Consider the following 72089-nt stretch of genomic DNA (forward strand, 5'->3'; position numbering starts at 1 on the left):
TGGTTGATCTCTTCTCATCTCTTTTCTAAATTGATTAAATTTTTTAAATTATTAGGTCCATAAAATGAGCTATTTATAGGGATAACTAGATCATAGCCTCCCATTAAGGTGAATGATAATGGATCTATTATTTTTGATTGACATTGCAGGCGTCATCCATCAGGTGTTCCCTTTGAATGATGAAATTATTATTCATTATATGATGACTCTGTTGTACTATCTGATGATGGTTGGGTTGATTGAGCCATCCTCGGATCTGATCATTCATTAGTTAGAAATACTGAGTAGGTTCATGTTAATGGTTTGACCTAATCGAAACTTTTAGTGGAGGCCCATTGCCTACTAAAATAAAATCTGAGATAAAATTAATTACTAAAAATTATTTGAAAAAATAATTGATTGAGAACCTACCTATAGATGCATATGGGTTGATCGAGCCATCCTCAGGCTTGTATGCAGTCTGTGTGGATTCTAGTACCCGCTAAGAAATTAAGATAATTCTTTGAATTGGAGGTAGAGGCTACCAATTCGACTAAAATAATGGGAGAACCTTTAGACTAAAGTCTAAATCTTTAAGCTTAATCAATTCATAAACATAGAGATCTTATATTTTTCTTTCAGTTATAGCTAGATGTACGTTGCTCCATTCACTATTTGATAGTGACTAATTTATGGGACCCAACTTTGATAATTGGTATTAAAAGTTGCAAATAGTTCTAGAGTACGAATGGATCCTACATATGATTATGGATCTAGCACCTAAAGTTTTCATATCCAACATATGTGATGTGATCAAAGACGCTTATCAGAAGTGGCCAAATGATCATATCATCGTGTGGTGTTATTGAGAGCAGCAAAGAATATGAATTTTGTTGTAAATTTAATGATGCTCAGTGGGAGAAAATTCTTCAAATATTGAAGGAGTTCTTTCGCACCTCTGAAGATGTATCTTCAGAGGCGAACAATTGTTGCCCAAAAATGGAGCCCAAGAGGGGACGGTTGAATTGGATCTTTTTAAAATTTTTGAGATTAGTACAATCAAGTAATGTGCTAAAGTATTGAGTGGAGTGAATTGATTAGATATAAAAATAAAATCAAATATAAATGATAGATAATCAAGAATAAAATATAAAAAATAAGAAAAGAGATGCAAGTACAACAAACAAGAGATTTATAGTAGTTCCGTGCTAACCTTAAACCTATATCCACTTTCCAAGTTTCTACTTGAAAATTCAATCCACCAAAAGATTTCAAGAATACAATATGTCGGACAACCACGACCCTTGCTATCCCAGCAAGAAAACTTATTTTTTGGGTACAAGCCAATCTTCAACACTTTGATTTCTGGTTTGGATCAACCTATCCGAGTTTTGGAACCTCTCAAAACTCAAAACCCAAAATACAATATGAGGAAAAATATGGTATAGAAATTTCAGCACAATATTCCCTTAAATAAACACAATAAATACAATAGAAATACAATACTTAAGGAGAAGAAGCTTTCGCTAAACACTTTTAATAGATTTGCACACTTGATTGCAGCTGAAGAGTGGTTGGTGAGCTGATTGAATGCTTCTTTCCTCTCTTTTAGGAATTTTTTTAAACTTTCACGGATGTGAGCTTTGAATGCTTGAAAATTTATAATTTTTTACTTCAAGAGAGCATTTATAATCATCATTTATACTTGAAAATATCTTAGTATCAGTTTAGAGCCATTGGAGAGTGTTTAATGTGTATTAAATGCATCAAAAATAGACTGAAAACTAGCTATTACGAAGCTCATCCAGAATGGGATGTCCCATGGGGTGCCCCACTAGCAATGAGACATCCTATGGGATGTCCCAATTGGCCAGACAGAAAGTTTAGCTTTTTATTTTAGTCTCAGAGTCTCAGGGGTCATCACAGGTGGGTCATCCCACTACATGGGTTATCCCAAGTTGGTCGTCCCACTGCATGCCATTAGCCAAAATGAAGCGTGCTGGCTACCCAATGAAGGGGGATGACTTAGATGGATTGTTCCATTTTGTGTCAATCTAATTTTTCATGTATTTAAGGTCTGAAACTTATCAGAATACTTTCAAACATTGTCAAATGGCTTCAAATCAATTGGACACTCTCAGAAGGTCTCGAAAACTTTTCCAACTTACAGAAACTTCAACTTTGGCATACTTGATGAAGCTTTTCAAACCCAATCTTTTGGACTACCTAAAACAATATAAAAATATTCTTCAAAGATAAAAAACTCATTAGTACTCTCCTCAAATGGTTTGTGATAATTAAAATCAATTCTTGGAGCAACAATCTCTTCCTTTTTGATGATGATAAAATATTTGAGTGTTCATAAAATAAGTCCTTGAAGCTCAAGGATTTTGGATTTGTGAAGCACTTGTAGGAATATGCCAAAGATTAAATATAAAAAATTATGAGATACATATTTTCAATAATTTTAATATTTTAATTCATTTTGCTGAAACTCATTTGTGAAGGTATGAGAGTTTTTCTGAAGATTATTTTTAATCAGCCAAAATCCTTCCCTTTCTTGTATGAAACAGAAAAAATTAATTATTTTGACCATTTTGAAAAGATTTCTCCCTTTCTTATGCAAAAATGATCAAGTTATAAAATTTTTCTTATTGAAGCAAAGACGGTTCATAAAAGAATTTTATTCTTCTCTTCCTTATTTTTAATATCAGAGCAATAAATATGAAAGGAATGTTTCTTTCCCTTTTTCTCATTTTGATATCAAAGCAAGGATGAAACTATTAGAACAAGAATTAAAAGAGAAGAAATTGATGCATTTGGTAAAATCAAAAGTTGATGTATCGAGTCATTTTGGTATCAATACAAAAAAAAAATTATCAAAGCACTTAAGAAAAATAGATGTATTAGAATAATTTTTTAAATAGTATCAAAATGAAGGTAAAAATAGATGTATCAGTATAAAAAATAGATGTACCAGAGGCGTATCGAAGGCATATCAGAGCAAAATACTGTATCAGAGCAAAAATTTAAAAGAGCAAAAGATTAAAAAATTCAGATAGATAATACACTACTTTCTCCCTCTTTTTGGCATCATAAAAAAAAAAGACTAAAGGGAATAAGATTTTTAATGATTGTACATCAGGTATCAGAGTAATAGTGTGTAGTCATCCAAATGTAACAGTCATTCATTCATTCAAAAATAGTGGGCTATACAAAGTGATAATAAAGGATAACCTCATTCATTAATTATAACAAAAAGAGAAGTTACAAGAGTCATGATATATGTCCATGAGCATAAAGCTCTCATACATCTAATCTACAAGATACAACTAAGTAACCTAATACAGAATGATGAAATTAGTGAGAATGGGCATTGAGCTCAAGATCAAGATTGGTGAAACATGATCAGCCTCATCCTTGATCGAAAGGTCTGGTCTGAGAGGAAGATGTCGGAGGATGAAATGCAGTGGGCTGGACAAAGGCTGGCTCACTAGATGCGGAGGGCCTAGATTGAAGCTGAGTCTTAATAGCATCAAGTTGGGATAAGATCCCTCTCACTGTAAGTCAGAGCCCATCTAAATCAGCAGATACGAAGTCTTTGGAGTTTCTGATATCTGTCCGAATCAGCTTAAGAGAAAAAAGAAGCTAGCTATGGAGTCTCTCTATCTCTCGAGCTAAAACATCCAACTGAGGTGAAGAGATGGTTGAAGTGCTTGTTCTTCTCGATAGAGAATCTAAAATTCATCTGATCTCCCTCTCAATATCAAAAATCCTGCCACTGAACCTGTGTAGGGAGCTCTCCACACTCTCCAATCTAGTACTCAGATCAGACAAGAGCTCCATCAATGAAGATATGTGTGGCATGATAGAAAAGTTCGAGAAAGGATCAGAGAAAGAACTTGGTGGAGCCTGGCGATACTACTACTGCTGCTGCACCTGCTGGAGAATCTACTCCTAATACTGCTGAAATTGGTGAAGCTGTTGAAGAACCCGATCCTAGAATTGCTGCTGCTAAACAGATAGAATCCCTGCCACTCTCTCAGTCATCAGTCCCAAATCATCATCCCCCAAGCTAAATGATGGCATGGTATGGCTCGATGGGGGTACTCTGACTGAGGGTCCTATCTCAGACTCCGAAATAGGGTGATCAACTGGACTCTACCTGGGCACAAGTGGTGAAGATGGACCCTCCCCCTCAGCATGCTCCTCCTCCTCCTCGTCCTTCTCCTTAACTGCAGCTGCACGGCCCTTGGCCCAACGGCCATCTACTCTAACAAACACCATGCGCTGAAGGGAGTGGTTGTTGTAGGTGTCAGTGTATGACAGTCTACAAATAACCTCCCCCTCAAAACTCACTCTAGACTCCCTAAAAATCACTATGAGAGCCATGCCATATGACAAGGGAACCTTGGATCTATTCAAGGCCTCCCTTATGGCATCGATCATCAAAAATGGTAGATTTAGGAGAGACTCGAAGACCACATGGTGCATCAAGCAGATATCTCGATCAGTCATCAAATCATATCTTTCTTTGTTCTTCAATCTTTAAAGACCTCACAGACTTCCTTCTCTGCAGCAATCTCATTTTGGGAGCCATTGTCCCAAGGAGAGGAGGAAAATCGGTCAAGAGGGTAGAGAGGAATGTGAGATGGAAGGAAATGAAGAGGAGAAGAGGGTTTAGGAGAGTTTCTCATGGATTTTGTGGGTTAGGGTTTGAAATTTGGTGGAGATCAAGAGAATAAGCTATGAGAGAGAGAGAGCTTAAGGGTTTGAGATGAAAATCCAAGATTTTGAGGTCAGTGGAGATCTAGAAGGGGATTCTTAGGTTTGGGATGAGAGAGAAGAAAGATTTGGGGTTTGAGTCACCCCAAGTGGGTTTTAAATGGAATAAGAAATGGATCGTTTCATGGGAAAAAGAACATACCCGTTCAATTGGGACATCCCATGGGACGCCCCATCCAGGGTTGCAACAGGCAATTTAAAAAAATATTTAAAAATAGAAAAAAATTTAAGATAAAAAATTTGAAAAGGGCATATCAACTTAAGATGATCACGAGGAGTCCAGATAAATTTTGGTATGCTTTTTGATGAAATATTTCAATGAAAAAAAATCTGAGATGGTATCTGAATAGCACTGATGATTTTTTAATTAACTTAAAAAAATCTCAAAAAAAGATAGATGGCTCCCAAAATTAAGATAATATAGTCAAAAAATTTTAGAAAGATTTTGGCAGTGAAATTATATTTGAAGTTCGAGCAGAAGGATCTAAGATGCCCAATTTTCTTCTAATTTCATAAAATTTATTTTTATTTAGTGCTTTGATGAAAATGTCAACTAGTTATTTTTCAGTATTTATGTATTCAAACATTATATCATTATTTTGAATATGTTTTCTTATGAAATAATATCTAATTTCAATATATTTTGACCTAGAGTGTTGAATTAAATTTTTGATAAAATTGATGGCACTAGTATTATCACATCTAATGAGGATGTTTTGAAGTTCATTACCAAAATTTATGAGTTGTTACTTAATCCACAAGATTTGAGCATAGTAACTTTTGGTTGCAATGTATTAAGCCTCAGTCATAGACAATGCTATAAAATTTTGCTACTTACTAAATCAAGAGATTAAGTTCACTCCTAAAAATTGACAAGTTCTACTAGTACTTTTTCTATCTAGTTTACATCTAGCAAAGTCTGTATCTGAGTAACCTATTAAGTCTATAGAAGATTGTTTTAAGAACCAAAGTCCTAAGTTTTGTGTTCCTTTTAAGTATTTAAAAATTTTCTTAACAGCATTTAAGTGAGATTCTTTAGGATTTGACTGATATGTAGCACACATGCATACACTGAACATTATATCAGATCTACTAGCAGTAAGATATAATAAAGAGTTTATCATGCCTCTATAGAGCTTTGAATCAATATTTTTATCAAGTTCATCTTTTTCTAATTTACAAAAAGAGATCATAGGTGTACTTACAATTTTTGAGCTTTCCATTCTAAATTTTTTTAATAGTTCTCTTGTATACTTACTTTGGGTGATGGAGATCTCTTCCTTCATTTGCTTAATCTGGAGTCCGAGAAAGAAGGTGAGTTCTCCCATCATGCTCATCTCGAACTCTCTCTGCATGAGCTTGATAAATTTTTGACACAAATCTTCATTAGTAGATCCAAATATAATATCATCAATATATATCTGTACAACTAGAATTTCATTATCTTTTCTTTTTATAAATAGAGTTGTATCAACTTTTCTTCTTAAAAAATTATTTTTTAATAAGAACTAACGTAACCTTTTATATCAGACCCTAGGAGCTTATTTTAATCCATACAATACTTTGTTTAATTTAAATACATGATCTAAAAATTTATGACTTTCAAAATCTGAAGGTTGTTCAACATATACTTCTTCAGTAATATAACCATTTAGAAAAATACTTTTAACATCCATTTAAAATAATTTAAAGTTTATAAAATAAGCAAAAGCAAGTAGCATTCTTATGGCTTCTAATCTAGCAACAGGAGCAAATATTTCATCAAAATCAATTCCTTCTTGTTGATTGTATCCTTTAGCAACTAATCTTGCTTTATTTCTTATTACATTTATATCTTCATCTAATTTGTTCCTATATACCCATTTAGTTCCTATTATAGAGTGATTTTTAGGTCTAGTAACTAGTGTCTATACATTATTTCTTTCAAATTAATTTAGCTCTTTTTGTATTGTAATTATCCAGTTATGATCTTTTTCAGCTTCATCTATTGTTTTAGGTTCTAGATATAAAACAAAAGCTACATAATTACAAACATCTCTAAGAGAGGATCTAGTTCTTACTCTTTATCTCGAATCATCAATTATTAATTTTTTGGGATGATTGTAGATATACCTCCATTCTCTTAGAAGATTACCTGTATCTTGAGGTTGTTCTTGAATGTTCTAATCATTGATGCTTTCATCCTCATATTTTTCATCCAATTGATCTTTGTTTCGCTCATCTGAGTCATTGATGGTGAGCTCTTTCATTCCATCTTCTATGATACCTGCATCATCAGTATCCTCTTTCTTCTGTGATGGAAGATCATTAATTTTATCAAAAACTACATGAATTGACTCTTCCACTACTAGTATTCTTTTATTAAATATTCTAAAGATTTTGCTAGAAGTGGAATAGCCAAGAAAGATAGCTTCATCAGATTTAGCATCAAATTTATCTAAGCTATCTTTGCTATTATTTAAAATAAAATACCAACAATCAAAAATATGAAAATAGCCTATATTAGGTTTTCTACCTTTCGATAGTTCATAAGGTGTTTCCTTTAAAATTGGTCTTATTAAAGCATGGTTTAAAATGTAACAAGCTGTGTTAATTGTCTCTATCCAAAAATATTTTGGGAGTTTGCTTTCACATAGTATGGTATGGGCCATTTCTTCTAGGGTTCTATTTTTTCTCTTTACAACTCTATTTTGTTGTGGCATTCTAGGTGCTGAAAAATTATGATCTATACCTTTTTTATCACAAATTTTTTTAAAATTTTTGTTTTCAAATTTAGTGCCATGGTCACTTCAAATAAAAAATAATTAGTAAACTTTTTTCATTCAAAATCTTTCAATAAAACTTAAAAAATACTGAAAATGCTTCATCCTTAGATGCTAAAAATAAAATCCAAGTGAAACGAAAAAAATCATCAATAATTATAAAATTATATCTTTTACCTCCTAGATTAGTTATCCTTGTAGGACCAAATAAATCCATATGTAGGAGTTCTAAAGGTTTAAAAGTTGAAATAATATTCTTAGATTTAAAGGAAACTCTAGTTTGTTTACCTAATTGACATGTATCACAAATTTTGTCTTTGTCAAAATTAATTTTTGATAAATCAAAAATCAAATTCTTTTTAATGATTTTAGAAAATATGTGCATACTAATATGTGCAAATCTATGATACCAAAGCCAACTAATTTCATTAATTTTAGCATTCATGGCCACAAGACATTGCATATTTTGTATAGAGAGATTATCCAAATCAATCATGTATACATTGCCATGCCTATGTCCAATAAATCTAGTGCTAACATCAGAGGGACTAGTTACAATGCACATAGTTGATTTAAAAACTACTTTGTAACCTTTATCACATAATTGATTAATACTCAAAAGATTATGCTTAAGACCATCTACAAGTAATATATTTTTAATGCAAGTGGAAGGAGTGATACCAATATTACCAATGCCGATGATCTTCCCTTTGCCATTATCTCCAAAGGTAACCATCCCTCTATTTTTGGCTTCTAATGTGATGAATTGAGATTCATCACCAGTCATGTGTCTTGAGCATCCACTATCAAGATACCACTTCTATTTTGTTGCCTGGGATGCAAGACACACTTGCACACATGAAATCAAGTTTTAATCTTAGGTACCCAAGCTAACTTGGGTCCTTTGGGGTTAGTCACAATGGTTCCTTTTGAAACCCATATTTTCTTAATATTCCTATCATTAAATTTATTTGATAAACATGAATAGGTTTTATGCCCTACTTTGTCATATTTAAAATAAGTAATATTTGATAATTTTCTTATGGATGCATTGACAAAAATATTTTTCAAAAATTTTTATTTTCTAAGAGTGTTATAGCCAAATCCAGCTTTATCATATACAGCTTTTTGACTATCAATAATTATCTGAAGTTTATTTGAACTTAATGTAAATCTATCAACTATAAGTTTCAACTTGATTACCTCTTCCTTTAGTTTTTGATTTTTTTTACAAGAGTTTCATTTTAGTTTGAAAATTCATCTTTTTCTTTTAATAGAGATTGATTCTTTAATTTTAATTTTTTATTTTTGCTATTAACTTCTTCTTTTCTTTAGCTAATACTTAGTTTCTTAATTTTAAATTTTTATTTTTTATTCTTAATTCTTTTAGATCATCCAAAAGTTCATGAAAAGCTTCAGCAGTTCATCAAAAGAAAATTTATTTTGAATTTTGGGGGTTACCTCATTTTCATATGCCATAAGGCACAGGTTGGCTTTTTTGTGAGATTCTTTATCTGTGATGGAGTCATCACTGTCACTCCATGTAGCCATCATAGCTTTTTTCTTCTTGAACTTCTTTTGACCTTTCTTGAGCTGAGGACATTCTGATCTGAAGTGGCCCGACTTCTTGCACTCATAATAGATGATGGGCTATTCTTTTTCTTTTTCTTTACTTGACTCCCCTTTAGCTAGTGGTCTTCTCTTGGTCTCTTGTCTCCTTCTCTTCATGAAGCATCTAAAATTTCTGGTGATTAAGGCCAAGTCCTCATCTTCTTCGCTATTCTCTGATTTTTCTGTATCTTCTTCTTCTTGAGCTATCGACTTGAGAGTGATAGTCTTCTTTCTTCTGATCTCCTCCTTAAAGTGTTGCTTTATGGTCAACTCATAAGTCATGAGAGATCCAAGTAGCTCCTCCAATGGCAGAGTATTTAAATCTTTGGCTTCTTGGATTGCAGTGACCTTTGCCTCCCATGATCTTGGTAAAGACCTGAGCACTTTTCTCACAAGATCACTGTTAGAATAATATTTGCCAAGACTTTTCAAACCATTTATGATGTTTGTGAAATGGATGAACATTTGAGTAATTGCCTCTTTAGGTTTTATTTTAAATAGTTCATAGTTGTGCACAAGCATATTGATTTTAGACTCTTTTACTTGATTTGTGCCTTCATGTGTAACTTCTAACATATTCCAAATTTTTTTAGCTAAATTGAAGTAGAAATATGATTAAATTTATTTACATCTAAAGCACAATATAAAATATTCATGATTTTAACATTGAGCTGAGCTATTTTCTTATCAAATTCATCCCATTCACCTTCCAACTTAGGGAGAGAAACACCATCAATCAATTTAGTGGGTGTGTGTGGTTCATTTACTATGATACTCCACATATTATAGTCAAGTGCTTGAATAAAAATTCTCATCCGAGCTTTTCAATAGATGTAGTTTGATAAATTGAAAAGTAGAGGTTGATTTATGGATTGCCCCTCGATAAGAGATGTGCCAAATTAAGCTACCATTGATCTTTGGCTCTTGATAGTTAAATCAAGCAAGGACTAGAGCATTGAGCTCTGATACCACTTGTTGCCCAGATATGGAGCCCAAGACGGGGGGGTGAATTGGGTCTTTTTAAAATTTTTGAGATTAGTGCAATCAAATAATGTGCTAAAGTGTTGAGTAGAGTGAATTGATTAGATATGAAAATAAAATCAAACACAAATGATAGGTAATCAAGTATAAAACATAAATAATAAGAAAAGAGATGCAAGTATAATAAATACAAAAAATTTATAGTGATTCGGTGCCAACCTTGCACCTACATCCACTCTCCAAGTCCCTATCTGGGAATTCAATCCACTAAAGGATTTCAAGAATACAACACGTCGGACAATCTCAACCCTTGCTATCCCAGTAAGAATATTTATATTTCAGATATAAGCCAACCCTCAACACTCTGATTTCAGGTTTGGATCAGTCTATCTGAGTTTTGGAACCTCCCAAAACTCAAAACCCAAAATACAATGAGAAAAAATAGGGTACAAAAATTTTAGCACAATATCCCCTTAAATGAACACAATAAATGTAATAAAAATATAATACTTAAGGAGAAGAAGCTTTTGCTAAACACCCTCAATGGATTTTTATACTTGATTGCAGCTGGAGAGTAGTTCATAAGCTGATTGAATGCTTCTTTCCTCTCTTTTAGGAATTTTTTTGAGCTTTCACGGATGTGAGCTTTGAATGCTTAAAAACTTATGATTTTTTACTTTAAGAGAGTATTTATAATCACCATTTATACTTAAAAATATCTTAGTATCGGTTTAGAGCCATTGAAGAATGTTTAATGTGCATTAAATGCATCAAAAATGGGTTGAAAACTAGCCGTTATGAAGTTCGCCCAGAATAGGATGTCCCATAGGGCGTCCCACTGGCAATGGGACGTCCCATGGGGCATCCCAATTGGCAAGATAGAAAGTTCAGCTTTCTATTTTAGTCTCAGAATTTTGGAGATCATCCCAGGTGGATCGTCCCACTATATGGATCATCCCAAATAGATCGTCCCACTATGCGCCATGAGCCAAAATGAAGCATGCCGACTACCTAATAAAAGGGATGACCATCTGGATCATCCATTTTGTGCCAACCTAATTTTTTATATATTTAAGGTTTGAAACTTATCAAAATACTTTCAAACATTCTCAAATGGCTTTAAATCAATTGGACACTCTCAGAAGGCTTCAAAAATTTCTCTAACTTGCAGAAATTTCATCTTTGGCACACTTGATGAAGCTTTTCAAATCTAATCTTTTGAACTATCTGAAATAATATAAAAATATTCTCCAAAGATAAGAACCTCATTAGTAGTCCTCTCAAATGGTTTGCGATCATCAAAATCAATTCTTGAAGCAACAACAATCTTTTGAGAAGAGAAAAGAAGGTGCAAGAAAGTCGTGCTTGGGATGAAGAGTCCGAACTGACAAAAGAGTCTAAGGTTAACCTGGTCTAGTAGAGTTTTTTGATCTGAATAGACTAAGAAAGAGAAATCAATAAAAGATTACTGGACAAGGTACTTATATGATAATATCTTGTGATTTCTCTATCCGTGACACTACTACCTGGGTATTGGATATCAGAAGTCTATGCAAATTGTTGCAATAACTTCAGGATAGTAGAAAGGTTGGAAATAGCAAGAGCTTCCTGAACATTGGGGTTAAAAGTTATGTTTAAATCCTAGTTTTAGGAATCATCGAGCTTATTTTCAATTCCAACAATGTCATTTCAATGATTGTTACTATTGTCTAGTGATTTTATAATTTCATTATGAATGATGTCAAAATCATGTGGATAACTAAGAAATGATATTTATGAATAGTCACAGCCTATTAGAGTAATGTACACAATAAATAAATCCTAAAATAGATAATATCACAAATGTCTACCTTTGGAAATTTAGGCTCGATCATATAAATAAAAATAGGATCAACAGGTGATAATTCTTGAGGTCAATAATTGTGAATCATTATCAACCTGTCAATCCTATCTCTTAATAAGATGACCAAGTCACTTTTTGTTGAAAAAAATGAATGAGCCAATGATGTTCTGAATCTGATACTAATGATGTATTGGATCTACGAACATATTTGTCATAAATTTAGATTATTTAAAATATTCAAATAAATTCATAATAAGATAGAAAAATAAATTTGGAAGAGCATTAAAATTCTTCAGTCATACTAAAGAGAAAAATGCATTTCAAGTAACTTTTGACATATCTAAAAGAGAATAGGATTCTCTCCTATTGGAATTGATTTTATTGGACATAGTTTGATCCATGATGAGATTTAAAAATCTGTCAGTCTCCTTTTAAGGTTATGCTCTTAAGACTGCTTGTTATATTTTAAACTAGATTCTGAATTTTTCATATGAGATATGGACTTAGCGTAAGCCGATATTCTTTTACCTTAAGATTTGAAAGTATTTGATTTATATCGAGCATTTGTAGATCGATTAGCTTGGATCTTGATCTTATATATATTATTTTATGGATAACTCCAAAAAATTTAGGGGATATAATTTTTACCTTGCTAAAGAACAAAAGTTGTTCGACATTCTTTTTAGAAGGGGAGTACCTTGGTGAAGGTATTGATGTTTTTAATGTAGAACATATGAAGTTCGACAAGTAGAAGAACTGACACAATCTAATGAACCTATAGAATTGAATTTGATTAGATCAAACCTGGAATCCATTATAGAGGCACCATTAAGGAGATCCGATAGAGTACCACATCTATCAGATAGATATTTTGATTTCTAGTTTCGGTATGTGATCCTGTTGAACTCGATGAGAATAATAAGGATTTGATCACCTACATAGATGCGATGCAAAGGTTCGACTCTGATTAATGGCTTGGAGCCATAGGTTCAAAATGGAGTCTATTAAAATCAATGATGTATGGACACTCATTGATTCACTCGAAGGGTAAAGTCTATAGAGTGTAAGTGGATCTTCAATAGGATCAGAGTAGCACAGACGAGAAGGTGGGGACCTAAAAAGCTCATCTAGTTGCCTAAGGATATTGTCAACATTTTGGTATTGATCATAACAAGATATTTTCTCTTATGGTAATGCTAAATATTCTAGAGTTGAAACATACATTTTGATAAGTGATCAAAATGCATGGCTTTGTTGAGAACGAAAAAGAATCCTACAAATACAAATGGTTTAATAGTTTTATGAGTGTATTTCTTATCTTGTATGTGAATGAAATTCTCTTAATTGGAAATAACATTCCTTACATTATAGGGAATAAAGATTTCACTGTTATTATTGTTCTCCAAAAAGGACTTTGAGAAAAGCATCTCTCGTCCTAGTGATGAAGATCTATAGAGATAGATCTAAGAGGCTGCTTGGTTTTCTCAGTCCAACATACATAGGGTGTTTATGAGTAGAATTTATTCTATCATGTACACCATGTATAAGAACGGATATGGTATACTTACTAGAGCAGTTAGTGGATACCTGTAAGATCCAGATGAGAATCACTGGAACATCATTCTTATATATTTAAGAAATACTAAGGACTGGTGACTCGATTATGGAGAATCTGACTTAAAACTTGTAGAGTATGACTCCAGTTTTCAGTTGGATATAATAATAGCAAAAATATATCGGAATACATCCTTATCCTAAATAATGAAGCAATCTGCTGGAAAGGTTTCAAGTAGAAAAATATAGCCAAATTCAAATTGCGAGGCAAGATGCACTGTAATATTTGATGCTTGCAAGAAAGCTATGTGATTGTACAGGTTCACTGGCAAGCTAGGAGTGGCACCCTCCGATGATGGTCCTACTGTATTGTACAGCACCGAAGCCATAGCTCACGTCAAGGAGTCGAAGTCCCATTAGCTTACCAGGTATTCTGCATCGCTACTACCTTATTCAGAAAAATCTGTTAAGGTGATGTCAATCTTTAGAAGATCGATAAAAAGGAGAATGTGACCAACCTATTTTACTAAAGCCTCCGTATCTAGGAGTTCTGAGATGATAAATCGAAGATGGGCATGTGATAATATACTGATTGGCTTTAGTCTAAGCGGGAGTTGTTAGGAGTTGTGTCCTAAAGCCAATCGTTTGACGATTGTGCTAATTATAAATGTATATGAATTGATAAATAATAAAAATTATTTGATATTTTTCATCATAAAGATACATCTTCTAACAAATTCCTATATTGTAATGAAGTTTTTAGGACTATTTTGATCGATAAAAGAGGATTTATCGCATAGTTTTTAAATTGATTCGTGACCAAACGATATGCTATTACTAGGACGATAGCGATATCAAGTGTAGGTCGTTGTGTGCCATATGCGTTGGTTATTCTCATAACCAAATGATATGGAGATACTTGTATAGCATGCAAGTGAGATGTAGGAGTACATTATCACTAAACGTGACCAACTGTGGAGCACTCTGCTGTCAAGGGTAGCTCATGAAGGGTATGGGTATAAGTGTTCCTTCGATCTGAGATCACCATGATGACTTGCAAGCAACTCACTGTACTTTGATGCTGGACTAATTGAGTTTTTAATTTAGTGATGAAAATTTTTGGGTATAGTCAAGTACTTGTCAAGTCGATGCGTGAGTCAAGATGGGATCGATCCCTCTAAATTAGTAGGATATATGCATCAGTGTATTTCAATTTAGCAGAACTTAGGCCTGGGTAATCCATGTGATGGATTTGAAAAAGATTGAAATATAATGTGGATGACTTATCTAGAATTAACAGTTAAATTTTAGGCCATCCTCAAGCATTAGGGTCAAAGGGATGAATTATATGGTATCCATACGTCAATAGATTCTTGAATATTGCTTCGCCATCATTCGACCTATCCAGACGTTGGGTCATCATTGCTAGATGGTTGCATTGATTGGTTCAGGAAGGTATTCCTATGCTACCAACTTAGGTTTGAACCTATGAGGTCACACCAAAAAAAATTTCTGACTGATCATGTGGCTGATCAATGATTGATAATCATTCAAGGGCTTAATCGTCAATTTGATTGATGGTTAATTTTATGCAAAATTATAATAAATTAATTTATCAAGTGTTAATAAATTAATAGAGAATTGATTAGTAATTAGATTATTGATTAACTTAATTTGATTAAGCAAAGAAAATTAAATAAAATCTAATTGAATTTGATTCAATTAGGTTTGATCCGATTAGGTTATAAGATAATCTAATCGCTAAGGGAGAATTATCTCTAATTTGATCAAATTTTGATTCAATCAATTCTTAATTTGATTAAAATTTGATTAAAAATTATGAATCTAATTAGATTAGATTTTATATATTTTATTTGGGCTAAACTAGATGTGATTTGGTTTGGATTCAAATAAGGAAACTTAGAGTTCTTATTGGAATAGGACTCTTCTCCCTGCGCCAACCCGATTTGCATGTCATATATCTCCATACACAAAATTATTTTGTGTGAGATTTTTTTACACCAAAGAGTTTTTCTCCTTATCTATCTCACATCAAATTTAATTTGGTTTTGATAAAAGAAAAGTTTTAAAATTAGATTTTAAAATATTTTTTATCAGGAGAATCTATTCTTATCCAGATCAACCTCTCAACGCCAATAAATTTTTTTCTCTATATATGTGCAATATTTTGAGGATATTTTTCATAAAAAATCAGGTAGAGAATGATTTACTATAGGAAAATATGAGAAGGGGTGTTCCATATTTTTTTGATATATTTTTGGATGTGAAATTATGAAGAAAGGCAAAATCCTGTAAAAGTCCAGGATCATTAGGACTCTTCACCCCACCTCCTTACACACCTATAAAAGGGGATTTTCTGATTTTTTTAGTGTGTGTAAGATACCAAAAGAGAGCTCTTCATGTGGTAGAAGTTTGGGCATAGTTCATGATGTGAAAAATAGAGAGGAGGATCCTCTCTCTTGGGATGTGTGCAAAAACCTGAATTTCAAGTTTTTGATTCTAAAGGCTTGGGAGGAGAAAATAAATTAGAAAAAAATTATTTTCTTCTCCATCTTTTCTCCACCTTTTTATCTCTTCTATAAGTCTATCTTCAACTTCTAGAAAGATTCCAAAGATTTGAAGAAAGGATCTAGATCAGTCAAGAAGAAGTTCTTTGTGCGAGCTAGCACTCTCGAGAAGACCGATCAACTCAAGGCTTTGAGTGGATTTCTCATAGAGATCGAATGCGTGTGTGGCTGCGAGCAACAAGCAAGGATCCTCTCCATCATGTCTCTCAGTAGTGGAGATTATCGACCCATGATCAAGTATAGAGTTCTAAACTCAGATTAGAAGTAGATGTGATCTACTGCTCATATGCATGCATGCTGATTTTGACTTCGGATTATTTCAGATTTTATATGCAATATAATATATTATAGATCCTAGAGTAGGTTGATTTGATGATTAGATCATATGCATGTTAGATTAATTTGATTAATCTAGTTATCTTTCACTGTAATTTTTTAAAAAATTTCAAAATACATGTATGAAATCGCCTACGCATCCCAACAGCTACCATTTATTAGGGAAGCCTCTACCTCGTAGCAAATCCAAAACAAATTTCTAACCCATCTGTCAAAATCCTTCTAGAAGTCCAATTTATAAAGAATTCTGCTGCATTTAATTTTTTTGCACAAAGATAAGATTTCATTAGTAACACAAGTTCTTCATAATAGATCTTCCTTGGATAAAAGAAAATTGAAAATCATCCAGCAGCAAAGTAAGGAAGTTGGCTAGATGAGAGCAAAGAATTTCAATAATAAGCTTGTAGAGACTATTCAAAAGGCTTATGGGCCAAAAATCCTATGCAAAAAGGTGGCCTTCTTTCTTAGGTATCAAAGTTATAAGGACATAATTGAGTTGGTGAAGATCAAGAGAACATCTATGAAAATCTTCAAGGATAAACAAAAGATAATCCTTTAGTAAATGTCAATATTTTTGGGGGAACAGGAGTGGAAAACGATCCGACCTAGGTGATTTTGTGTTGCCTAATGACAAAACTGCTTCATGGATTTCCTCCAATAAGAATGAGTCAATTAAAGGAGAAAGATCTCTTGATTCATCATTGTATAGGTTTTTATTTATTGATAGCAAATGCTCCAAAGAAAATCCTAAGAGGCTATGAAACAACTACAAAGGCACATAAAAATGGCATCATAAGATTTGAGATCCACTCTCTCTTTCATCATAGAGTGTATAAAATTCCTCCTTTTCATGCAAGAGGCAATTTTTTGAAAGATGGAGGTGTTTGTCACTTTGAAGCGAAATTCAGTGCAGGAGTAAAATGATAATTTTAAAACTTTTTTAAAATCACTATTTTGCAGTAGAAATTATTAATTAATCTAATTAATTAACATAAATTTACTCTACACTAGGATCTAAATATGATATATAGCATGTATTCATTTAAATTTGAAATTCAAATGCGAACAGTAAACACTTTACTGTAATGTGTTCAGAACACAATACCTTTGTGCAGGTAGAAGATCGCCGCAATCTGATCACCCTCGGGAGAGTCTGATCATCACGATGTAACCAATAGCATGTCTGGCCTCTGTAGATCATCCACATGAAGCTTCCGGTCTGATCGACTCCTCACAAGTGCTAGCTCATTGTAGAGCCCTTTTGATGGTGGATCCTGATCGAACTCTTCGATCGATGTCTGTCGATTCTTTAGATGTTCTGGATATCAACAGACGTGCTTGAGAGGATGGTGAAGATCTCTCTGAGATTTTGTGGGCTCATGACACTCGTAGCTCAATTTTCACTTCTCGAACCCCAGGCTAAAACTCTAGGAAACTCACCGAAAACCTTGCACCCACTTTTTTTCTTTTCTTTCTTTTTCTCTTGGAAGGATATGGACTTCCTTCTCATGCACAAGACTTCTCATGCCTCAAAATTTTTCTCCAAAAATCTTCTTTTTGCACACCCCACTCTCCTCCTTTTATAACAACGTCAAACGTCTTATCCAAAAGAAAGGACAAAGATGAGTAATTGCACATTTGAATTCAAATCAAATTTTGAATTCAAATGGATACCAACTCATCCCTTATCCACTAAAGGCGTGAGGCATGGCTTAAATTATGCATGGAGTGATTTTATGAGAAATCTTTTCTCATGTAATAAATGGGACATAAAAAAGGGATAAGGTGTAAAGATTGATTGCCCATTCAAATTCAAACTTTATTTCAAATTTCAATGGCCAACCAATCATCCTTATCCATTCAATTGGCACATTAAAATAGGGCATGGAGAGGGCTTGGCGTGAGGAAAAAATTCATGAGAAGTTCCTTCTCATGAATTCAAATGGGTGCAATGGAAGTGAGGTGGCGCATGGAGATTGGGTCAAGGTGGTTTAATTATTTAAACCAACCTAATTGAACCAAATAAGGTAGATCCAATTAGACTAATTTAAACCCAACTTAATTAGGCTCAATAAAAATCCTAATCAAATCAGGAATTGACTAAGCCCATTCCCTGATCAAATCAGGGACCAAACCATCTCGACGATTAGGTCAACTCTTAACCTAATCGGGTCAAACCAACTGAATCCAATTTAATTGGACTTGATCCAAAATTAATTACTCAATCAAATTGATTTAATTAGTGATCAAATCACTAATTAAACTCTCATAAATACTGAGTCCAAATCCGATGGGTAATCGGGCATCAGAATTCATCGATATGTAACCCTGATCGAAGAGTCCTAAACCAGTGGGACTCTTGACCCCGGTACCCAAAATGTGTGGAACTCATGATCAGAGAATCCTAATTCTCGATCATTAAGTCCCAAACATGTAGGATTCTACATCAGCCATCAGATCAAATAGGAACCTCTAATGTGTGTGACCCCGCAGGTTCGAACCTAAGCCGATAGCACAGGAACCAATTCCTGTACTAATCGAAGTAACCATCTAGCAATGGTACCCGACGTCTGGATAGGTCGAAGAGTCACAATCGCAACACTCAAACCTACATGAATATGGTTACTATATAATTCATCCTTTTGACCCCTGTGTTTAGGATGACTCAGGGTTAAACTGTCAATCCTGATCAGATCATCCGAATTGTGCTCAACTCAAACAGTCCTGTGACTCCTCACAAGGACTACCCTGGCCAAAGTTTTGCTAAATTGAAACACGACTGTACACAGCTCCTAAACTGGAGTGGTCAATCCCATCTTGACACACGCTCCGACAAGTCAAGTACTTGACTACACCCAGCAGCCTTCCGTCACTGAATTAAAAATTCAGGTAGTCCAGTGCCTAAGTACAGTGAGTTGCTTGCAAGTCACCGTGGCGGTCTCAGGTCGGAGGGATATTTATACCCATATTCCATTGGAGCAAATCTTAACAGCAGAAATAACTCGGAGTCGGTCACGTTCAATGCAGATGTACCCTTACATCTCACCTGTATGCCATACCAGTGTCTCCACACTCCTTGGTTAAGAGGACAACCAACCTATATGGCATACAACGACCTATGCTTGATAAACATTATTATCCTTGGTAACAACATATCATTTGGTCGCGAACTGGTTTAAGGACTCAACGACAAATCCTCCTTTGTCAAGTCTAAATAGTCCTAAGGACTTTACCACAACATAAGAGTTCATTAGAAGATGAAACATTTTGTGATAAAAAAATACCAAAATAATTTTTATTAATTCATAATTCATGTACAAATATAAAAAAAAAAATAACTGTCAACAGACTGACGATTGGCTTTGGGACACTATTCCCAACAATCTCCCACTTGGCCTAAAGCTAGTCGGTGCAGTATCTAATACCCATCTTCGACTTGTAGTTGTCGAACTCCTTCACCGCAATGGATTTAGTGAATGGATCAGTCAGGTTCTCCTTCCCGTCGATCTTCTGAAGATCGACGTCACCTCGATCCATAATTTCTCGGATGAGATGGTAGCAGCGCAGAATATGCTTCGTCCGTTGGTGTGCCTTTAGTTCCTTCTCCTGAGCAATGGCTCCAGAGCTGTCACAGTAGAGCAGAACTGGACCAACAAGGGAGGGTGCTACTCCGAGCTCGTGATGAATTTTCTCAGCCACACCGCTTCTTTGGTAGATCTGATGTGGTGACATACTCCACCTCGCAAACTGAATCAGCCACTGTGTGCTGTTTGAAACTTTTCCAGCAGATAGCCCCACCATTAAGGGTAAAAATAAATCCCGACACACTTTTGCTGTCATCGTGATCAGACTGGAAACTAGAGTCTGTAAACCCTATAAGTCTCAAGTCTGATTCACCATAAACAAGCCACTGGTCCTTAGTATCTCTTAAATACTTCAGGATGGTTTTAACAACCTTCCAGTAATTCTCTCCTGGATCAGATTGGTATCTACTCACTACCCCTAGTGAGTATGCCATATCTGATCGTGTACATGTCATGGCATACATGATAGATCCCACTAGCGAAGCATATGGAATCCTACCCATACGCTCTCTCTCTTGAGGTGTTGTCGGACAATCCCTCTTCGAGAGAGAAATTTCATGGCCTATCGGAAGATAGCCTTTCTTGAAATTCTCCATGCTAAACCTCTTCAGCATAGTATCAATGTATGTGGACTGTGATAAACCAAGCAACCTTTTAGATCTATCCCTATAGATCCTCATCCCTAGGATGTAGGAAGCTTCTCCCAAATCCTTCATGGAGAACTGTGACGACAGCCAAATCTTTATTCCCTGTAATGCAGGAACATCATTCCGATTAAGAGAATATTATCCACATACAATACAAGAAATACCACTACTGGACCATTAGCCCACTTATAAATGCAGAGCTCTTCTCCGTTCTTAACGGAGCCATACGTCTTGATCGTCCTATCAAAACGTATGTTCCAACTCTGGGATGCCTGCTTAAGTCCATAAATGGACCTCTGTAGTCTGCACACCATAGACTCATCAGTGGATGTGAATCCTTCAGTTGTATCATATACACCTCTTCATCCAGCTCTCCATTTAGGAAAGCTGTCTTCACATCCATCTGCCAGATTTCATAGTCCAGATGGGCAGCTATCGCAAGCATAATCCGAATGGATTTGAGCATTGCCACAGGAGAAAACGTCTCGTCATAGTCTATACCACAACATTGACGATATCCCTTGGCAACCAGATGGGCTTTATAGGTTTCCACCTTTCCGTCTGCACCCCTCTTCCTCTTGAAGACCCACTTACACCCTATGGTTTTACTCCTTCGGGTGAGTCAACCAATGTCCACATATCGTTGACCTTCATGGACTCCATTTCAAATTTCATGGCCTCTAGCCATTTCTCAGAGTCGGGTCTCTGCATTGCATCCATGTAGGTGATCGGATCCTCATCATTTTCATCAAGTTCGATAGGATCGTCGTCCCGGACCAAAAAACATAGTATCTATCCGGTTGACGTGGTACTCTACCAGATCGCCTTAAGGGTGCTTGAACAATGGGCTCCGGATCTGATCTAACCAAATCCGTTCAGGTTCAGCAACTTGTGTCAGTTTTTTCACCTGCCAACTTCGTCAAGTTCGATCTTAGAGGCAACAGTCCCTTCACCAAGGAACTCTTTTCCAAAAAGATTGCCTTAAGTTGGCAAACACTTTTTGCTCATCAGCTAGGTAGAAGTAATACCTTTTGATCTCTTTTGGGTACCCTATAAAATTACACTTGTCAGACCTAGGTCCAAGCTTGTCCATAATTAAATGTTTAACATAAGTCGGACACCCCCAAACTCTAAGGTGTGAGAGTACTGGCTTACGTCCTATCCATATCTCATATGGCATTTTAGTTACAGACTTACTCGAAACTCTATTTAGAAGTAACAAGCCGATTCAAGCACATATCCCCAGAGGGAGATCACAGACCAGCAAACCCCATCATGGATCGAACCATGTCCAATAAGGTCTGATTCCTCCTTTCAGATACACCATTATGTTGTGGTGTTCCAGGAGGAGTCCACTGAGAGAGAATCCCATTCTCCCAAGATATGTCAGAAAATCATTGGAAAGATATTCACCTCCTCGATCAGATCGAAGAGTTTTAATACACTTTTCAGTTTATTTTTCTACCTTATTTCGGAATAGTTTGAACATTTCAAACGACTCCGATTTATGCTTCATTAAATAGACATACCCATACCTCGATAGGTTGTCTGTGAAGGTTATGAAGTAGAAATATCCACCTCTTGCACTTGAGCTCATGGGTCCACATACATCAGAATGTACCAAACCCAAGAGTTCACTGGCTCGCTCACCTTTTACAGTAAAAGGTGATTTGGTCATTTTACCAAGAAGATAGAACTCACAGGTTAGAAGTGATTCACAATCACCTACTTCAAGAATTCCTTCTTGAGCCAACCTGTTTATCCTGTTCTTATTGATATGACCTAGCCTACAGTGCCAAAGGTAGACTTCTGACACTATCTATTCTAGGACATTTACCGGAGGTTTGAACCACATTAACAGGTTGTGATAGAAAGTAAACTCCATTATTAAGTTGTCCAACAAACATTGTAACACCATTCAAAATGATATTGCAAATATTTTTTTTATTAAAAATTGATAACCGTTCATGGCCAAAAGGCCTATAGAAATAATATTTAATAAAAAGCTTGGACAATAGTGACATTCACTCAGAATTATATTTCGAGAATTGATTACAAGGTTCATGATTCCTAATGCTAGAACTGAAACTTTGCTTCCATCTCCAATGTTCAGAAATCTCTCGCCTTCATCAAATCTCTTACTGACCTGTAGACCCTGCATCGAATTGCAAATATGATAAGGGCTTTCAGTATCCAATACCCAGGTAGTAGTATCACAAATAAAAAAGTTGCAAGGTGTTATCATATAAGTACCTTGCTTCTTCTTCGGCCTGTTCGGATCCAGTGAGGCAATGTATAGAGGACAATTCCTCTTCCAGTGCCCCTGCTTCTTACAAAAGAAGCACTCCGCCTGGCTCTGGTCGGGCTTGCACTTCTTGGTCTGACCTTGTGCAGACGTCCCAGCATGCGGCTGCACCTTCTTATTCTTCTTCTTCTTGTTCTTCTTCTTCCTTTTCTTAAAGGGTTGACGACCAGAAGAAGACCCTCCACAACATTCACTGACTCCTTATGGAGCTGGTGATCCTTCTCAAAGTTCTGCAGCAACCCCAACAAGCCGTGGTAGTTCACTGTAGGCTTTGTCATCCAAAAATGAGTAAGAAAGGGGAGGAAGGACTTGGGCAATGAATTAAGGATCGCATCCTTACCGAGCTGCTCGTGCAAGGAAAAGCCCAGTTTACTTAGGGCTCAATTATTTCGATCATGTACAGTACATGATCAGTGACTGAGGCTCCATCCCTCATCCGAGCATTAAAAATGGCACACTAGTTTTGTGCCTTTCAACATCGTCAGGCGTGCCAAAAGAGTCGTTCAACATTTGAAGCATCTCCTGTGGCTGGGCATTCTCGAACCTGCGGCTGAACTCATCATTCATTGCTGCCAGCATAATGCACCGAACGGTGGTGCGGTCGTTGAACCACTTCTGATAAGTATCTCGGACCGTCCCTCTAACATTCGGGGCTGGCTCCTCTGGTGCCGGATCCATTACTACATAAAGGATCCGCTCATGCTCAAGGATGAATTTTAATTTTTGATACCAGCTATCGAAATTAGATCCCATGAGCTTGTCATTATCTAATAATGATCGGAGAGACAGGGTAGTGGCCATAGCTTCATAAAGAAAAATCAGATCTCTATTAGTACATAAATTATAAATACTAAAGACTTAGACTTTAGTCTAAAGTTTCTCCCAGTATTTTACGAACTGGTAGCCTCAACCTCCAATTTGAGGAATTACTTTAATTTCTTAGTGGGTACTAGAATCCACACAGACTACACACGAGCCCAACTTTGGTTGGTCAACCCATGTGCATCTATGGGTAGGTTATAACCAGTTGTTTCTCTAAATAACTTCTAGTAATTGATTTTGCCCCAGAACCTAATCAGTAGGCTTTGGCCTCCACTGAAAAGATCTGGTTAGGTCCAACCATTAACATGATTTGATTTGATGAATCGGATCAATAAATGATCAGGCCCGACTTTGGCCGGCCAACCTGACCACCATCAAAAGACTCAAACCAAATTATCATATTATGAATGATAATTCCATTAGTCAATAAGCACCAGGCCTTTGGGCCTCCAATGATTATTAAACTAATGGACTTATTATCACTCACTTAATGGGAGGCTCTGACTTAGTTATCAATATAACTTAATCATTTTTAGGGACCTAATAATTTTTGAGAATTTTATTAAAGAATAGATGAGAAGAAAATATCCAGTCAATTTCAATCCTCCCACTGACTTCACCAAGTCAGATTAAAAAAAGATTTAATTAAAGTTGGCATTAGGAGCACCTAAATCAGTCAAACTGATTTACCTAATGATATGGGTGAGCCCTAATCACCAAGTGATCTAATCAAAACCTAATTCACCAGGTTGGCCAGGTAAGTGAGATCAGTGGTGGGGATAAACCATTAACTCGTCAGAGATCGAATCACTGCGAGTAGCTTTCGCTTAAAAACCACTGGTCAAAATGCCAAACTTACCTTAGACACCAACCGGTTCATTAGTTTTAATTTGATCAACTTATTAAATAGGGTTCCACTGCGTAGCCATGAATTAAGTCCATCTTGGTCTAGTTAAAGACATGGACCCATTCAACTACAACTATTGGAGTTGAGTCTAGAGTATCCTTGACCTAATCTAATTCAACTTTTGATTAGATTTGACCAATTACTCTAATTTAGTCCATTTCTTTAAGCTAACCTTAGGTCTAACCCAATTATGGATCTAATCCATCTAACCCATTGACCCACAAGTTTATGCAATTGTCTTAGGTCTTAATTCACAATTCTAGACCTACTAGACAACACTTAATTCTTTTAATTAAGTATTTGGACTGATGGGTCAGGGTTTGGCATTTCGAAAATAATTTTCAAATTTGAAAGGTTTTATTTTCTGTTCACCAAATATGTTGACTCATTTCACAAATAGATCAGCACATTTCATAAATAGCAATCCTATTGCTAATTACATAACAGAAAATAACTCCATCAAAATAAATCATGAATATTCTTTTAGATCTAATCTAACACATTCATGATAAATTTCACAATTGAACTTTACAATTAATTCTTTCGCTGCTTCATCTGCATGGGATATAATTGCAGCGGCACCCCTACCGCATAGGAGACCCCATCGAATGGGAGGAGAGGGCCTTTAAATCCTATTTTTCTCCTATGACCAGACGGCCATGGCAACCAACCCAATTCGATTACTTGCTACTTGATCAAGTATATCTAAATATACCAATTTCAAAATTTAAATTCAAATTTCAAATTTTAAAATTTGAATTTCAAATTTCAAAAAATTTAAATCAAATTTAAATTTTGAATTTCAAATTTTGAATTTTAAATTTTGAATTTTAAATTTTGAATTTCAAATTTGAAATTTCAACCAAATTTCAAAATTTTAAATTTTGAATTTTGAATTTTAAATTTCAAAATTTAAATTTCAAATTTTGAATTTTAAATTTTTGAATTTTGAATTTTGAATTACAAATTATAAATTTCAAATTTTTAAATTTCAAATTTTTTTGAATTTTGAATTTTGAACAACTTTCAAAATTCAAATTTCAAATTTTAAATTTAAATTTTTGAATTTTGAATTTCGAACAACTTTAAAATTCAAATTTTAAATTTTAAATTTCAAATTTTAAATTTGAACTTTTAGATTACAACTTAATCTATGCATGTAAATATATATATCATATCTAAGAACCCGCTCTGATACCATTTGAAGCGAAATTCAGTGTAGGAGTAAAATGATAATTTTAAATTTTTTTAAAATCATTATTTTACAGTAAAAATTATTAATTAATCTAATTAATTAATATAAATTTATCCTACATTAGGATCTAAATATGATATATAGCATACATTCATTTAAATTTGAAATTCAAATATGAACAGTAAATACTTTACTGTAATGTGTTCAGAACACAATACCTTTGTGCGGGTAGAAGATCGCCGCAATCTGATCACCCTCGGGAGAGTCTGATCATCGTGATGCAGTCATACAGTATGTCTGGCCTCTGTGATCATCCACATGAAGCTTCCGATCTGATCGACTCCTCACGAGTGCTAGCTCGTTGTAGAGCCCTTTTGACGGTGGATGCTGATCGAACTCCTTCAATCGATGTCTGTCTATTCTTCGGATGCTCCAGATCATCAACAGACATGATTGAGAGAATGTTGAAGATCTTTCAGAGATTTTGTGAGCTCACGACACTCGTAGCTCACTTTCTCACTTCCCGAACCCCAGGCTAAAACTCTAGGGAACTCATCGGAAACCTTGCACCCATTTTTTTTCTTTTCTTTCTTTTTCTCTTGGAAGGATATGGACTTCCTTCTCACGCACAAGACTTCTCACGCCACAGAATTTTTCTCCAAAAATCTTCTTTTTGCACGCCCCACTCTTCTCCTCCTTTTACAACAACGTTAAATGTCTTATCCAAAAGAAAGGATAAAGATGAGTAATTGCACATTTGAATTCAAATCAAATTTTGAATTCAAATGGATACCAACTCATCCCTTATCCACTAAAGGTGTGAGGCATGGCTTAAATTGTGCATGGAGTGATTTCATGAGAAATCTTTTCTCATGTAATAAATGGGGCGTAAAAAAAGATAAGGTGTAAAGATTGATTGCCCATTCAAATTCAAACTTTATTTTGAATTTGAATGGCCAACCAATCATCCTTATCCATTCAATTGGCACATTAAAGTGGAGCATGGAGAGGGCTTGGTGTGAGAAAAAAATTCATGAGAAGTTCCTTCTCATAAATTCAAATGGGTGCAATGGAAGTGAGGTGGTGCATAGAGATTGGGTCAAGGTGGTTTAATTATTTAAACCAACCTAATTGAACCAAATAAGTTAGGTCCAATTAGACTAATTTAAACCCAATTTAATTAGGCTTAATTAGGCTCAATAAAAATCCTAATCAAATCAAGAATTGACTAAGCCCAACCCCTGATCAAATCAGGGACCAAACCATCTCGACGATTAGGTCAACTCTTAACCTAATCGGGTCAAACCCAACTGAATCCAATTTAATTGGACTTGATCCAAAATTAATTATTCAATCAAATTGAGTTAATTAGTGATCAAATCACTAATTAAACCTCTCATAAATACTGAGTCCAAATTCGATGAGTAATCGGGTATCAAAATTCATCGATATGTAACCCTGATCGAAGAGTCCTAAACCAGTGGGACTCTTGACCCTGGTACCCAAAATGTGTGGAACTCATGATTAGAGAATCCTGATTCTCAATCACTGAGTCACAAACATGTAGGATTCTACATCAGCCATCAGATCAGATAGGAACCTCTAATGTGTGTGACCCCGCAGGTTCAAACCTAAGCCGGTAGCACAGGAGCCAATTTCTGTACTAATCAAAGTGACCATCTAGCAATGGTACCCGACATCCGGATAGGTTGAAGAGTCACAATTGCAACACTCAAAATCTACATGAATATGGTTACTATATAATTCATCCTTTTGACCCTTGTGTTTAGGATGACTCAGGGTTAAACTATCAATCCTGATCAGATCATCCGAATCGTGCTCAACTCAAACAGTCTTGTGACTCCTCACAAGGACTACCCTGGTCAAGTTTTGCTAAATTGAAACACGACTATACACAGCTCCTAAACTGGAGTGGTCAATCTCATCTTGACACATGCACCGACAAGTCAAGTACTTGACTACACCCAGCAGCCTTCCGTCACTGAATTAAAAATTCAGGTAGTCTAGTGCCTAAGTGCAGTGAGTTGCTTGCAAGTCACCGTGGCGGTCTCAGGTCGGAGGGATATTTATTCCCATATTCCATCAGAGCAAATCTTGACAGTAAAAATAGCTCCAGAGTCAGTCACGTTCAGTGCAGATGTACCCTTACATCTCACCTGTATGCCATACCAGTGTCTCCACACTCCTTGGTTAAGAGGACAACCAACCTATATGGCATACAACGACCTATGCTTGATAAACGTTGTTGTCCTTGGTAACAACGTATCATTTGGTCGTGAACTGGTTTAAGGACTCAACGACAAATCCTCCTTTGTCAAGTCTAAATAGTCTTAAGGACTTCACCACAACATAGGAGTTCATTAGAAGATGAAACATTTTGTGATGAAAAAATATCAAAATAATTTTTATTAATTCATAATTCATGTACAAATACAAAAAAGAGCACAACCATCAATAGACTGACGATTGGCTTTGGAACACTATTCCCAACTTGTCACACCCACAATCTTAGGTATAAGCCAAGAGGTTATGGCAACTACCGCATACTTGTGGAGAACTCTCTCGACAAGCATCAAGGCATTTCAAACATGATATCAATGCATCATAGTGAAATTAATTTAAATAACTAAAGTCAAAATTTAATTAATTAATCAATCAAAGGGATGACCAAATTTAAAGTCTTACATCAAATAAATCTCCATTAGAATTTAAATTTAGTAATAATAGGTCTAGGTCCAATGATGTTAACACTACCAAATCCTACTTCTAATCTCACTCCTATGTAGTACCCACATTTGCAAGTAAGTATCTGAATCTAAAAATTAATCAGAGGTAATGAGCTCGATAGTCCAATAAATAATAGATATTTCAACTAGACATATCAGATATTATCATAAGATATAATATTAAAAATAAATATCATACATGAACATAAGAACATATTTTATGCTAGTTTATATTAATCAAATACTTTCAAATATTCATTATATATATAACCATAAATCTAATTCAAAGCAAATCATATAAAACTTAACAGTCTTTAATTATGGCCACACTTATACCCTGTGGTAGGGTTAGAACAAAAATAATGAAATTAATAATAATTAGAGTGCTAACACAAAATTCTATTAGCAGAGTGGAGGAAAAATTATCCAATCACATCGGATGTCAGGAAGAAAATTAAATAGATAAGCAATTAAAATTTTATAATATTTATAAAATCTTATCTTGATTCATAGTGGAAGATTTAATCAAGATTGATTGATTTCTGAATCAAGTTGCTTTGTGAGATCCGAATGTCTAGATCCTCTACTTCACTGGCACACCAACCAATGTAAGAAAGAGGGATGAAGATCTCTTTAGAAAGGAAGGAGAGGAGGGTTTGAGATCAGATCTTGAAGCCTAGGAAGGAGCCCACATGCCACCCCACAAGGGGAGGGAAGATGCCTAGAGGAGAGAGATGCCTGGGAGAAGAGCTGATGCCCAAGGGAGGAAGTCTCCATGCCCAAGCCTTTGCTCATGCCTAAATTGGATTTCTCTATCTCCAAACCCCTCCTTAAATAGACAACAGATCCTAGATCAAATCAAATGCTTTCATGGGTTAGAAATAGGACCCTCCAAGTTTGAATCAGATCCAAACTTCCTAAATCATAAGGTTTCCTAATGGAAGTAGAAGAGGTGCCAACTTGGGCCTCCCTTCATCATGCCACATGCCCAAGGGGAGGGGGCTGTTTTCAGTGCCCTATCCTCCATCTTGGTCTACCATATGAGTGAAAGAATGCATGAAAAATATGGCAAAGTACATCAAATCTAATTTGGTTCAGATTTGGATTCAATTCGAATCCAATTTAAATCTGATTGGAATCAAATTCGAGAAAACTACTAATCTAATCTAATTGAGATTTAGATCCAAGTCTAACTTGGATAATTAATCTAATTTAGCCTTAATAAAATTAAGTCCAACTAAATTAAATATAATTTAAAGTAATTAGTACTTGAATCCAATCTCTCATAATTTTTTGAATCATAGATTTGATCAAATTCATCCCTAGAATCAAACTTATGCCTCAATATGCAGTGCTAGCCGTATATAGACAGTGTTTAATTTCATATAATCCATAACTTAATTCTTAATTAAGTAAATCTATATGTTCAATCAAGTTTCATACTTCTAAATCGAACACATAAATATCTAGTCAAGTCTTTCCTATATTATTTGACTTTATGCATGACTCCATAGGTTCGAACATTAAGTCGGTAGTATAGGAACCCCTTCCTATACTAATTGAAGTGACCATCTAGAAATGATACCTGATATCTGGATAGGTCAAATAATTACAAGATAATATTCAAAAATCTCAGTATATGGTTACCACATAATTCATCCCTTTGATCCTAATGCTCAAGGTGATCTAGAATTTCACTATCAACCCTAGATGAGTCATCCATATTGTATTTCAATCTTTTTCAAATCTTGTGATAGATCACAAGGATTATCCTGATCAAGATTTTACTAGATTGAGATATAGTGATGCATTAACTCCTGTAAACTGGAGGGATTAATCCCATCTTGACTCATACACTAACTTTACAAGTACTTGACTGTACCCAATAGCCTTCCATCACTATATTAAAAATACAGATAGTCCGACACTAAAGCATAGTGAGTTGCTTATAAGTCACCATGGTGATTTCAGATCAGAGAAGCACTTATGTCCATATCCTTCACGAGCTACTTTTGACAGTAGAGCACTCCGTAGATGAGTCACTGTTCGATGATGATGTACTCCTATATCTCACCTGTATGGTATACCAATATCTCTATATTTCTTAGTTAAGAGGACAACTAAACCATATGGCATATAACAACCTATACTCAATAAACATTATTGTCCTTATTAATAACGTATCATTTGGACACGAATCAAGTTTAAGAACTATTCAATAAATTCTTCTTTATCGATTATCTTATAGTTCTAAAGACTTCATCATATCACAAGAGTTCAAAGAAAAATATACTTTTATGATGAACCTGATAGAAATAATTTTTATTTATTAATAATTTATATATAAATTTTAAAGAGCTCAATCATCTACATATAGATAATAAACTTTATAACATATTTTTCAACAACTCCTACTTAGACTAAAGTCAATCAGGACTGTATCTAATACCCATCTTCCACTTATCATCATCGAACTCTTTGACCCGAGAGCTTTAGTGAAGGGGTTGGCCAAGTTTTTCTCTCCATCAATCTTCAGCAGCTCGATGTCACCTCGATCAATGATCTTATGGACAAGGTGATACTGATGTAGAATATGTTTGGTTCTCTGATGGGACATGGGTTCCTTGGCTTGAGTAATGGACTAGTGCTATCGCAATATAGAAGAACTAGACCTTCAACTGAGGGAACCACTCTAAGTTCGTAGATAAACTTTTTGAAAGAATAGTACCCTACAAGTCAATCGCATGGATGATACGATGGGATTTTTGTATATTATCTTTCTACTCATTTGCATGATATTGATTATTTTATTTATGAGATATTATGTTTCATCATTTGCTGCATCATATTTTATGATTATGATGAACTTCATAGATTAGGATAATGATTTTAGGACCATGATGAGATCATGCCAGCAAGATCTAAAATCTTGATAGTCTCAGTCTAAAATATTTTCAGTCGTTAGATCATCGAGTTGGAGATCGATGATGTCAGTAAGACTAATACATCCTATATGTGCTCGATGGAGAGAATGATTGATCACACAATCACTTGTATGGTGATACTAATATAAGAATGCAGGTGCTCATTAAAGAATGAGTCACTGAACTGATCCATTGGGAGAACATCTGATGGAGCCTTGCAGCATATCGACAGATGATTCTCTAGTGGAGTGATGCAAGTGATTCTTTGACCTGAGATCACCATGATACCTTGTATATATAAATCTTTTGTTGAAAATTATATCTCAAAATCAATCATCAGTTTGTTGATGGTTGTGCTAATCAATAAAATATATATAATTGATAAATTAATAAAATTATTATTTGGTTTTTTTCATCATAAAGTAGTGTACATCTTCTTAATGAACTCTAATTATTGTAATGAAGTCCTTAGGACTATCCTAATCGATATAAGAGGATATATTATTTAGTCCTTAAAATTAGTTCATGATTAAATGATACACCATTACTAAGATGATAGCATTTATTGAGTGTAGGTCATTGTGTGTCATATGCATTATTATCTTTATAACCAAGTGGTGTGGAGATACTAGTATGACATACAAGTGAGATGTAGGAGTATATCTCTTTGAATGTGATCAAGTACTGGACACTCTGTCAAGAGTAGCTCGTGAAGGATATGGGTATAAGTATCCCTCTAACCTGAGATCACTATGGTGACTTAGAAGTAACTCACTATGCTTTGGTATCAAACTATCTGAATATTTAATTTAGTGATGAAATAATTTTGTGTACAGTCAAGTACTTGTAAAGTCGGTGTGTGAGTCAAGATAGAATTGACCCCTCTGAATAAGTAGGAGTTAATACATTAGTATGTTTCAATTTAGTAAAATCTTGATCAGGATAATCCTTGTGATGGATTTAAAAAGTTGAAACATAATGTGGTTGACATATCCGGGGTTGACAGTTAAACTCCAGATCACCTTGAGCATTAAGGTCAAAGAGATGAATTATACGGTAACCATATGTCAGTAGGTTCATGAATGATGCTCTACAATCGTTCGACCTATCCGGATGTCGAGTCCCATTACTAGATGGTTACATAGATTAGTTTAAAAAGTTATTTTTATACTACCAGCTTAGGTTCGAATCTATGGGGTCACACTCAAATGAAGTTTTCGACTGATCATGTGGTAGATCGACGATTGAGAATCATTCAAAGGTTTAATCGTCAATTCGATTGATGATGAACCTATGCAAAAGTTATAATAAATTAATTCACTAATTATTGATAAATTAAAAGAAGATTGATTAATAATTAGATTGCTAATTAACTCAATTTGATTGAGCATTAAAGTTTGGATTAAATCTAATTGAATAGGATTCAATTTAGTTTGATCCGAATAGGTTATGAGATGACCTAATCGCTAAGGGTGTTCGATTCCTAATTTAAACTTGATTAATTTCTAATCTAATTAAGATTTAATCGAGACTACTTATTACTTAATTAGATTAGGTAATCTAATTAGATCTAACCTAATTTAGTTAGGTCATGAACCTAATTAGAAATGAGTACAAACTCAAATTTGAATGGAACAAGAACACCCCATGCCCCACCTTTCACTGTGCCCTGCCTTTCTTCATGCATGAGAATGGTTTTCACATAGAATTTTTTACACTGGAATGTGTGTGATGCCTCCTTCTAATTCTCTTTATATCAGGATTTGGTTGGATTAAGTTTGGCTTTAAATTGGTTTGAAATCAAGCTTCAATCAAGAGTCCAAGTTTTGTGGGATTCTACCTAGCTGCCGACCAGCCTTCTTCTCACATGCAAAATAAATATTTGTGTGATGTTTTTTACACCAATCTAAGTTGTATCACCTCATTTCTAGGTACTTTTTTTATGTATTAAATATAGTTTCAAAAGGAGTTCAAATTTGATTTGAATTTGTGATAAGATCAAAGGTTGTTTTGAAGCTGAATTAGATTATCCAAACTCTACCTGGGACGCCACCTTTAAGAAGGGTGATTTTTTGTGTGCCAAACCACTTTAGATTTGGCATGAGAAATCCTTAGAGAGGGCATGAGAAATTTGAGAAAGAGGGGTGGGCTTTCGTGTGTGAGAAAAAGAGGAAGAAGATCCTCTTTGGGGTATTAGATCTAGGGTGGGGTTCTAGGGTTTTCTAGTTCCAATTTTGTGAGAGAGAAAAATAAAAAGAATTTTATTTTTCTTCTTCCACACCATCTCCTCTTTGAAAAGATTTTTCTTTTGATCTACAAATATCCATTTGATCTGAAGAAAGAGGTCTACATCAGCTATCCAGATCCTTCATCGCGAGCTAGCACTCCCGAGAAGGATGATCTGTTCGCTGCTTCAAGTGGATCACCTGTAGAGGTCGGATGCACTGTGTGGCTACTCGATATTAGGAAAGACCTCCTACCATGTATATCAATAGTAGTGATCATCAACCCATGATCAGGTATTGGGTTCTGAACTCAATGGATCAGATCTAAGCGTTAGATCTGATTTAGGGCATCGATACGATCGATGCAGTGTTTTGTTTCAAATCAATTTTTTTTTGTGCATCATTTTTCTATCATAGATCTTTAAGAAGATAGTTTAGATTTGATCTAAAGTATGTATAAAAAATTAAATAGTTTAATCTACTACTTTTGCTATAAAAATTTTAAAAATATACATGTTTGAACGGTCTGTTTTTCAATAATGATATCAGAGCCAGATTTCTTACGATATGAATTTTTTGTATAAATCTGATATTAATCTAATTTTAGTTATTTAGATTAGGTCTAAATAATTAATTTAAAATTTGAGTTGTATAGTAATCTAATTGGATAGATCCTCATAGCCGTCCAATCATTAGAGAAATTTGGATTTTGCAGCCCAATTTATCCATTCGATGGGATCTCCTATGTCATGTAGGGGTACTGTATGGTCTTTTCCATAATGATGAATAATGAAAAAAATTTAAAAATTTTATTTTAGATCTAAAATAATATATCTTAGATTTGAAATTAGAGTTTTGATCATTATATGATTGTTTGTGAAAATATTTTACAAAACTAAAATCTATTTTCAAACACCGAATCTGAACCCATATCAGCCCAAAACTTAATTGAGAATTAAGCATTTAGATTTGAGAATCAAAGATCTAAGGCATCAATTTTATAATTCATAGATTAATGGGTTAGCTCAAGTCAAGTCTATTTAACTGGGTTAGACCTAGGATTAGAAATCATTGATAATAACCGTATTAGTAATTGATCAAATCTAATTAAGAGTTAATTCTGATTGGATCAATTTCTTCTCTTGATCAATTTTTAATAATTGTAGTTGGTCAAGTTCATGTCTTTGATTAGACCAAGTTGGACCTTGATCGTAGCTTCGTGGTCAACCCAAGTCTACAAGTTGATCAAATTGAAACTAGTTAACCAGTTGGTATCTAAGATAAGTTTGACAGTCTTGATTGATGGTCACTAATTTGAAACTACTCATCACTATCATCTTAGTAATAATGTATTGTTTGGTCGCAAACAGGTTTAAGGACTAAATGATATATCTTTCTATACCGATTAAAATAGTCCTAAGGACTTCATCACATTACTAAAGTTCAATAAAGAAGATGTACATAAAATGATGAAAAAGCTATTAATTATAATTCATATATAATTTATATATATAAGTATAACCATCAATAGGCTGACGATCGACTTTGGGACATAATTTTCAATATGAGGTACATCATACAGAATGTAAGGCACTCTATGAAAATGTATGCTTCCGTATGATCCTTTTGGAGGTGTCTTATTATTGAGAATTGTATCCCAAAGCCAATCGTCAGTCTGTTGACGGTTGTGCTCATTTGTACTTATATATAAATTATTCAATAATAAAAATTATTTGATATTTTTCATCATAAATATTTACATCTTTAACATGAACTCCTGTATTGTGATGAAGTTCTTAAGACTAATTTAAATAGAAGATTTAGTCCTTAAACTTGTTCATGGCCAAATAATACATTATTATTAGGACGATAACGATATCAAGAATAAATCATTGCATGCCATATAGATTGGTTATCTACTTAGCCAAAGAGTGTGGAGACACTGGTATGGCATACAGGTGAAATATAGGAGTATATTTGCATCAAACGTGACCAACTATGGAGCATTCTGCCGTGAAGAGTAGCTCGTGAAAGTATGGGTATAAATATCCCTCCGACCTGAGATCACCACGATGACATGTAAGCAACTCACTGCACTTAGGTGCTGGGCTATCTGAATTTTTAATTTAGTGATGAAAAATTTTTGGATGCAGTCAAGTACTTATCAAGTTGCTGCGTGAGTCAAGATAGGATTAACCCTCCGAATAAATAAGAGTTAATAGATCAGTATATTTTAATTTAATAAAATCTTGGTCAACATAATCCATGTGATAGATTTGAAAGGTTGAAATATAATGTGGTTGACTATTTCATGGTTGACAGTTAAATTCTAGGTCATCTTGAGCATTAGGATCAAACGGATGATTTATAAGGTAACTATACGTTAGTAGATTCTTGAATGTTGCTTTGTAATCATTTGGTCTATCTAGATGTCGAGTCCTATTGTTAGATAGTTACATTGAAGGAAAAAAAACCTATTTTTCATAGATAATCAAGGTTGTATTTAAAAATTTTCTATAAATCTATCTGAATAAGGATCAAATTCTTATCTGGATTGCAGCAAATTGGGGATCAAATCTCCAAAATTTGGATTCAACCTTCGCATAGGGCTGAAACTGCAGGCAATGCAGGAAAGCAGGATGAATCTCTAGATTGATGCACCTTCGCAAATCCACCAAAGGAGGGAAGAGAGGTGCTGGTGTGATGCCTCACACCAATAAGAGGGGATGCCCAAGGAGGGCCTCCGGCTTGGAGAGGGTGGGCAGCAAGGAGAAGGACACGCCAAAGGGGAAGGGGCGCACCCACTAGCTCTCATGCCTCTCTCTATCTTTCTCTCTTTTCTCACTTTGATTTCTATGCATCCATATGTAAAGATTCTCTCAATTTATATATGATTCCCATGACCTAATAAGTATAAAACTCTTAATTCAAATATGCTTTGAATCAGTCCACCACTTATCAAAGAAGGACTCCCATTTGAGAAAGGGTTGGTGCCCACTTTGCACCCACACCCACACCCATATGGGACAGCCCACAACCAGCACCATACCAAGTGCTAGTCGGCCAAGAAGTGAGAGAGTTCCAGTAAAAATAGAACTCCTAAGATCTCATCCAAAAAGGGTCCAATTTGAATCCAATTCAAAGCTGGATCGAAACAATTTCAAAAAGCTGTCAATCCTAAACTCTTTAGGACTTTTGGACCAAATCTAACTTAAAATTTTGAATCCAATGAACTCTAATTTATTTAGATATAATCTAAAATTAATTAGTACTTAAATCCAATCTCTCATAGACTTCTTGGATCATAAATCAAAAATAGTTCATCTCCAGGATTGAACTTGAACCTCATGTGTAGTGCTAGCTAGACATAGTCAACTCTTCAATTCTGTTTGACCCATACCTTAATTCTCAATCAAGTTAGTTTATATATTCAATCAAATCAAGTACTTTCAAGTTAGATATATAAACATAGGTTAATACTTTTCTATGTTGTCTGACTTATGTGCGTGACTCCATAGATTCAAATACTAAGCCAGTAGCACAGGAATCAATTTCTGTACTCATCGAAGCTACTATCTAGCAATAATTTTCGATGTCTGGATAGGTTGAGTTATCATAAAGAAATATTTTAAAACCTATGCATATGGTTATCGCATAATTCATTCCTTTGATCCTAAATGCTCTAGGATGATCTAGGTTTAACTGTCAACCCAGAGTGTTTCATCCATATCGTATTTCAACTTTTCAAATCCATCTCATAGATTATCCTAGCCAAAGTTTTGCTAAATTAAAATATAGCGATGTATTAGCTCCTATAATTTAGAGGGATCAATCCTATTTTGATCCACACACAGACTTCACAAGTACTTGACTGCACCCAGTAGCCTTCCGTCACTGCATTGGAAATCCAGATAGTCTGGCACCAAAGCACAGCGAGTTACTTGAAAGTCACTATGGTGATCTCAGGTCTGAGAGACACTTATACCCATATACTTCAGAGCAACTCTTGACAGCAGAATGCTCAGCAGATGAGTCACTTGTTCAGTGATGATGTACTTCTATATCTCACTTGTATGCCATATCAGTATCACCACACTCTTTGGTTAAGAAGATAACCAACCCATAGGTACACAATGACCTCCACTCAATAAATGTTAACATCCTGTAATGATGTATCATTTGATCACGAACATGTTTAAAAACTATATGATAAATTCTCTCTTTATCGTTCACTAACATAGTTCTAAGGATTTCTTCACAACATAAGAGTTCTACAAGAAAGATATAATTTTGTGATGAAAAATATCAAAATAACTTTTATTTATCAAAAAATAATTTATATAAAAAGAGAAACTCATTCATCACATGATTAATTTTAGAACATAATTTTCAACAACTCTCATATGGACTAAAGCCAATCAGGGCAGTATCTTATACCCATATTCTATTTAAAGTCATCAAACTCTTTGATCTTGAGAGCTTTAGTAAAGGGGTCAGCTAGGTTCTCCTTTCCATCGATCTTCTGAAGCTCGATGTCACCTCGATTCACGATCTCTCATACCAGTGATAGCTGTGCAGAATATGCTTCGTGTGCTAGTATGATTTTGATTTTTTTGCTTGAGCTATAGCACCAGAGCTGTCACAATACAGCAGACAGGGTCATCTATAGAAGGTATAACTGTTGGATGTATGCCCTAGAAGCCAATCTTGGATGACACATATCATATTTTTAGGACATGATCTTGTACTTATTGGGCATTTATGTTACCATTCAAGATTATGTGCCCAGAATCATCCAAAGGATTAACAAGATAATGAACATATTCTCAAAGAGTTAAAAATTTGAGACATGTGTCATTGATGGTTGATTCCTAAATTGCTCCTGGTCATAAGATCATCATGGGATGGTGATTGATCCGGATAGACAGTGCATGGATCACTTTCTTCAGACAGATGGATCTTAAGTCTGCAGTGTGGAGACACTGGAGCGAGAGAGCAGGTGATTGTTAGAGAACAACTAGCACTGAGCGTGACCAACAGAAAAGTCACATGAATATCTACTCACTCATTAGTGACTTTCTCGATGCTACAGTTATATGACTAGTCTTTTGACCAGAGATGGCACTACTGCACATAGTGAGGCTACTGGAGTTTGACTAACATATCAACATGGATCTCAATGAGTTCTTGTAGTGGATCTTGACAATAGTTGGTCCATTATAGGAGTGGGGTATGCATCAAGATGGGATCTATCAATCTTAGTAGAAGAGAGTAGTCCTATGAGATTTAAAAAGTTAAGTCTTTAAGTCTATGACCATAGCAGTATGATTGACGAAAAGAAGTTTTCATAGAATCACATATGGACTCGAGCTGATTGAATCTATCATATGATGATGATGAGGTTTAATGATTTATCCATGACTGTCATTCAGTCGGGACATACGATAGAGAACTGTATCATACGTTAACTGCATTTAGAAGTTCATCATCTTTTATTCTATTGGATTGTCACTACATACACTATAAGAAAAGAGAGTCTTAGCGACAAATTTATTTATAATGAAAAATATAAATGTCGCAAATAATCGCATCAACGACGCAAAAAAAATTTCATCGATAATAAAAAAATATTTATGATGATTATAAATTTTTATCATAAATAAAAATATTAGCGATGAAAAAAGAGTTTCATCATAATAAAGAGCTTATTTCTCACAAATATTTTCATCATAAATAAAAAATATTAAATTACAAATATCCAAATATTAGCAACGATAAATCTTTCGTCAGTAATAGTTAAATTTTTTGCGATGAAAAGATTGATTCCGTCATCAATTATTCTTATTTATGACTAAAAATTTTTATCACTAATATTTAAAAAAAAATAAAAATAAATATTTTTGATTATTTACGATGTAAGTTTCAGTCATAAATAATTTAATTATTTACAATTAAAATACATGTTATATCATAAATAAGGATTATTAATGATAAAAATTTTTATCGTTAATACTTTAAAAAGTTAGATAATTTAAAAATTTAAAATATAAAGATTGTTTATGATGAAAAAATAAATATCATAAATAATTAAAATATTTATGATGAAAAGTTTTTTTTCATCACAAATTATCAACCATTTATGATGAAATTTTTCATCGCTAATACCTGAGAAATAAAAAAAAATTAAAAATAAAAGTAAGGTATTTGTGATCTAGAAAAATTTTTATCGCTAATAAATAATTTTTTATGATAAAATTATTTTATTATAAATAATTAAAAAAATTTAAAATTTAAAAATTTAAAAATTATAGAATATTTGTGATAAAACACATTTCATCGCTAATATTTCTTATTTGCGATGGAAACGTATATTCTGTCACAAATTGTTGGGTATAAAATACCCCCAGTCGAAGTTCGAGACAGGAGTGACCCTCTTGGGATTCTACCGACTTTCGACCTTCGGTGACATCTCTCCGAACCTCTCTGGCGGCCGAGCCTCCGCAACACTCCCAAGTTTTGCCGACAGATAAGCCCCCACCAGCATCGACCGGATTCTTCACGACGGACGGACTCCACCCAAGTTTCCACGATGATCGACCACCTTCTAAACTTCGTCCGGACTCCTACGGGAGCCGGACTTCATCCCTGACTCTGGCTGTAGGAAGACTTCGTCCGGACTCCTACGGGAGCCAAACTTTGTCGCTGACTCCGACTGCAGGAAGACTTCGCCCGGACTCCTACGGGAGCCGGACTTTGTCCCGACTCTGGCTACAGGAAGACTTCGTCCAAACTCCTACAAGAGCCAGACTTCGCCTCCGATTTCAGGTGCAGGTAGACTCCGTCCGAACTCCTACGGGAGCCGGACTTCATCCCCGACTCTGACTGCAGGAAGACTTCATCTGGACTCCTATGGGAGCCAAACTTCATCCCCGACTTCGGCTGCAGGTAGACTTCGTCCGGACTCCTACGGGAGCCGGACTTCACCTCCGACTTCAATTGCAGGTAGACTCCGTCCGGACTCCTACGGGAGCCAGACTTCATCCCCGACTCCGGCTATAGGAAGACTTCGCCTGGACTCCTACGGGAGCCAGATTTCGTCCCCGACTCTGGCTGCAGGAAGACTTCGCTCGACTCCTATAGGAGCTGGACTTCGCCCCAACTTCAATTGCAGGTAAACTTCGTCCGGACTCCTACGAGAGCCGGACTTCGCCCCCGGCTTCAATTGCAGGTAGACTTCGCCCGGACTCCTACGGGAGCCGGACTTCATCCCCGACCTCGACTGGAGGAAGACTTCGTCCGGACTACCACGGGAGCCAGACTCCGAGCTCCTACGGCAAGTGGTCCTCGCCTGCCGCCTTAATGCCCAAGGCACCCAACAGGATTTGTAGCATCCGAGCTCCTCTAAGATGGGTAGCTAGCCACCTCTCTCCGCCGAACACCCCAACCAAACTTCGATCGACAGGCCTGGACCCCCTGGCAGGCGTAGTAATGGCCACAACTCTGCTCCACTTCCTGCGACAGATTCCACACAGCTCCATCACCCCCTGGCAGGCCGCAGTAACGGCCATGACTCTGCTCCACTTCCTGCGGTGGATTCCGTGCGGCTCCATCACTCCCTGGCAGACCACGATAATGGCCACGACTCTGCTCCACTTCCTGCGATGGATACCGCGCAGTCCCTCCACTCTCTGGCAAGTCACGACAACGGACGTCGCTCCACTCCCTGCAATAGACTCCACATGGCAGGTCATGGTGATGGCCACGATTCCACTCCACTACTCTTCACAACAAACTCCTCCTGACCTCGAGCAGCCCACTTCCAGACGGTTACAAACATCGCTATCAGTCTGTTACCCCCTCCGCCTATAAAAGGGGGACCCCAGATACGTTATTCTCTAAGCTCTAATTTCTATCCCAAAAACTCTGCTAAAACTTTCATTCGAGCACTCCATTCTTGTTGAGGCAGAGAACTGACTTGAGCGTCGGAGGGTCTTGCCAGAGCAACCCAAACTCCGGTTTAAACTTCTTTTGCAGGTCCCGACGGTGACCGTGATTCCCTCGACTCCAGCTTCTCCGACGCAGGCAGATTTTTGCACCAACAGGATTGGCACTAGAGGAAGGGCTGTGTCTTCACAGTACCCTTGTTCTTAAAGGAGCGCTCAACGGGACCGCCTCCAGTCATCTTTTCCAATGTCCTCTCCTCCTTCCCCCACTAGGTCTTCGCCCGATGCCTCCCCGCAAAGCATCCATGCGGCGATCCACGGCCACCGCGGCCAGATCTCAGGCTCCAGCCTCACCTCCAGTTTTCCAGCCTCCTCCCCCTCCTTCAGGAACGGCGGTTGGCACGGAGCAATTTGACCTACTGGTGCAGCAGGTCAGAGGCCTCACTGAAGCTGTGTAGGCCATACAATAGTAGCAGTAGACGCAGGCATCAGTGCGACTGGAGAGAGCGTCACCAGAACTCCAAAATCCGATGGTAGGATGGGCCACTTAGGCCAGCCACCCCGTCTTTCCCGGAAAGATGAATCCGAGGGTGGAGAGCCCTCAGTCAAATCACGATTCCACCCCTGAAAGATCTCTACCTCCATTCTGCCAGAAGACCCTTGAGACCCATAGTCGAGAGGATTTTCTGGACCAGAGGCTCCAGGAGATGAACCGGTGGATCGAAGAACTCCGCCATGCTCCCCCCGCTTATGGTGAGGACATTTGTACTAACCCTCCCTTTTCTCAAATGATTATGCAGGAACCGATCCCGCCGAACTTCAAACTCCCTCAATTTGAAAGCTACGACGGGACTTTGGATCCAGTTGACCACCTGGAGGCCTTCCGAACAATGATACTGCTTCATGGCACGCCTGACGCCATCCTATGCCGAGCCTTCCCATCCACCTTAAAGGGAGTGGCGAGAAACTGGTACTCGACACTGAAGCCGGGTACCATCTTTTCCTTTGATCAGATGAGCCACCAGTTTGTGGCTCATTTTGTTAGCAGCCGGCATCCCTGGAAGGGTTCGGAGTCCCTCATCAACATCAAGCAGAGGGAGGGGGAGTCCATTCGGGCCTACATCAATCGTTTCAATGTCGCCGTGTTGGAGGTCCGAATCTTGGACCAATCGGTAGCGATGGCCGCCCTGAAAGGCGGCCTTCAGAAGAACGACCTTTTATTCTCCCTGAAAAAGAAGTACCTCAGAAATTTTGCTGACCTGTTGGCTCGGGCTGAAGGGTACGCCCGAGTGGAAGAAGCCTTCAAAATGAAGGATGAGGAGACCGCGAGAGAGCGGCAGGCTGGAGACTCGAGTAAGCCCGCAGTCGAAAAAGGGCCGAGAGAAGCTCGGCCACGTTCTCGAACTCCTCCCAGGCACAAGCACGTCCAGACTCCTCCCCGAGCACGTAGGCAGGGAAGCCCAGAGCACCGGGCTCGATGGGGCTCTCCCCCAGGAAGATTCAGCAGCTATGCCCCCCTCAATGCATCGAAAACTCAGGTGCTGATGGAGGTCAGAGAACAGCTCCCAAGGCCAAAGAGGATGCGCACGCACCCCAGGAAATACAATCCCAACAAGTTCTGCCTCTACCATCGTGACCACGGCCATGAGATGGAGGAATGCATCCAGCTTCGAGACGAGATCGAGGAGCTCATCCGATGAGGTCGACTTGATAGTTTCATTCGACGTCGGTCTGAGGATAGAGAAGATCGGCCAAGGGCCCTGCCGCAGCCTGAGCCGCCAAGGAGGGAAGAGCAGCCTGGAGATCGACCTCCAATTGGGATCATCAACTCCATCTCTGGAGGACCTTGACAGGAAGCAGACCTTCCACAGCCCTAGGGTTTGAAAACTTGTAAATGTATTACGAACGACCCCGCTTTAAATCAAGATTCCTTTCAGATCTGCACATCTTTTCCTTTTTGGCATGGACTTGTAACGACAGGGGACGACCCCTTCGGACAACGAAAACAAACCCTAATGTGAGCGAGGTCGAAGGCCCGGTTATTTGTAGATCAGATGGGGGAGAGGCCGTACAGTGCCCATATGCGCCCCCACAGCCATGTTAGGGATAGGAGGAGAACCTCGCCCTAACATGAGCAAGGTCGAAGGCCCGATTATTTGTAGATCGGATGGGGGGAGAGGCTGTACAGCACCCATTTGCGCCCCCACAGCCATGTTAGGGTCAGGAGGAGAACCTCGCCCTAACATGAGCAAGGTCGAAGGCCCGGTTATTTATAGACCGATGGGGGGAGAGGCCGTACAGTGCCCATATGCACCCCCACAGCCATGTTAGGGACAGGAGGAGAACCTCGCCCTAACATGAGCAAGGTCGAAGGCCCGATTATTTGTAGACCGGATGGGGGAGAGGCCGTACAATGCCCATATGTGCCCCCACAGCCATGTTAGGGACAGGCGGAGAACCTCGCCCTAACATGAGCAAGGTCGAAGGCCCGGTTGTTTGTAGATCGGATGGGGGGAGAGGCCATACAGCGCCCATATGTGCCCCCACAGCCCGTTAGGAACAGAAGGAGAACCTCGTCCTAACCTGAGCTGAAACCGATCACATCAGAAATAGGGAAGAACCTCGTCTCGACACCAATTAGGGTCCGGCCATTTGAGACCCGGCAAGAAAGAAGAAAACCTTCTCGATGACCCTTCTACGCTACCGCGACTCCGTAAAAGGCTAGCGAAAACCCTTGCCTAAAAGAAGGAGGAAAATGCGAAGGAATAGCGGTGGGCTACCCCAACAAAAAATTAAGGCCAAACTACACTAAAAGCGCAAAGGACCTCGTCTCTATGAAGAGGGAGGAAGAGAAAGTAAGATCTACAATTGCGAACAAAAGGCAAATCGACACAGCGATGGCTAGGAACCTCCAAGCGGCGTCGATGCCGAACCAATCAAAAGCACAAGAAACTCGGTAATGATGACCTAATACAAATATGAGCAAGGAACCTTCGAACAACATCGACATTGCATGGGACAAAAATGAAAGAAGTCCGACGCACGACAATTCAACACGACGTACGGGTAAGGTAACAAAGGTCTTTTCATTTCATTAGCAAAATATGCGTTACAGAGCCCGAAAGATCGAAAAAAAATAACAACAAAAACAACAACGACAATAACAACAACGACAACAAACAGACAAGCGGCAAAAGAAGACACTTAGAAGGACGAAAGACAAAAAGAGCCCTAAGGGGGCCCGGCTTCTCCCGACTTCGAACTTTTGGCTTCGACCCTCATCAGGGAGTGCCTTAAGCTTTCAACTTCTTCTTTCAATTCCTTCTCTCTCATTAGCATCTCCATATATCTCTGATGAAGTCGCTGGCTTTCGTTCTCCACCTCTCGATGCCTCTTTCTCAGGACCTCGGATTCTGCCTCCGCATCCTTGACTGCCCGCTGCTCGTACACCAGCTGGATCTTCAATCGCTGCAGTTCGGCCTTTCCCTCCCCAAGGGCGACAGATAGCTCTTCTACGGTTCTTCTCAGGGATTGAAGTTCGTCGGGACCCTGAACAGGAGCAAACTGAGCCCCTTCAGCTAGCTACCTTTGAAGGCGGGCAACCTCATCGGTCGCCACCCTGAGCTTCCCCTATAATCATCCACCTGCTTGCACCAGCCGGCCCGGTACGCGTTATAGCTCGCCTCAGCATCCTGGAGCTGTTGCTAAAGGTTGGAGACCTTCTTCGACCATTCCCGATCGCTGTCGGCCCAAGTTGAAAGTCGGGACGAGCTTCCTACCAACTGGCTAATCCTCTCCTGTGCTGCCGATAGCTCCACTCTGAGAGAACTGATCTTGGCAGCTTGAGCCCAAGATCGGTCACTGGCGTGCTTCTTGTGTTCCTCGAGCTCCTTCTCGAAGTTCACTTTCCTCCAGCTATACTCCATGACCCCCTTCACTTGGAGGTTTCGAAAGTAGGTGGCCTTCGCGGTGGCCTCAGAGTGGCTCTCCCTCAACTTGCGAAGTTCACCCTCCATCTCCTTCGCCCCTTTTGTTAAATGACGAACTTTCTTCTTCAGATGTTGGATCATGGACTTTAGTGGAATCCCCTGTGGCAGGGGAAGCACTTCGGCAGGATACTGCCATTGGGAGATAAAAGCGTCAAGGCGCGTCTCATTACAGAAAGCGGAACACAAAAAAAAAAGGGGGAGCAGAGTGGAGAAACCCTCCAAAAGGAGAAACTCAATTTTATTAATTGAATGTTTCTTGAAGATAAGAGGAAAAAAAAATTGTAATAAAAGAAAAATACAAAGTCAGAGGTCTCAGACCTCTGAAATAGGAGTTGGGGAGCTCGGTGACCCTGAAAGGGGGCTGCGGTGGCAGTAGCAGTGGGAGAGGGATCGGCTTCATCTTCAGATGCCTCACCCAAGAAGCTGAGGTCGAGCTCGAAAAATTTCTTGACCACCTTCTCTTGACAGAGCTCGAATCCTTTGGTGAATGCTTCTTGGCCGAACTTGACATTCAGGTCCCTCATCTCCGCAGAGAACTTGAACTCCTCCACCGCTAGAACCCTGGCCTCCGAGACCAGGACCGGGATCTGCTCTACCAAATATATGACCTCGGCCTTCGCCTTCCTCACCGTCTCCTCCGAGGTCTACTTTTCTTTCTCCAGGGCCTACTTTTCTTTCTCCAAGGCCTCTTGGAGGGTGACTACCTCGACTGCCTTTTCTTTGAGGTGAGCAACTTCGGCCCGGCGACTCTCCTCTGCCTGGATGGCGTCCCTCCTTGTCCGGTTCATCACCTCAATATTGGCAAGGAGCTGGTGCCCGATCTGTAAGGGTGGCTAGGAGGTCAGAATGGAGGTTGAGAAGCTAATTAAATGAAGGTGCGAAGGGAAGGAGGGAAGTGAATCTGTTTACCTCGAGGAAGGACCCTAGGGAGTCCCAAACCCGCTGTTCGGGATCGGCGCGATCAATCCTCTAGATGACTTTGGGCAGGATGCAGCCATCGATCAGTTGCTTTATCAAGTCCTTGTCATTAAAGGGATACTCCCCCGGCTCTCTTTCGGAACCAAGGGACTCTTCGATGGTGGCTCGACGGCTACTCACCCTGCGGGCCATCAACTTCCTTCTCCTCCCCCTCTCAACCCCTGGCACCTCCTCGAAGCAAACCCCCGAAGCGGGAACCTCAGCGGAGGAACTCCTTGAAGAGGCCTGGGGAGCCGAAGGTTCGGCGTCTGAGGGAACGTCGACCGCGAGGGCCACCTGGGCAGGCATGGCCGAGCTCGTCTCCTCCGTTCTGGCTTTTTTTGTCGATTCGGAGGTTGCGACGCCTTTTCTTTTGTGGGCCTTGAGACCCCTGGCGAGCATCCGTGCTGCTTCGACATCCATTCCTCAAAAAAAAAAAAAAAAAAAAAGATCAGTGATGGGGTGAAAAAGGAAGAAGTGGCATGCAAAAAAAAAAAAAAAAAGAAAGAAGAGCAGGAGAAAAGAAGAGGAAAGATGGGATACTCACAGGATCCAGAGGACTCAAGCCGATGTTGAACAAAAACTGCTCCTTCAGAAGGTTGGGAAGGGAAGGAGCCGAATAACCAAGAAGCCTCCGGGCGGCCTGAAGGATGTCCTCCCCCAGGCTAGGAGCCCGGTAGACAGAGTCCCTCAGGGAGCCCCAAGGGGGCAATCCCAGCCTCAAGGTCGGGCAGTGGACAAAAAGGTACTTCCCCTTCCAGTTATGGATTGAAGAGGGAGCACCTTTCAGCAACCCCTTCTTGCCAAACTGGGGGGAGAAATACCACCAGTCTTTTGCTGAGGGGTGACGCTTGAAGGTGTAAAAATGCCTAAACAAAGAAAGAAATGACTGAACTGCGACTACATGGAAAAGGGAGAGGAACCCTATCAGAAACCTAAAGGAATTCGGCATGACTGAAGCTAAGGAAATATCTAAAAAATGAAAAAGGGCGATGATGAAGGGTGGAAGCGAAAGCCGGAGCCCAGTACGGAAGGCCTCCTGATACAGGCAGAAACGGCCAGGTGGGGGGGTGCTAGTCCGGTCGGCGGGACCAGGAAACTCTAGATCGTACTTCGGAGGAACTCCATACTGAACCCTTATCAGTAAAAGTTCATCCAGAGTCAGAGAACAGGGAATGGCACCCAGCGCAAAAATCGAGCGAGGCCCAGCCCTAGATGTGGGTTCGTCTACAGTGTGGGGGTTCTAGGGGGCTGAGGCGGACGAACTCCTAGAACCACTAGAGGCGAAGGTGCCGGAGGACATTTCAAATAAAGACCCTAAAGATCCTGGAGAAATCAGGTGGGACAAGAGGCGAAAGGTTTGCGAGGGACCAAACCAGAGGAATGCGGTAGAAGAAAAATGGAGGAGAAAGGGCACCTAGATGGCAAGAAGAGAAACGAAAGTTCCGAGACTAACCTAGATCGCTCCGAAGGATGCAGAGGGGCGAGGACAGGGATGACTCAAAGAATGCTTAGGGCCAAGGTGGATGCCAAAGGGGGTCAGAGCTCTCGAAGAGAAGGCAGACACCGACAAAACTCTCAGGCGGAATGAGACTCCTGAAGGTGAAAAGATGGGTTTAAATAGACCCTGAGATCCGGTGCTATAATGATCGCGGATCTCCCCAGGCTGACCCACATCGTCACGTGTCCCACTCGTCACCGCAGGCGGCTAAAAGTGACTGACAGCTGACAGAGCCATTATTGTGCCGTACCTGGGCCAACGCTCTAGCGAGAATTCTGAAAGGTCCCTTCGGATCGCCCCGATTTGAAAAGACTCCAGCACGCGCGCATTAAATGCCAAAATATCCGAGGGCGATCGTGCACAGGATTCAAGGGGACAACTTCGGCTGTGAAAATTTCTCTGTACTTCGTTCATTCGAAACTCGAACTCAAAAGTAAGAGGACTAGTGTTGGGTATAAAATACCCCCCAGTCGAAGTTCGTGATAGGAGTGACCCTCTGGGGATTCTACTGACTTCCGAATTTCGGCGACATCTCTTCGAACCTCTCTGGCGGCCGAGCCTCCACAACACTCCCAAGTTTTGCTGACGGATAAGCCCCCACCATCGTCGATCGAATTCTTCGCGATGGATGGACTCCATCCAAGTTTCCACGATGATCGACCACCTTCTAAACTTTGCCCGGACTCCTATGGGAGCCGGACTTCATCCCCGACTCCGGCTGCAGGAAGACTTCATCCGGACTCCTATGGGAGTCGGACTTCGTCCCTGACTCCGGCTGTAGGAAGACTTCGCCCAGACTTCCTACGGGAGCCGGACTTCATCCCCTACTCCAGCTGCAGGAAGACTTCGTTTGGACTCCTACGGGAGCCGGACTTCACCTTCGACTTCAGGTGTAGGTAGACTCCGTCTGGACTCCTACGGGAGCAGGACTTCGTCCCCGACTCCGGCTGCAGGAAGACTTCGCCCGGACTCCTACGGGAGCTGGACTTCATCCCCGACTCTGGCTACAGGTAGACTTCATCCGGACTCCTACGGGAGCCGGACTTCGCCCCCGGCTTCAATTGCAGGTAGACTCCGTCCAGACTCCTACGGGAGCCGGACTTCATCCCTGACTCCTGCTGCAGGAAGACTTCGCCCGGACTCCTACGGGAGCTGGACTTCATCCCCGACTCCAGCTGCAGGAAGACTTCGCCCGGACTCCTACGGGAGCCGGACTTCGCCCCTGACTTCAATTGCAGGTAGACTTCGTCCGGACTCCTACGGGAGCTGGACTTCGCCCCCGGCTTCAATTGCAGGTAGACTTCGCCCGGACTCCTACAGGAGCCAGACTTCATCCCCGACCTCGACTGTAGGAAGACTTTGTCCGGACTCCTATGGGAGCCGGACTCCGAGCTCCTACGGCAAGTGGTCCTCGCCTGCCGCCTTAACGCCCAAGGCACCCAACAGGATTTGCAGCATCCGAGCTCCTCTCAGATGGGTAGCTAGCCATCTCTCTCCGTCGGACACCCCAACCGAACTTCGGCCGACAGGCCTGGACCCCCTGCCAGGCCGCAGTAATGGCCACAACTCTGCTCCACTTCCTGCGATGGATTTCGTGCGGCTCCATCACCCCCTGGCAGGCCGCAGTAACGGCCATGACTCTGCTCCACTTCCTGTGGCAGATTCCACATGGCTCCATCACTCTCTAGCAGACCACGATAATGGCCACGACTCTGCTCCACTTCCTGTGATGGATACCGCGCAGCCCCTCCACTCTCTGGCAAGTCACGACAACGGATGCCGCTCCACTCCCCGTAACAGACTCCACATGGCAGGTCACGATGATGGCCACGATTCAACTCCACTACTCTTCATAACAAACTCCTCCTGACCCCGAGCAGCCCACTGCCAGATGGTTACAAACATCGCTATCAGTCTGCTGCCCCCTCCACCTATAAAAGAGAGACCCCAGATACGTTATTCTCTAAGCTCTAATTTCTATCCCAAAAACTCTGCTAAAATTTTCGTTCGAGCACTCCATTCTTGTTGAGGCAGAGAATTGACTTGAGCGTCGGAGGGTCTTGTCGGAGCAACCCCAACTCCGATTTAGACTTCTTTTGCTGGTCCCGATGGCGACCGCGATTCTCTTGATTCCAGCTTCTCCGACACAGGCAGATTTTTGCACCAACACAAATAAATATATTTTAAAAATTTAAAAATAAAAGATAATTTGTGATGGAACTTATTCATCTAAATAATCAACTATTTGTGATGATAAATCGAATTACCATCATAAAATCGTTACTTATTTATGACGTATATCTTTCATCATGAATATTTGAAAAATAAAAAAATTTTAAATTTTAAAAACTAAACTATTAGCGATGGTAAAAGAATTTTTCATCATTAAAATAATTTTTAATGATAGAAAATTTCATCACTAATGGTTTAAATATTTTAAAAATTTAAAAAAAAAAAATTTATTAAAGGATATATATTATAGTAATTTTTTTATATTTATAAAAAATATAAGATAGTTTTAAAAAATAATTTGTGCAAAATAAAAGTTTGTAAAATATTAAGATGAATATGTAGTAATATAAGAAAATTATTGGAATCATACTTAAAGTGCCAGATATAATTTTAAAAAAAATAATAAAAATTTTTATCATAAAAAATTGTAAATAACTTATAAAAAATAGTAAATATTAAAATTAAAAGTTTTCAAGAATGATGGATAGAGTGGGCCAAGATATTTTAGAATATGTGACTATATTTTATTTAGTTTTATCATTAGTTATTTCATAATTATCATATATACTAAATTTTATGTTTATTATATTTATAATGATATATTTAAAGAAAAATCTTGATTTTGTTGCTTGTGATCTTTGAAAACCTCATTTTATTTTATTTTATATTTATGCACATAAGTAATGAATAAAAATTTAGAAAGGTTGATGAGTTGATATGGATGAAGGAAAAGTATATGTGGGGTATGGGTCGAACCTACTTCAACCTGCATGTAAATTAAATACAATTTGACCCATTGACACCCCTAGTTTGAGTCATGCTTCTACCCGATTTTAGTTAGTCTTCCATCCATTTTAGTTAATAAATAAAAAAAATAAAAAGGATGACATGGCAGTAGATCAAAGGAAAATTTTGCACCCCATATCTGTGCTCTGGTGCTAAAGAGGCCTGGTTCTATTTGTCAAAGGCTCCATTTAGTCTCTTAGACAGGATCAGGCTCAAATTTAGCTCATATTTTATGTAGTTCTCATTAAACCTAAACATAATATGAGTTCTATAAAATATAAATAAGCAGGACAAAATATGTGATGCCTGAGAAACAGGCTATAGAAGTATTAACATTCTATAGAAATTTAAAGATAGATATGGTCCCAACCGTGTGGGCCATGAAAGAGGGCCAGATGAACTTGGTCACATACTTCCTAAACAACAACATCAAAGAAGAAAGAAGCAAGGTACATTTTTGACCTCTCAAATATCATCATTTTTCGCATGAAGTCCTGAGTTAAAAAGTTTGCAGTCAAATCTTTGAACTCACTTTCAGTGAATCAATATAGTCCTACCGTTTATCTTGTCAATTGGATCTGAAAAAATTTTATCATGCGAGCATCATATAATTACTTATAAAAAACTTATAAATGAGAATTTTTTTTTTAGTAATTATTAGCGATGGAAGATAATTTTCATTGCTAATAATGTAATTAGCGATGAAAATAATCATCATAAACAAAATATTTTTACCATAAAATTTTTGACAGGGTCTATTAGTGATGAAATCCTATATTTTCATCGTAAATAATATTTTTCAGAGAAAAAAATTTTTTAGTGGGAATTTTTTTTTTTGGTGGGAACTATTAGCAATGAAAATTTTATTCATCGCTAATAAGCTTATTAGTGATGAAAAATTTGATTTTAATTGTAAATTTATTTTTTGTTAAAATTACTGATGATGAAAATTAATTATTAGTGATGAAAATATTCATCGCTAATACCTCGCATCCCATCTAAAACCCATTTTCTTCCTCATTGCCCCCCGCCCTCACTCAGCATTCTCTTGTGCTCCCCCCGGCATCCCACATCTCTCCCCCTGTCTGGCCACCGTCGCCCTTCACTCCGTCGTCGTTGTCGCCGTCTGCAAAGCTGTTGCTAGCACCGCTGTCGAGGTGAGTTTTATTACTTTTTTTTGAAGTGGTTCGATCGGGGATGGGGACGGGGACGGTGATGGGGCCGGCGAGCCGGGGCCGACGACTGCGGGCCGGGCCTATGGGGCCGCAGGGCCTGCAGACCGGGTTCGATGGCTCGGGGCTTGGGATGGGTCTGGCGGGCTGGGGTCGGGGATGGGGATGACGGGTCGGGGTCGGGGATGACGGTCTAGGGCCTCGGGGCCTACTCGTCGGGGCCGTGGGGTTTGCGGGCTGGGGTCGGGGATGGGTCTGACGGGCCGGGGTCGGCGATGGGGACGGCGATCCGATGCTGGCGGGCCAGAGACGGGGGCCTGTGGGGCCAGGGCTTGCGGGGTCAGGCCGTGGTCGGGCCGATTCTGGGTCCGGGTTTGGGTCCGGGTCGTGGTCGGGTCGGGTCGAGTCCATGAATGGGCTGGGTTGGGTTCGTGATGGGGCTGGGTCGGGCCTGGTCGTTTTCGGGTCAGGCTTGGCTGGGCCAGGTTGGTGCAAGTCTGGTCGGGTCAGGTCAGACTAGGGCAGGTCGGGTCGGGTCGATTTCGGTCCAGATCGGGGTGGGTCGGGTCGAGATGGGGTGGGTCGGGTCTGGTAGGGTCAGGCAGGGTCAGTTACGGGTCAGGTCGGTGCCTTTGGTGATGGGTCCGGGGATGGGGCCGGGATGGGACGGTCGGGTCGGGCCAGGTTGGGTTAGGTTCGGGCCCCATCAGGTCTGGGTCGGGTCAGTTTCGGGTTGGGTCAGTTTCGGGTCGGGTCGGGGCCTTCGGGGATGGGGTCGGGGTGGTTCGACAAGTCGGGTGGTGTCAGGATTGATCGGGGTCGGGACGAGTCGGGGGTCGGGTCGGGCCTGGTCGGGCCGTACTGAAATTATTATAATTATTGCATATTATTTTTTAGTGTTACCACTAAAATTATTTAATTATTTGACTAATTATTTTTTTACTAACACAATGCACATTGCTATTACTTGTTACAATTAAATTGTTTTATGTGCTGTTTTGTATGCTGTGAAGGAAAAACTGTCTTTTTTCTTTATAGGATCTTCTAGATTTCATCAAATCTGGGGTGGAATAATTTAAAAATTTTATCCTACACTATTTCAGATCTAATGTCTATTAGATCTAATTTTATTATCTGATATTTAAAATTTTAAATTAAATCTAAAAATATGAGAAGTATAGACATACCTCAAGGGTAATCTGATTATCCTGTAGATGATCTCAGCACAGTCCGAGGTTCTGATGTAGCCATGCAAGCACCTGGCCTCTACCGATATCCACTCAGGCAGGACCTAGAACGTCTTCTCCTCATAAATCTACACTCCAAAAATCATATCTCTATCTAATTTGAAAGTACTTCAGAACTCCTTCTGAAATTGGAGCAATAGCCTGTCGAAGATGTCCTGCAGCCTTCTTGTTCCAGGCATCACCATGCCTTGACCTTCTTGTTCCAGGCATCCCATCTTGGTGTGACCTAGTTCCTACAATGAATATGCTACAGCCAACATACACCTCAGGATTCCGAATAGCTAAGAGACCGAGTTATGGTGTAGTCAAACTATAACGCATTCAAGGTGAACTGTCGATGCACCTCAGGTCAAAGAACTAGACATACAACTGCAGTATCGAGCTAGTCATCGATGAGAAGGTAGACTTCCTTATGACTGCTCGAGGTGGTGATGCTCAGTACTCTTATTCTCAATGAATATCTGTACTCTCACTCTGGTGTCTCCACACCGTAGACTCAAGACACATCTACTCTAAGGAAGCGATCGTACACCAACCTTCCAGATTGATCACCATCCTTGTGATGATCCTATGGTCATGAGCTGTTTATGAGTTAGTTATGTAAATTCATGCCTTAAATTTTCAACTCTTGAAAATATGAATTGACATTCTTACTAACTCAAAAGATGTATCACAGGCATGATGTACACAATGTGATAGAAACATAACCCATTTATTAATTTATAGTCAAAATTATAAAATTGCCTTTAGATTTGTACAGGAATGTATCAGCCAATCTGGCATCTAGGGCACACATCTAACAAATTTTCACTTGACCTAATGTCAATTGGCTACATATCTAAGTCCCATCTTCTCAAGGTGGGCTTTGATCTTTTGCTGGTCCAATGGCTTGTCAGTGAGTCTGCCACATTGTCTGTGGAGTCGACTCTCTTGACCTCGACATAACCCTTTTCGAGATAATCACAGATCAAATGGAATCACCGCTCGATGTGCTTAGACTTTTGGTGAGACCTTGGCTCCTTAGCTAGGGCTATGGCGCCATTATTATCGCAGTAAAGAGGTATGGCATCCGATGACATCACTCCAAGCTCTGCGGCAAACTTCTTGTACCAGAATGCCTCCTTCATAGCTTCCAATGCAGTAATGTACTCTGCCTCCATGGTGGAATCAGCAATCATCGCTGCTTGAAACTCTTCCAGCTAACTGCACCATCATTGCAAATGAACAGACTCTCAGATGTCGACTTTCGATCATCTATATCAGACATAAAGTCTAAGTCTGTATATCTCTGAATCTGAAGTTCTCGATTCCCAAAGACTAGAAACATATCCTTAGTCCTTCTCAAGTACTTAAGGATACATTTCACAGAAGTCCAGTGCTCTTCGTCTGGATTCGACTGATATCTGCTTGTGACACTCACAACATGGGCTATATCAGGTCGTGTACATAGCATGGCATACATTAGGCTCACTATTGCTGAAGCATAAGGAATTTTGCTCATGCGTTCAATCTCCTCAGGTGTGCTAGGGCACATCTTCTTGGAGAGATGAATACCATGTCTAAAAGGTACTAAACCTCTTTTGGAGTTTTCCATGCTAAACTTTTTTAGCACCTCCTCTATGTACATCTTCTATGAAAGTCCCAGCATCCTATTTGGTCTATCTCTATAGACCTTAATACCCTGTATAAAGGATGCCTCTCCTAGATCTTTCATAGAGAACTCCTTAGACAACCATACTTTGACTGAGGTCAACATGAGAATGTCATTTCCAATTAGGAGGATGTCATCTACGTACAATACGAGGAAGACAACTGCGCTCCCACTAACCTTTTTGAACACACATGGTTCCTCCTCGTTCTTGATGAAACCAAACATTTTGATGACATCATTGAATGAGTATTCCAACTCTGAGATGCTTGCTTAAGTCCATAAATGGACCTTTGCAGCTTGCAGATCTTGTGATCATCATCACTGGATGTGAAACCAAGTGACTATTCCATATAGATATCTTCCTCAAGATGTCCATTTAAGAACGCCGTTTTCACGTCCATCTGCCATATTTCATAATCGAAATAGGCTACAACAGCAAGCAATGTGCGGATGGATTTTAGCATGGCTACGGACAAAAAGGTATCCTGATAGTCAATGCATTCGCACTGACTATAACCTTTTGCTACGAGCCTAGCCTTGAATGTCTCCACATTCCCATCTGCACCAATCTTTCTCTTGAAGATCCATTTACACCCAATAGGTACAATACCTTCAGGTGGATCTACCAAGGTCCATACTTAGTTTGAGTGCATCGAGTCAATTTCTGATCTCATTACCTCTAACCATTTCTCGGAGTCGATATCTAATATCATCTCGTCATAGGTCTTGGGGTCATCACCATGAGCCCCATTTCCCATGAGGAACATTTCCTCTACTTTCTCTTGTATGGTACCTAAGTAGCTTTCAGGAGGACGGGAAATTCTAGTCGATCTACGAGGTGGAAGAGGTTGTGTTAGGATTGGTTCTGATTGATTAGGTTCCTCAGGTTCTTTAGCTCGTTGCTCTTGGGAGACATTGTCCTTGAGCTTAATTATTTTTCCGATGCCACCATCTTGAATAAACTATTTTTCAAGAAAAATAGTATTTCGACTCACAATCACATTGTGATCTTTCAGAATATAGAAATAGTATCCTAATGACTGTTTAGGATATCCTATGAATCGAGCTTTAAAAGATCTGAACTCTAACTTGTCCGCCTGCTGTCTTTTGACATGAGCTGGACAACCCCAAATTCTAAGATGATTCAGACTTGGCTTCTTACCATGCCATATCTCATATGGTGTGGTAGGAACGATTTTAGAGGGAACCCTATTCAATACATAAATTGCTATCATGAGACAATGTCCCCAAAGAAACTCAGGGAGGTCTGTGAAGCTCATCATGGAATGGATCATATCTAATAGGATCTGATTTCTCCATTCTGAAATTCCGTTGAGTTGAGGCATTCCAGGTGGAGTCCATTGAGAGACTATACCATTGTCCTTAAGATAGTCTAGGAACTCCTGACTAAGGTATTCACCTCCTCGATCTGATCGAAAAACTTTAATGGGCTTTTCTGTTTGTTTTTCTACCTCATGTCTGAATTCTTTGAACCTTTCAAATGCTTCAGACTTATGTTTCATTAGACATACATACCCATACCTAGACATATCATCGATAAAGATAATGAAGTAGATGTAGTTGCCTCTAGCTGGCACATCAAATGGGCCGCACACATCCGTATGTACTAGGGCATGTAGGTCTGTGGCCCTTTCCCCATGTCCCACAAAAGGAAGCTTGATCATTTTGTCTTGAAGGTATGATTCACAAACTGGATATGACTCAAAAGTCAACGGACTTAATAGCCAGGATTTCTCCAATTTGTTAACCCTGTCTTCTGCTATATGACCTAGCCTTAGGTGCCACAGATACCTATTATTTAGACTATCTCTAGGCCTTTTAATTCCTATAGTATTCACATTTTGCTCAATATTAAATACAAATACATCAATATGTAGCTGATAGAGACCGTTAATAAGAAAACCATCTGCAACTTTATTATTTTCATAAAAAATATTACAATGATCCTTATGAAAACTAATCATATAGCCTTCTTGTGCTAAACATGAAATAGAAATCAAATTCCTGCTTGCTGCAGGCATATAATAACAGTCTCTTAAAACTAAATCTAATCCTAACGGTAATCATAGAGGGTAGGTTTCCACAGCTACAACAGTAACTCTTGCTCCATTTCTGATGCGTAGGATCATCTCCCCATCCCTCAGCCTCCTACTCTCCTCAAGACCCTGCATAGAAGTGCACAAATGAGCACTAGAACCAGAGTCAAGCACCTAACTGGATGCAGAAGAAACCGTAAGATTAGATTCTAAAATGAGCATACCTCCAGAAGGACCATCCTTCTTGTTCTTCAGGATTGCCAGGTACTGAGGAAAGTTCTGCTTCCAACGGCCATCTGATTGGCAGTGAAAATATTTTTCCTTATCAGCAGCCTTCTTCTTTGGTTCTGTCTTCTTCTTCTTGCCATCTACCTTCTGCTTCTTTGCAGACTTCTTTTTCTTTCCAAAAGACTTTCTCTTGGAGAAAGTCCGCTCCACAGTAAGAACTGAGCCTTTTGAACCCTTCATAGAAAGCTCAGCCATAACTAGCATGGTCATTAACTCGACCAAGGTACACTGCATCTTATGCATATAAAAGTTCATGATGAACTGACCATATGCATCAGACAAGGATTGAAGGATCACATCAATCTGAAAATCTTTGTCTAAGATGATATCGAGCTTCTCAAGCTCCTCAAGATCCTTGATCATTGTCAAACAATGATCTTGGACTAACTGCCCATCATGCATCTTGGCCCTAAAAAGTCTTTGACAGACTTGATACTTGGTCGTGCGACTCTGTTCACCAAATAACACTTGTAGGTGAGCCAACATTTGGCGGGTAGTCAAAATATTCTTATGTTGGTGCTGCAAATTATCAGACTTGCACCCAATATGTAGTACCTTGCTTTGTTATCATCATCCATCTACTTTTTCAGAGATGCTCTCTGTTCAGCAATCGGACGTGCTGGTATGGCAGGTGGGTCCTGGTCCAAGACATGAGTCAATTTTTTAGAACCTAGAATAATTCTATAGTTTCTCAACCAGTCCTTGAAATTGGATCCAGTCAGTCTATGGGTGTCTAGAATTTTGTTCAGGGGGTTTGAGGCAGATATGTTTCCTGTAGAGAGTCAAAAGTTTCTAGTTAGATTTTATAATTAGACTCAACCAATTTATTTTGGGTTTTTATTTTTAAATAAATTAGGCTCTCACTATTTTCTCAGATCCCTACACTCCTTTGGTAGAGATGTGAAAATCTCCGTGATCAGTGATTTTTAGTGGGTGGTGCGGTCTCACCAACTGGCTTACCACCTCACCTAACAATTATTGGTAATGGGTCAACCGATGAGTGGACAACTCTTATCCAATGATTCTCTAATCATGGTGTACCCAAAACTTGATCTCTAATTCATGAAGCTCACCGTATCCAGGATATTGCCATTAACTCGATAAGAATGCATTCGAGTCGAGTAGCTCCCAATTAAAAACCAGTCGGTCGCATCTGCCCAACTTACTTTAGACACCAAATTATCGAACCAGAACTAATTGGGTTAGCCTACAATCCAGGCTCTAACCACTGAGCCAAATTAGGTCTTAACTTGATCGGGTCACATCTAAATGTGATTCGATCTTGACCCAGACTTAATCCTATTAGGCTGGTCAATTATTAGCTTTCATGATCCCACCTAACCAACTCTTGATTCAGTTTGATCAATCGCTAGACCTAATTGAGCTTCCCAAGCCCGAATCTAATTTTATGAAAATATCTTAGATATGAAATTCTTAATTTTAGACCTAATTGAATTTCATAAGCTTAATTCATTAATTAAGTTTGGATTCATAAACAAAGCATGTAAAATAAATCCTAGGATTTCAGGATCTAGGATTTTGCAGAAAATTAAGTTTTGATTTCTGATTAAGGATGAATGCGTGGCACCCCTACACGTCATATGAACACCCCATTGAATGGGAAGAGAAGGTCTTAAAACCCTATTTTATTCTTATGACCAGACGGCCATGAGCAACACCTTAATCAGAAATACAAATTTAACTACAAAACTAGTCAGATCTAAATTAACATATCACATATACAATTTAAGATCTAACTAATACATGCTTTGCATACATCTCATGTATCAAAAATTAATCTAATTAACATATTTTCATATCTGATACAACACATGTAATATCAAAAAAATAGAATTTAAATTGAACTATTCAAAATAAAAACTATTCTAGACAAGTTACTAGAATAATTCTACAACTAGTCTAGGCATGCAACAGATCAATTTTATAAAATAATTAAAATTTTATTTTCTATTTTTTGATCTAATTATAATAATTATAATATTAAAAAAATAAAGATTAAATTATATTTAATTTATATTTTAATCTCATTAAAATATAAAACTTAAGACTATTCATGGATTCAATTAATCCTAGTCTAGTCATGCATCTTATGCATGTTAGATCTTCTTAGATTTAATTTTAAATATTTTGATTTTAGATCTTATCACATATGATATGATATCTAAAGTTTTTTAATATCAAATAAATAAAAATTAAAATCAGATCTAAATTAGATCTGAAATAGAGCCAACAGTCTGGCTCTGATACCACTTGAAGGAGGAGAAACATTTTTTCCACGTAGGATCTTTCAGATTTTATCAAATCTGGGGTAGAATAATTTAAAAAAAAATTATCCTATATATTTTAGATTAAATTCTCTAGATCTAAGTTTATTATCTGATATTTAAAATCTAAAATTAAATCTAAAACTATGATAAAAGAAGAAATACCTCAAGGGTAATCTGATTACCCTGTAGATGATCTCTGCACAGCCCGAGGTTCTAATATAGCCACGCAAGCACCTGACCTCTACCGATATTTAATTAGGTAGGATCTAGAATGTCTTCTCCTCATGAATCTATACTCCAAAAATCAGATCTAAATCTGATTAGAAAGTACTTCAGAACTCCTTTTGAAGTTGGAGCAGCAGCCTGTCGAAGATGTCCTGCAGCCTTCTGTTCCAGGCATCACCATGCCTTAGATCTTTGCCAGATGAATGTCCAACTTTTTGGATGTGAAGAGGGGAGGAAGGAGAGTAGGGAGAATATAGAGAAGAGGGTAGGGGGCAGCAGCTATTAGGTTTTGTGCATAAAATAATTTCTTCCCAAAACCCTAGGCGCAGCAGGGTTTATATAGACCCTGTATGCTGCGCAGTGCCACATCATTCAACCAATCAAAAATTTTCAATAAATTTTGAAAAAATTTTGATTGGTGGAGTGATGTCATCTGATTACATCAGATAAGAACTTCCACTCTCTCTCTTAAGTTGGTGCCAACAATGGATAAGCTCAATCAAGGTGGCGCCAAAGTGTCCAAGTTTATCAGGACTCTTTGGTTCTTATCTATTTGGGGCGCCCACTTAAATCCAATTGGGCTCATGCCATAATCTGATTATGGCACTCAATTCAATTAGGTTTTAGCATGTGGATACTCCATAAAAATTATTCAATGAACCCTCTTCAGTTTAAGACCCATATGTCAACTTTTGACAGATGTCCTAAAATGAAATTGGCAGGTGCTAGGAATTAGCAGGTGTTGTCTTAAATTCATCTCATGAATTAAGACAAGCCTTTTCTAAGTTGGACAAGCTTCATTTAGACTGAGAGAAATCTTTCCAAGATTCTCTGAATGAGTCAAATCATATTTGGCTCAGTAGAGATAGAAAAGATTACACGAGGAGAAAGATAGGCTCAATCGAGTGCTAGCACGATTTTCTTGAACCTAATTGGATCTTATCCAAATCAATTGGGTTAGCCCAATTGATGACATCCAGACCCTAACCCTTATTTGTGTGACCTAGTTAGGTTCAATTTCATATGGTAATGAGACATGTTGTGATCTCATCATCGACATCATCGAAACTCCTTTCGATGGATCAGAACTCTTCTGATTCAGACAATTTGAATGATCGATCATTAATATCATTCTAATTGCTCTCAAAATTCATCAGTGATATCTAGCAGTATATGGTGGCAATCCATCAGAACTGAAGATGAATCTCTCAGTGCAACTACCTGTGTGATTGAGTTTCTCTATCATGAGTCCTGACTAAATTAGGATTAAGGTGAACTCGTCAAACCCAACATCAGTCATATAAATTAATCGATCGATTTGAGTCTGATGTGAAACTCTAATGGAAAACTCTTTTTCTATTATTTCACTCTATCATGGCCATGGGCTTAAGAACTCGATCTTTCGATCATCATAGGACTACTCCTCTCATCTACCAAGGTTGATAGATCCCATCTTGGTGCGACCTAGTTCCTACAATGAATATGCTACAGCTAACATACACCTCAGGATTCTGAATAGCTAGAAGATTGAGTTATGGTATAGTCAAACTATAACACACTCAAGATGAACTGTTGATGCTCCTCAGATCAAAGAACTAGACACACAACTGCAGCATCGAGCTAGTCATCGATGAGAAGGTAGACTTCTTTATGACTGCTTGATATGGTCACGCTCAGTACTCTCATTCTCAATGAATACCTGTACTCTCACTCTGATGTCTCCACACCGTAGACTCAAGACTCATCTATCCTAAGGAAGCAATCATACACCAACCTTCTGGATCGATCACCATCCTCGTGATGATCCTATGGTCAGGAGCTGTTTATGAGTTAGTTATGTAAATTCATGCCTTAAATTTTTAACTCTTAAAAATATGAATTTACATTCTTACTAACTCAAAGGATGTATCACAGATACAATGTACACAATGTAATAAAAGAATAACCCTTTTATACATTTATAGTCAAAATTACAAATTTACCCTTAGATCTGTACAGGAATGTGTCAGTCGATCTGGCATCTAGGGCACACATCTAACAATTTCAACTCCTAGACGCCTACTTAAGTCCATAAATAGACCTATTTAGCTTGCACACTTTCGACTCGTCTGTGAATGTGAACCCTTCAGACTGTATTATATACATATTTTCTTCCAACTCTCCATTAAGAAAAGTAATTTTGACATCTATTTGCTAGATTTCATAATCTAAGTGTACAGCTACAGCAAGCATAATCTAGATAAAGTTGAGCATTGCCAGAGGAGAGAATGTCTCATCATAGTCAATATCATAATGCTAATGGTAACCCTTAGCAACTAGACCAGCTTTATAGGTCTCTACCTTTCCATCCGCTCTTCTTTTTCTCTTGAAAATCCATTTACATCCTATGAGTTTTATCCCTTCGAGTGGATCAACTAGTATCCATGAAGGAACCAGATCTAGGGTTTCAGGGTTAGATCTTGAAACTTTTTCAAGATCAGACAGCGGAAGACTAAAATAAATCAAAATTTATCTTATAAACCCAAAGAATCCCTAGATCTAAGATTCTATTATATGATTATTATATGGTATTAAATCAGAAATTAAAATATGAAGAGCAAGAACTACATGTTGATCATATCAACATGTTTCTATACTACATCTAATGTATGTAAAATATAATAGATCAGATCTATTACCTTGCAAGTTAGACGTTCCAACTTTGCTGATCTGAGCTTGAGGATGATGTTGCAAGCCGCACATACATTCAGCCTCTAGGAGTCATCCACATGAGCCCACGAATCATGATCAGAAGTCCTGATCTAGAAAATCAGCACAGTATGCTGGTACTGCATTGATCATTCTTCGATGGTCGATCAGATGCCTCCTTCTTCTTGATTTGGACTCTTCTAAAGATGAGAAGTAAGAGAAGTTTTAGATATGAGACACTCTCAGAAAACTCACAGATGGAGGAAGGAAAGAGGTAAACTCAGCAATCCTAAAAGAAGACCCTCTTCTTCTTTTCTTTGCTCTCACCTAGACACTTAGTTTTGTGTCTATTATATCTCCATGCTCCAACACTCTTTCTCCCTGATTTTTATATGCCTCAAAGGAATCTCAATGCTATATAATCCATAAAAATTTTAAGAAGAAATTCATCTTAAATAAAGAGATATGAAGAATCTTTGTCTAGGTCAAATGCCTAGTCAAAGAAAATCCAAACAGGGCAAAGCAAGTGGTGCCCAACTCTTGAGCGCCCCCTCCTTTTTTTTTTGCCATGGACCATCAGCAAAGGGTGCACAATATGTGCCATAAAAGCCACAAAAATCTTAAAAAAAATCTGGATAAAATCAGTGCCATAAGGAAAGAGTTTTGGTTTCCTAAAATTCTATCTCATAGAATTTGAAATCCAAATTAATTCCTACTTTGACTTGATCCACAACCACATTCCATGTAAGAGAGAAAGGGTGGAAAGATTTGGGCATGCATGAAGGCCTGGGAGAGAAGGATTTATCACATAAAATAAGAGAGAGTGGGCATGCGGGGCTAAGGTGGTGCAAGGTGGAATCCTAGTCTTACTAGTATTCAATCTATGACTTGTTCAAATTTGGTTTCTCAAGCCAAATCAAATCAAAATCAAATCAACTCAATTAAAATAGATCTTAATCTAATTAAAAATCTAATTTAATCAGATTAAATTAGATTTAAATCTTATTTAATTTTCTAATCGAATTAAAAATTAGGTTGACCCAAGTCCTAATTGAACTAGGACTAGTTTTTTCTTGCACTTGGCTTATCCAATAAACCAATTGGACTTGATCCAATCAAGCCCAAACCAAATCTAATTAAATAATATTCAATTACACTTAATCTTAGCCCATTGGCTTAATCAAATTAAGCTAATTAGCAATAAAATTGCTAATCGATCTTCCTGCAATACTTGCACTAGGTTAAATATCAATCGTATTGATCGTTTAACCCTAGAATGATTCTTAATCGTTGATCAACCATCCGATCGGATCGTGAACTCTAATGTGTGTGACCTCATAGGTCCGAACCTAAGTCGATAGCACAGGAATAAATTCTTATACCAATCGAAGTGACCATCTATCAATGGTATTCGATGGTCGGATAGGTCGAATGTATAGAACAACATCCTTGAAACCTATGCAGATATAGTTTCCATATAATTCATCTCTTTAACCAAAATGCTCATAGGATACCTCAGAGTTCAACTATCAACTCTGATCAGGTTGTCCACATTGTATTTCAAAATATGAAATCCATCTGATGGATTATCTTGGCTAAGGTTTTACTAAATTGAAATACAGCAACTCATTCTTCTCCAACTCTTGGAGTGGTCAATCCCATCTTGATCACACTCTGACTTCACAAGTACTTGACTGTGTTCAGAAGCCTTCCATCACTGAATTAGAAATTCAGTTAGTCCAGTACCAAAGCACAGTGAGTTGCTTGCAAGTCATTGAGGCAGTCTCAGGTCTAAGGGATACTTATATCTATATCCCATCAGAGACATTCTCGACAGCAGAATGCTCTAGAGTTGGTCACGTTCCATGATGATGTACCTTTACATCTCACCTGTATACCATACTAGTGTCTCCACACTCCTTGGATAAGAGGACAACCAACCCATATGGCCTACAGTGATCTATGCTCGATAGAAGCTATCATCTTTATTAACAACCCATCATTTGATCTTGAATAGTTTTAAGGACTAATCGATAAATCCTCTCTTTATCAAACCTAAATAATCCTAAGGACTTCATCACAACAACGAAATTCATTAGAAGATGAAAACTTGTGATGAAAATATCAAAAATATATTTTATTTATTAACAAATCAATTACAATATAAGGTTGCTCAACCATCAACAGGTTGATGATTGGCTTTTGGGACATATTTTCCAACAACTCCCACTTGTCCTAAAGCCACTCGGCATAGTATCTAATACCTATCTTCGACTTGTGGTTGTCGAACTCCTTTATCACCAAGGCTTTAGTGAAGAGGTTGGTCAGGTTCTTCTTTCCGTCGATCTTCTGAAGATTGATGTCACCTCGATCCACGATCTCTCAGATCGAGTGGAAGCGATACAAAATGTACTTCATCTATTGGTGTGTTTTGGGTTCTTTCGCCTGAGCTATGGCACCAGCGCTGTCACAGTAGAGCAGGACTAGACCATCGAGGGAGGGTGCTACTCTGAGCTCGGTGATGAATTTCCTCAGCCACACAGCTTTCTTCACGGTATCCGATGCTGTGATGTACTCCGACTCACAAACAGAGTCTGCCATAGTATGCTGCTTGAAACTCTTCCAGCAGATGGCTCCACCATTCAGAGTAAAGATATAACCCGACACGCTTCTGCTGTCATCATGGTCAAATTGAAAGCTGGAGTCTGTGAACCCCACAAGTTTGAGATTTGACTCGCCATAAACCAACCATTAATCCTTAGTATTTCTCAAATACTTAAGGATGGCTTTAACTACTTTTCAGTGGTTTTCTCCAGGATCAGATTGGTATCTACTTACTACTCTTAGTGAGTATGCCACATCTAGCCTTGTACATGTCATGGCATATATGATAAATCCCACGATCGAAGCATATGGGACTTTACTCATACGCTCTCTCTCTTCAGGAGCTGTCGGATAATCCTTCTTAGAGAGAAAAATTTCATGGCCTATCGATAGATAGCCCTTCTTGGAATTCTCCATGCTGAACCTCTTCAGCACTGTGTCTATGTACGTGGACTGGGATAACCCAAGCATCTTTTTAGATCTATCCCTATAAATCTTCATCCTAAGATGTAGGATGCTTCACCCAAGTCCTTCATGGAGAACTACGATGACAACCAAATTTTTATTTTCTGTAGTGTGGGGATATCATTTTCAATTAAGAGAATATCATCCACGTACAAAACAAGGAATACTACAATTAGACCATTTGCCCATTTATAGATGCAGGGTTCTTCTACATTCTTAATGAAGCCATACGTTTTGATCACCTTATCAAAATGTATGTTCCAACTCTGAGAAGCTTACTTCAATCCATAAATGGATCTCTAAAGCTTGCATACCTTGGACTCATCTATGGATGTAAACCCCTCAAGTTGTATTATATACACCTCTTCGATCAGCTCTCCATTTAGGAAAGCTGTCTTTACATCCATCTACCAGATCTCATAATCCAGATGGGCAGCTATTGCAAGCATTATCCGAATGGATTTGAGCATTGCCACAAAAGAAAATGTCTCATCATAGTCAATACCATAATGTTGACAATACCCCTTGGCAACCAGATAGGCTTTATAGGTCTCCACCTTTTCATCTGTGCCCCTCTTCCTTTTGAAGACCCATTTACACCCAATGGGTTTAACCCTTTTAGATGGGTCAACCAATGTCCATACATCATTGACCTTCATGGACTCCATTTTGGATTTCATGGCTTTAAGCTATTTTTCAAAATCAGATCTCTGCATTGCATCCATATGTTGGGAAATGTGTCCCAAAAAGCCAATCGTCAAGCTGTTGACGGTTGAGCAACCAAGTATTGTAATTGATTTGTTAATAAATAAAATATATTTGGCATTTTCATCATAAGCTTTCATCTTCTAATGAACTCCATTGTTATGATGAAGTCCTTAGGACTATTTAAGTTCGATAAAGAGAGGATTTATCGATTAGTCCTTAAAACTATTCACGACCAAATGATAGGCTGTTAATAAGGACGACAGCTTCTATCAAGCATAGGTCGCTGTAGGCCATATGGGTTGGTTGTCCTCTTAACCAAGGAGTGTGGAGACACTGGTATGGCATACAGGTGAGATGTAAGGGTACATCGTCATTGAACGTGACCAACTCCAGAGCATTCTGCTGTCGAGAATGTCTCTGATGGGATATAGGTATAAATGTCCCTTAGACTTGAGATCGCCTCATTGACTTGCAAGCAACTCACTGTGCTTTGGTACTGGACTAACTGAATTTCTAATTCAGGGACGGAAGACTTCTGGGCACAGTCAAGTACTTGCGAAGTCAGAGTGTGATCGAGATGGGATTGACCACTCCAAGAGTTGGAGAAGAATGAGTCGCTGTATTTCAATTTAGCAAAACCTTGGCCAGGATAATCCATCAGATGGATTTGATATTTTGAAATACAATGTGGACAACCTGATCAGAGTTGACAGTTGAGCTCTGGGGTGTCCTATGATCATTTTGGTCAAGGGGATGAATTATATGAAAACTATATCCGCATGGGTTCTAAGGATGTTGTTCTACACATTCGACCTATCCGGACGTCGGGTACCATTGCTAGATGGTCACTTCGATTGGTATAGGAATTTGTTTCTATGCTATCGGCTTAGGTTCGGACCTATGAGGTCACACACATTAGAGTTCATGATTCGATCAGATGGTTGATCAACGATTAAGAATCGTTCTAGGGTTAGATGATCAATACGATTGATATTTAACCCAGTGCAAGTGTTGCAGGAGGATCGATTAGCAATTTGATTGCTAATTGGCTTAATTTGATTAAGCCAATGGGCTGAGATTAAGTCTAATTAAATATGATTTAATTAAATTTATTTTGGGCTTGATTGGATCAAGTCCAATTGGTTTATTGGATAAGCCAAGTGCAAGAAAAGACTAGTCCTAGTTCAACTAGGACTTGGGTCAATCTAATTTCTAATTTGATTAGAAAATTAAATCAGATTTAAATATAATTTAATCTGATTAAATTAGGTTCTTAATTGGGTTAAAACCTATTTTAATTGGGTTGATCTAATTTTGATTTGATTTGGTTTGGGAAACCAAATTAAAACAAGTCATGAGACAGAATCCTAGTAGGACTAGGATTCCACCTTGCGCCACATAAGCCTTCTCCACGCCCTCTCTCTTATTCAACGCAAATCTCCACTTATTTTGTGCAACAAAAGCCCTCTCCCAGATCTCTCTCACGCTCACAAAAGGTCTCTTTTCTTCTTTCTTACATGGAAGGTGATTTGGATCAAATCTAAAAGGAATAAGTTTGGATTTCGAATTCTATGAGATAGAGTTTTAGAAATCCAAAACTCTTTCAATTTTGCACCAAATTTATCCAAATTTGTTTTGGAATTTTTGTGGATTTTAGGGTTTACATTGTGCACCCTTTTCTGTTGATCCATCCACAAAAATATGAAGGAGGTGCTCAAGAGTTGGGCGTCCCTTAACTTGCCATGTTTGGATAAGCCTTGACTAGGTGTTTGACCTAGATAAGGACTCTATCATATCTCTCTATATAAGATGAGTTTCTTCATGAAATTTTAAGGAGAGATAGATATTTGAGAGTCCTTTCTTCCATCAAAAAATCAGAGGGAAATACCTTTGGGTCATGGAGATATAAAAGATGCAAGTTTGGGTGTCTAGAGAGAAAAACGTGAAGAAGAAGAGGGTCTTCTTCTTGGGTTTTTATTTTCATATCTTTCCTCCCTCCATCTTGAGTTTTCTGAGAGTATCTCAGATCTAAAACTCCTCCTTCTACTTTTCATCTTTGGAAGAGTCCAAATCAAGAAGAAGGAGGCACCTGATCAACCATCAAAGAAGGATCAGCGCAGTACTAGCATACTGTGCTGATTTTCTGAAGCAGGACTTCTGATCGAGATTCGTGGGCTCGTGTGAATGACTCCTAGAGGCCGGACACGTGTGCGGCTGGCAACATCATCCTTAAGCCCGGATCAGCGAGGTTAGAGCGTCTAACTTGCAAGGTAATAGATCTGATCTATTATTTAATACATACATTAGATGTAGCTAGTATAGAAACATGTTGATATGATCAACATGTAGTTCATACTATATTTATATATATTTTAATTTTTGATTTAATGCTATGTAATAATCATGTAATAGGATCTTAGATCTAGGGATTTTCTGAACTTAGAAAATAAATTTTGATTTATTTTAGTCTTCCGCTGTATGATCTTGAAAAAGTTTCAAGATCTAACCCTGAAACCCTAGATATGGTTCCTACAATTGGTATCAGAGTCTAGGTTCTTTATTACATGATTATTTATACATGCTTAGATTATTTTTTAGATTAGATTTAATTTATAATCTGATTATTAAATCTGAAATTAAAATTTTAGATCAATCACAAACTGCAAGGTTGTCCTGCTGTAAGGTTTACCCCTTACAGTGCAAAGGTTGTCCTAGTTTGTGTAGATCTATCTTTAATCATAAATTTGTTAGATATAATCTAGATTAAATTTATGATTTATTAGATTTAAAAGATATTTAAATTTGAAATAAAATCTCTTTGTTAATAATTTTTGTGCAAAGAAATTGTTTAAAGTTGAAATTGTTTCAATTACATGAACCTGTTTAGATTAGATCTAAAGTAGTTTCATGTTTATTTCACTTGCATCTTGATTATGAATCAAACATGCAATATGGTTGGTAGAATCATATTGTAAAATTGTTTTACAAATATGAAAATAATTTTTTTTGAAAAGCCGAACCGAACCCTCAGCCCAAAACTTAATTAAGAATTAAGAAGTTGTTTGATTAGGTTCTAGGATTGTGAATTGAAGAACCTAAGACACAAATCATAACACATTGGGTTAATGGGTTAGTGGAAATTAGGTCCATTAATAGGGTTAGACCTATGGTTAGATTAAAGATGGACTTAATTAGAGAATTGACTAAATCTAATCAATTGTTGTCTTAGATTAGGTCAAGGATTCTCTAGATCAATTACAATAGTTGTAGTTGGTCAAGTCCATGTCTTTAACGAGAACCAAATGGATTTGATTCTTGGCTAAGCGGTCTAGCACGAATTGTTAGGTTGATCTAATCGAAACTAATTAAACCAGTTGGTGTCTAAGGTAAACCAGACCGGTGGTTTTTAATTGGGAGCCCGCTTACCTGGCCATTCATGATGGTGTCTAAGGCAAGTTTTGGCAGACCCTCCCACTGATCGAACTTACCTGGCCTCTTGGTGAAATTATGTTTTGATCGGATCACTTGACTATTCGAGCTGACCCATGTCAGCTAGGTAAATCAGTGTGATTGATTTAGGTGCTCCTAGACCAGCCCTTTTAATGGTCTCCCTTAAGCTGACTTGGTGAAGTCAGTGGGAGGATCATGATAAGCTGGTTCATCTGACCTCATCCTCTATATTATTTAATCCTCTAAAATTATTAGGTCCTTAAAATGATAAAGTTATGGAGATAACTGAGTCATAGCCTCCCATTAAGGTGTTTGATAATGAGTCCATGAACTCAATAATCATTGCAGACCCAAAGGCCTGGTGCTTGTTGACTAATGGAATTATCACTCATCATATGATGACTTGGAAGTGTCTCTCTAATGGTGGTTAGGTGAGCCAACCAAAGTTGGGCTTAATCATTCGTTGGTTAGATACACCAAGTATGATCATGTTAATGGTTGGACCTAACCGGATCCTTACAGTGGAGGCCAAAGCCTACTGATTAGGTTTCTGGGGCAAAATTAAAATTACTAGAAATTGTTTAGAGAAACAATTGGTTATAAACCTACCCTTAGATGTACATGGGTTGGCCAACCAAAGTTGGACTTGTGTGCAGTCTAAGTGGATTCTAGTACCCGCTAAGAAATTAGGGTAATTCCTCGAATTGAAGGTAGAGGCTACCAATTCGAATAAAATAGTGGGAGAAACCTTTTGATTAAAGTCCAAATCTTTAGGTTTAATGAATCAATTACTAATTAGGTTATGGTTCTCCTTTGTGCAAATATGGCCACTTCCCTATCGCTCCGATCATTGTTGGACAATGATAAGTTGGTGGGACCCAACTTCGGTAGCTGGTACCAAAAGTTGAAGATAGTCCTGGAGCATGAACGGATCCTATATGTGATAATGGATCCTGCACCTGAGGAGCCAGCTGTCAATGCACGTGGAACAGTCAGAGACACTTACCAGAAGTGGCTCAGTGACCGGACCACGGTGCGCTGTATCATGCTGGCTGCTATGAGTGACGAGTTCAGTCGCAGATTCGAGACGGCTCAGCCAAAGGACATGCTTCAAGTGTTGGAGGATACCTTTGGCACACCCGATGATGTAGAGAGGCACAAGACTAGTTGTGCCATCTTCAACGCCAAAATACGGGATGGAGTCTCTATCACTGATCATGTATTGTACATGATCGAGCTGATGGAACGATTGAGCAAGCTCGGCTTTCCCTTGCATGAGCAGCTTGGGAAAGATGCAATACTGAACTCGCTGCCCAAGTCTTATCTCCCATTCCTCACTCATTATAGAATGACAAAGCCTGAAGAGAACTACCACGGGTTACTGGGGTTGCTTCAGAACTTTGAGAAGGATCACCAACTCCTCAAGGAGTCGGTGAACTAAGTGGGAGGTTCGTCTTCTGGTTCTCGATCCTTTGAGAAAGGAAAGAAGAACAAGAAGAAGAAAGTGAAGAACGTGCAAGTTCAGACTGGGACATCAGTGCAGAGCCAGACCAAAAAGATCAAGCCTGATAAGAGTCTATTCAACTGGCAAACACCCTAGATTAGATAGTGTGTCAGATATCTACTTATGGCACTGTAGGCTAGGTCATATAAACAAGAACAGAATAAACAGGTTGACTCAAGAGGGAATCCTCGAAGTTAGTGATTGTGAATCACTTCCAACCTGTGAGTCCTGTCTTCTTGGTAAAATGACCAAGTCACCTTTTACTGAAAAAGGTGAGAGAGCTACTGAGCTCTTGGGCCTAGTACATACTGATGTATGTGGGCCCATGAGCACCAGTGCTAGAGGTGGATATTTCTACTTCATAGCTTTCATGGATGACCTATACCTATATGGATATGTCTATCTGATGAAACATAAGTCGGATTCATTTGAAATGTTCAAACGATTCCGAAGTGAAGTAGAAAAATAAACTGGGAAGAGTATTAAAACTCTTCGATCTGATCGAGGAGGAGAATACCTTTCTAGTGAATTTCTCACAT

Source organism: Elaeis guineensis, unplaced genomic scaffold, assembly GCF_000442705.2.
Source record: "Elaeis guineensis isolate ETL-2024a unplaced genomic scaffold, EG11 Super_Scaffold_37222, whole genome shotgun sequence".
Taxonomy (NCBI): domain Eukaryota; kingdom Viridiplantae; phylum Streptophyta; class Magnoliopsida; order Arecales; family Arecaceae; genus Elaeis; species Elaeis guineensis.